Source organism: Chenopodium album, chromosome 5 (assembly GCF_948465745.1).
Source record: "Chenopodium album chromosome 5, dcCheAlbu1.1, whole genome shotgun sequence".
Classification (NCBI taxonomy): Eukaryota; Viridiplantae; Streptophyta; class Magnoliopsida; order Caryophyllales; family Amaranthaceae; genus Chenopodium; species Chenopodium album.
This window is the reverse complement of record NC_137838.1, coordinates 71,180,891-71,252,979: the sequence shown is the minus strand read 5'-3', so window position 1 is coordinate 71,252,979 and position 72,089 is coordinate 71,180,891. Positions and strand designations below refer to the sequence as shown.

Sequence of the window (72,089 nt, the reverse complement as noted above, 5' to 3'; positions counted from 1 at the left end):
AATCTAGATTTCATTGCATTTCTTAATGACATGACCCATCAATTTGAGAATTGCTTTAATTGATTGAGTTTGATTGTGAATTTCCTTAATTAGCCATTCATAGTGACCCCTAGTTTGGCCTCTAGGAGATAGCTTTTGAACTCTCTTGATTGCTACCATTGTTTGTCCTTTGCAATGCTTGAATCAAACGAAGAAATTGTCGATTAGCACGATTATTGAATTAGCATGTGGAACTAATATCCCTAACATTTAGCTTATTGAATTACTTGATTAGTCTAATTTTGCTATCATAACACCAACCATTTTCTCACTTCAATCTCCGAAATAGCTTGATTTAGGCTAAAGATAACACCAACTAACTCCTTTGGGTTCGACCCTATACTTACCTATACTTGTTTTAGGTTGGTTTAGGATTTTATAAATAGTGTTTGATTTTGGGATAGGCAATTAACGACTAGTTTATTCCTCTATCAATAACCTCATTTAATTTAAAATCCTATCTAAACTACCTACCCCACAATTAGCTTATTGGTCATTTCACATACTCAATCACCTTTAAGCTATCAGCTATTTACCAAACACTTTTATATAATCAGTTAATACAATAAGTTAGTCAAATCAGTTAATAAAATCAGCTAGTCAAAATCAGCTAACTCAATCAGATTCAGCTTTCAGCTTTCAGATTTCTCCCAAACATGGCCTATAGTCTATACGAAGTATCTCATTTATTTTATTGTATTTTGATAAGTGACATTTATGTCACTCCTAGGGGTAGTGTTTAGGTCATTTTCGTGTTTATTTTCCCTTATTTTTCCTTTTATTCTCTTGTTTTCTCTTTAATAAAGTTTCTAGTTTATTTTGGTAATTTTGGTGTGTTTTAGTTTATTTTCTTTATTTTATTAGTTTTAGTCTATTTTCCTATTTTATTTTTATTTTATTTGCTTGCGTAGTTTTAATTATTTTTAGTTTAGTTTTATGTCTCTTATTTTATATTTTATTTTATTTATTTCTATTTTATTTATTTTATTTTATTTGTCGTAGTTTTGTTTTATTTCGTCCTTTGTTTATTTTCATTTTATTTTATTCTTTGTCCCAATTCTCTCCTCAATCTTGCTCGTGTTTGTAGGTGTGTTCGAGGTTCAAGGCATACGCTACAAATATTCAAATGGAGTGAGTCTCGGGTTTGCCCTGCTACTTGATGTTGCCCCTTAACATTCACCCCACGTTTAACCTTATCCTCCACCACACCAAAACACAGCACTCTTCCCCTGCTTCACCCCGCAACAACACCAACAACCCACTGCACCAGCCACCTAGCAGCGCAACCAACACCACAACAGCCCCTCAGCCAACTTCCCCTGCTTCACCCCGCAACAACACCAACAACCCACTGCACCAGCCACCTAGCAGCGCACACAACACCATTCACCACCAGTCCAACTTCCAGCACACACAACCAAACACCACACACTACCAATCCGCACCAACACCCCGTAACAGCCACCATCACAATTCCCTCTTCTTCCACTCACACGCATCTGACCACCAACTACAACCCCGCAAACACCACATGACACACACCGGCACCACCAGCCGCAACAGCGCACACCACACACCACCACTCACCTCCATTTCCCCTGCTCCAATTCGCACCATCACCCCACAACAGCAGCCGCACCACCACAGCCCAAACCAAACCAAAAGCACCGCAATCAACCTCCCTCAACCAATTACAACAGCCAACACCTAGCAGCCCAAAACAGTCCCTGCCGCATCTCCTCCACTTCTCCAATTAAGCAACCAAATCGCCCACCATTGCATCACAAATCAGAGCAAATAGAAAATTAATCAAGTTCGAGCATACCGTTGGTGGTTCGACCGAACTTCGAGTCAGAGACTTTGGGGGTTTTGTTATTCAAAGAGGAGTGGTCGAACATACCCATGGTTCGACCGAACCAACCCCGTAGTTCGGTCGAACCAACCACCGGTTCGATCGAACCATTTCACGAGACTCGCACATGGTTTTTAAAGAGGGTCGAACGACCTCGATTTGATGATGATGGTTAATGAACGGTGGTGATGAGATGCGCTTCAATGGAGTTCAAACTTGAAGCAGTCAATGTGAAGGAGAAGAAGAAAGAAAAAAACGTCGGATTGTTTTTCTTGCTTTTGGGATTTAATTTTGTTTTTCTTTTATTTTTATTTCTTTTCCTTTTCCTTTTCTTATTTCTTTTATCTTTTATTTCTTTTCTATTTTATTTCCTTTTTATTTTCCTTTTCTTTCTTTATTTTATTTTCCTTCTTTTATTTTTCTTACTTTGGCTAGCTTAGTATAAATACCCAATTTTGGGGTAATTAGAAAAAACATTGAAGAACTATCTATTCTTCTCTCTAATTAGTTTTTAGGTTAGGTTAGGATTAGTCTTTATTGGTAGAGAGAGAAAGTGAGGTTTTCTTCATTAATGAACTTGGATTTTGAAGAAGGAGCTTGTTCAATCCTTTGTAGATCTTCATCTTCAATTAATGAGCAATTTCTTACTCTCTCTCCTCTATTTTTATTTGTTTTATTGTGATTATTATTTTAGTTTTTGGTATTGCTTGTTAATCATGTTTATCCTTGATTGTTTGTTAATTAATCTTGTTATTAACATGATTAGTGAGTAACTTCCCCATTAAGGGGATGGTTGTGGTGTAGTTGGACCTTGAGCATGTTCTAGGGTTTAGAATTGATTTATTTGTGATTAAAGTCTTTATATGCTTGATATTCTTTAATCTTCTTGCAAGTGCACATTGTTGGTTGATTAAAGGTGAATCTTTGCTAACAAGAAACGGAAGTTGACTTAGTTAAGGTTCATTACTATCGATTGTTATTTAATAGTACCTCCTAGTATATGGTTTTAATGTGGAAACATAGAGGCTATGTTAGGAGAAGCCAATTGACCCCGGAAGGCGGCTAGATTGGATCCTTTATTTCGATATTCGAGCATGTTTAGTTCATAATTAATTCAATTTCTATGCCTTTGTTTATGTTCAAGTGAATGCTATACCTAAACCATTTCCCTTAATGTTTTATTTCTTGTTTTAGCATTTTTAGACTTTAGTTTATTTATCTCCTATTCCGGACTAGCTTAATTGTCGATAACATTTGGTGGTGTTTACCGTTCTCTGTGGTTCGACCCCTATGCTTGCCTTATACTCGTATTAGGTTTGTTTAGGTTGTATAAATTGTATTTGATCTAGGGATAGACAATTGACGACGCGTTTATTCCCTTGTCATATTTTTTAAAGCAAGGAGAAGGACCATGATCGTACCTTAACTTTTACGATTTGTTAGGTTAGGTATTTGTGGGTCAGACACTTTAAAAATGAGGAGGGAAGCCGGGAAGGGTAAGAGATTCTCACCTTGAAAGTGTCTTTAGTGGGGATTGAATTTCAAACCTTAAGGTTGTAAGGTACAATCCTTACTACTAGACCAAACTTATCTTGATATTTGTTTGCTGAATTGCTATTACTAGGAGTATAATATATTGAAATGTGTATTCGTACTATCTACTTTTTTCTATTTACTACTTTTATGGATTATTGATTTATACTATGTAGTTTATAGTGCCAAAATAAGGAAAGATAAACAAGAAGTGTTACGAAAAAAAACAAGAAGTGTTTTATAGCTAAATATCCAATAAAATAAATATAGTCTCATACTAAAATAGAAGTGTTATGGTTTTTTTTTTTTTTTAATTTTTATTACACAATGTTACATGTATTTTAAATTAAATAGACAAAAGAGCCTAGTGTTGTACTCCGTAGCTAATCAAGAATGGAGAGGATATTAAAAATTATATTCCAAATTAGTCCTTGTTTAGTTCAACTTATTTGTACTTGTTTTAGAAAAAATAAGTCAGTTTAGAAAAAAGAATAAAAAATAAAAAAAGTTTATATCAAATCATCGTTTTATGTGCAATTTTTTATCATTAAATATCTTTAATTTTGTAATGAAAAAAATTTATGAAAATTGCATATTAATAAAATACACATTATTACGAATCTAACAAGATGTCACTTGAAATAATTTTGTTGATTATCGTACACTTAAGGTTAATGTTTGGTCAAATTAGAAAATAAGATCATATCAAATCAGATAAAACCAGATAAGATCAGATAAGTTCAAATAAATAAGGTGAACTAAACAGACTTATATTTAAAATATTTTACTGGATATTTTGATACACCTTCATCTTTCATGGTTTTTATTTGGGTGATAGCAATGTTGCTTGGAAAAGATTGGGACTAAATTTTGCATCAACTTTTGGTCACGAGTTTCTTTTAATATTTCTGTGTTTCTATTTGTGCATGTCATCAGAGTCATTAGTATAGTTGGTTGCTTGTATCTTTCACAACCTAAAGTAATCTGTATTTGTATGTTGTATTATTTTTCATATTACTAATTAGATTAATTTTTAAATTACCACAAAAAAAAATATAACCATTTTCGAACTAACCATCCATTTAATTTTTTTATTTTAAATTGCCGCCTCTTAAATTAAATAAATGCTCAGATTACCACTCATATAAAAAATCGGGTGGATTTTCCGTCTGTAGGCCCCACCTAACACTTATTTTGACTGTTTTTTTCCCGATTTTTCTCTTTGAAAACGCTCTCTAAACTTTAATTCACATTTTCTTCACCAAATTCTACCAAATTTCAAAGAGAAAATGTGAATTGAAGTTAGGAGAGCGTTTTTAAAGAGAAAAATCGGGGGGGGGGGGAATCAGTCAAAAGGGTCAAAATAAGCGTTAAGTGGGGCCCACAGACGAAAAATCCACCAAATGGGTGGTAATCTGTTAATTTAAGGGGTGGTAATTTAAAATAAAAAATTAAACGGGTGGTTAGTTCGAAAATAATGATTACATTTTTGGGTGGTAATTTAAAATTTTTCCTACTAATCAAATATTGTTAAATACATTACAATTACGTAATATATTGTTATTTTTGAATTAATGTATTGAATTCTAGGGTAGCAACATATCTACTTCGTATCATACATCCGAATGTATTTAAAAAGTATTCAAAATGTTCTAGGTATAGCCAAAATTTTGTCATAGGATTGTTGATGGAGTTTCGATGCCAGATGCAACAAAAGTCGAAACCAAGGGTTATATGGGTATTTACAAATTACAATTAGGATTTGTAGAATCTAAGTTTCAATCTTTCCAGAAAAGCATCAATTTGGCACATTGTCTTTGTTTTCTTTTTCAATTTCATTACTACTGTTAAATAATCATTGTTTATTTGAATGGCATAGGTCTTCTTGTATATTGCACGTTACAATTTCATGTAGCATAAGCATAACCATTGAATTTGCCTTAAAATTTAGATGTTTACAAAATTACAAATGGAGAATTGTTTTAGGCAACACTATCATAGGTTTACAGGCCATCTACGCATGTTTTAATGATCAAGAATAATGAATTTATGATGATTATACAGGTTGTCAATATCCAACTTCTTTAAGTTATTGATTATCAACTCCACTTAAATCAAGTTGCTCCAGCTAGCTACCACAAAACTTCGACCTGATGATACAACACGCTCGACCTTTGGTTCCTCTTCAGTTAGGTTGATTAGGGAACGCTACACGCAAGGCGGCTAGGGTGGTTTCGCATAGGGTTTGTAAAATAAATTCCTTCCGCCACTCTAAGATAGCATCGATTTCTTTCTAATTTGTTGCATATCGCTTGTGCCTTGATATATTTGGCATCATGGAAAGTTTTCCCATACCACTTATAAGGGACCACAATTTTACTCTTACATGTACTATTTTTAGTCTCACTAATCTGTCTCTGTCATCAACTCCTCCCAACAAAAACTTTAAGTAATCATATTTCAATAGAGCAATTTTAGAGAGACGGAGAGAACACTCCCTTAAATAGTCCATTGAGAGTTTGTTGGTTGCTTTATTATCCAACAAGTATTTTGCCAATAGGTTTTGATCATATTTAGATTATTCACTTCTCTAAAAAAACATATCATAACTTTTTCCATACTATAATGAGTATAATCTTCCTCCATTTCCACTTAACTCCCAACTGCCTGATCCAGTGTAACCACCTCCAAATCAAACAGCATTGGCCGCAGCCATCCTCAGAAGGCGGCTTAGAGCAGCCGGGTGAGGAGCTTGAAAGAAAGCTTACCTGCTAAGAGATGGTTGTAACTTGTAAGCTCTCTATGACAGAAACAAAGTGCTGCTACAGCATCTATGTGCAAGTGCAACCCTAAAAGAATATGAAGAGAAAAGTAACCCCGAAAAACTCCTCTACAATATGCTCAACTAACTGTTATTTTTCCACATTATCCCCCAAATTTTAAGAATCACATAACAGTCTTGGGCTTCTCTGGTTTTCTTTACACTACAAGTACAAACAACTCTCATCCAAGGACATTGGGACACAAACAGCTGATTGAAATGAGGCCCAGGCCAAGATTCACTTTAAAAAGGAGAGAAAATGCATAAAGACCTTAATATTTTTCTTCTGAGTATGGACTGAATGCAGCTCCTAATACCGCAGCAACATAACCTAAAAAGTTATGCTACTTAAAAAGCTCAGTTAAGGGTTGCGCAAAAGATTCAGTTTTGCAAGTAATAAAACTGACAATTGTTCAAGCACTCCCATAGACTTGCCATCGAGTAAATTGACACTCCTACAATATCTCAGCATTAGGATCAGTGACGAGTACTAGTCCTCAACCCCCTAATTTCCAGTCGATTAGAGTGCGAGGTTCAGTACAACACATTCAGATCTCCCAAATCAGTTTAAACTCTGGTAATATACATAATAGAAAGACACCCTGCAGCCTACCCATAACCCCCCCCCCCCCCCCCCCTCTCTCTCCACTCCTTAGCAACACCCAAAGTCAAAGAAATTGAGAGGAAAACAAAATTCATGAAAATTTTACAAAATAAAACTGCTCTATAGGCTCACTTCCCTCACCCTTTGTAAGCCAAAGAGGACAAAACCTTAGTATTTGATTAAAATACTTGTACATTGTAGCACTGAGGCTCTGTTTGGCACATCATTTCAAACTACCTATTGGTTATTCTAAAATCGGCATTTCTTTACTAACAGCTAGAAATTCCGTAAAACTACTTTATATGCTGCTGCTTGCATATCCCACCAAAATGGTAAAAAAAAAAAGGGGGCCAATAAGCATAAGCTTAAAAGCTCAAGCTACTTATCCCACTTTAAATCTTTAATGCATGGATTCATGGAGCAAATTAATAAGAAACCTTTTGAAACTAATCCAATAGAAAAAACAATAATAACACAAAACTTGAAGACATCTTGAAAGAGAATAGAGAGGGCAGAGAGTTAGTTAAATGAACAGGTAATATGGAATGGAGGAAGTAATCACCGATCACTCTCCTTTGAACATGATGATGAAATGCCACACTAGAAATAGGACTGCATACATAGCAGCAACTGCAAATTGAAAGGAGATCAAGAAAGTACAGGATAAAAATTCTATGTACACACATCTATAACAAATATTGATAGTGAAAAAGAGAGAACAAAATCAAAAGTCAGAAGTATCTATCTTCCATCAAATTGAAAGTAGACCAAGAAAGTACAGGATAAACATTCCATGTACATACTAACATACATGTCTACAACAAATCTTGACAGTGAAAAAAGATAACAAAATCAGAAGTCAGGAGTTGTCCATCGCACATTATAGTCAATATATGAACGTAAGGACGGTCAGTCTTTGCATTATAAGGACGCTGACACCAGGTAACTTGACCACAAGAATCAAGCCTTAAAAAGACAAGTTATATCTTAAACACACAACTCCCACAAAATTATTATTAAACCATAACGAGCCTCATCCATAGAAACTTATTTGAAAAGGGGCATCCCCTTACCTGAGCTGAACCCTTGTATTACAATGCCAATTGACCAGCTACCTCTCCTCCACAAGGCTACAAAGATATGAACATAGAAAATAATATCCCTCGAATCCTCCAATTATCTAAAGTGCTCAGCAAATGCCTTGATCTCTTTGGATCTTTCTGTAAATCTTCCATCATGATATAACCATCTACTTCACCTATAATAAAGTAATCCCAAAGCAAGTATATTGGCAACCCGCTTCACACTTGATTCCCTCATCTTTACCCCATAGTAAGTTGATACAAGCTTTAAAAAAGATTCAGCTAAATCTGGTAACCATCCCTGAACAAATTAGCAAACCCATCCTACACAGTACTACCTCATCTACTTGATTGTAAGTCAACAAATTATTACTATTAATAACTTAAGCCTTCCAAAATCATCCCAATAGTAAGCAGAAGATAGAATCAGGCAATGCTTCTGAAAACAATTATTTCGCAGGGTACCTTGAATCAAACAACAATTATTTAGCAAAGCGCCACTTAGGAAAGGCAATAAGCACATAGCCTAACCTAAACTATTTAATACTGGTACAAGATGACCAATATAATTTATCAAAACTCTAGACTACACTCTTGATTAAAGAAGGCATACCAAGCTGAGTTGAAAGATCTAAAGTAATCAAAAGGTTGCTTCAAATATCTAAACAAATAATTGACTGCACATTAACATTAACAACTCTAGGATAATTTCGTTCCAGTTCATCAGCAAAGGCATACATCTTCCATAAAAATTTGATTCGTTCATCTTTACCCTGTTATAAGTTGCTACAACCCTTAAACAGATTCAAATAAGTTAGTAACCATCCTAGAACAAAATTGGCAAACCCATAATACACTGAACTCCTTTATCTAGCTGAATGTAAGTCAATGGAAACATTAAACTACATAGCCTACTAAAATCATCCCAAAGTATGTCGAAATTAAAAATGGGCAGATCTTTCAAAAACAATGCATTAGCAAGGTAATTTGAACCGAAAAGCCTGCTAGTACTGTAGTAATAGATAAAAAACTTAAAACATTGGCAATAAAAAATGCCAGACAAAAAAGAAAAGGGCAAGGATTTCAATGTATATCACAAAATGCTTGACCCTCTTATGAGTCATACGCAGTTCAGAAGTGTTTGGAAAGACAAAAATATCAAAAATTAGCAAAGAACTTGTTAAGAAGGTCCACAGGCACATAGCCTAACCTTAAATATTTGATATTAGTACAGAATGACTGCCCTATTATCAAAATTATAAGACTGCACTATAAACTGAAGTAAGCCCTTCTATGCTAACCTGAGTTGAAATGTCCGTAGTAACCAAAAGGATGGAGAAATTAACAAATAGAACTACGAATACTTATAAATCTAAACAAATTGTGACTAGGCTTTAGCATCGATGATAATTCTAGTTCATCAACAATGCATACATCTTGTATAAACATGAAGTCCACAATAGGTAATTTGCTAGACCTAACCTCAATAACAGGATTTAAAAAGTCAAGTTCTATCTTAAAACACACAACTCCCATAAAATTATGAGTAAAGTAATGAAACCATAGTGAGCCTCATCCATAAAAAAGTACATCCATTTACCTAAACTGAGCCCTTGAAACACAATGCCACTTGACCAGCTACCTCTCCTCTACAAGTCAATAAAAATATGAAACAGAAAAATAATATTTCTCAAATTCTCAATAATCTAAAGTGCTCAATGATTTCCTTGAGCTTTTTGGCTTTTCCTGTAAATCTTCCACAATGATATAACCATCGACTTCATCTATGATCAAGTAATCCCATCATAAACATATCGGCAACCAATTTCATGCTAGATTCCCTCATCCGTACCTTATAATAAATTCCTAAAACCTTAAAACAGATTCAGCTAAAATCTAATAACCATTCCTGAAAAAAATTAGCAAACCCATCCTACACTATACTCCCTCATCTACCCGGTTGTAAGTTAATGGAAAAGCTATAATCTATTTAGTCTTCCAAAATCATCCCAACAATAAGCAGACAATAAACATGGGCATCATGCAAGGTATTAGGTACTTGACCCAAAGTCCCAAACACCTGCTAGATGAAAAAGTTTGAAACAACATAAAAATAAAAATAAAAATAAAAAATAAAAAATATCAGACAAAACAATTGTGTGGAATTCTCGTAGTATCACAACATCTTTAACCCTCCTATAAGAAACACATATTTGAGAAGTGTCTGGAATCTGGATAGATCACAATAGCATGAATTAGCAAACAACCACTTAGGAAGGTCCATAAGCACACTGCCTAACCTTAATCGACCAATATTCAATATAATGACAAATATTATGAGACTACACTCTTGAGTATACTATTAAAGCAGGCAATTTTATACCAAGCTGAGCTGAAAGACCTAAAGTAAGCAAAAGGATAGGAGAATTAACATAATGAACTACTCCTATAACCTAAATAATAGTTTACAACATTAGCATGGATGGCAATCCTACGAAGGTTTCGTTCTAGTTCAACAGCAAAGGCATACATCTTCCATAAACACAAGCTCACATGAACTATGCACGCAGCTACCGGTATCATCTAATCATACCCATGAACAATAATCGAATACTACTTCATTGATTCACATTCTTATTCTTATGTTCACTAATAATCGAGAATGATCAACTAGCAAGATTACAAATTCGCAACACTCGGAACCCATTAGCCCTAGCAAGAATCCAACATATTGAACAATTGCAACAAACCCACCATAAAAGCTCAGCAACAGTCAATCAATAATCAATCATTTTAAACAAACAACAACCAAACTAATCAAAACAAAACAAAAAATAATTGAAGAAAGGAAATCATTTTACCAAATATACTTTGGATAAAACTCCAAAATTAATAAAAGGGTCAATTGTTCAAAAACCCTTATTTTTCTTCATCAACTACAACCCCATTATATATCAACAGCAACAAAATTCAAACCAAAAAAAAAAGAAACCCTAAACATTATCCAACAATGAAACGAAATTGATAACAAAAGGGGCGTAAATTACTCAGAAGATTCAGAAACTTGCTGGGCCTGAAGACGTTCAAGGGCTTTCTGATGGGCCCAAGTCTCGAGGGTAAGATCGGGCTTAGCACTGAGCCCAACACCAAGGATGACGATGGTGAGGAAGCTGGTGACGTAGCAGGGCAATTCCCAATCTTCCCATTTACGAGATTGACCAGGTGGTGGAGGAGGGCGGTTGAAGAGGTAGCCGTTGGGTCGGTCTTGGTGACCTGGGCTGGTCCATCGGTCGAGCCCTCCGCCGCCGCGTGTTCGGAGGGTTTGGGTTAGCCTGGATCGGAGGGTTCCCGCGGCTGTGGCTAGGTATTTGGTGGCCACCATGGTTGTGTTGAGGAGAGAGAAAGAGAAAGGTGTGTGTTTAGTGAGATCGATCTATATTCTTGTTTTAGCGAGGTGTTGGTTCATTAAAATTCCTATACGACGTCGTTTGTTCTAAATAAAGGAAATTAGTAGAGTCAAAAACTTGCAAGATCTAGGAGAAAATACAAGTTCCTCAATACGAGAAACGTTGTACTTGTACTCCCTACGTTTTTTAAATGGATATATTTGTCTTTTCAGTCAAATGAGCATAGTTTTTTCGGTTTTTTCACCACATAGCCTTGACTTTTTTATTTATTCACCATATACCCCTGAGTTGTTATAAAAATTCACCATATACCTCTGATGACAACAAAATGAGTGGAATTTGATTAACTAAGCATCTACATCACCTTATATCTCTCCTTTGTCCAATCACTGAATCCACTCTAAATCTCAATAATCATATCCGTATAATGAATTTTGAGAATGAAAAAAAGAAATTTGGCGTGGTTTTAAAGGTGAGAAAAAGAAATGTGGGTGATTTCAGAGGTGGAGGAATGTATTAAGGGTAGTTTTGGGTCATAAGTAACCATAATAATTGACAAAAATAACAATAATTAGTCATCAAGGGTATATGATGTATTTTTGTGAAAACCTGAGAGTATATGGTGAATTTTATAAACTTCATGGGTATATGATGAATAAACAAAAAACTCAGGGGTATATGGTGAAAAACCCGTAGTTTTTTTTTTTTTTTTTTTGTGTCATCTATATACCTAGGGTAAATAATTTATTATAATAAAAGTTAGATGGGGACCATGAAAGAGAAAGAATGTGAGGGAGAGTAACTATTTTTATTAGAGTTAAGTATAACATTGGGGTCCAAGTTTTTTATTTTTTCACCTTTTGGGACCTTAGTTTTTTTTTTCACCTTTTGGGACCTATAGTCCAATTTCCGGCCAAAAGTAACTAAAGGTGAGTAAAAAAACATAGTCCCTTAGTTAAAAACTTAGTCCCTTCAATTATTACTCTCTCACACATGTGGTTAATTACAAGGCTAAAGTTTGCTATTAATTTTTATATTTTCTTTCCTTTAACTTCAACACTAATTATTAAAAGATTTTTCTTCTCTTCTAAAATTTAATGTTGTTCATGACGGTAGTGCACGTACAATAACATATTAAGAATTAGAGAGATTAGTAGCTTAGTGTGGATCGATGATGTACAACACAACTGTCAGATCATCAACTCATTATATACAATAATTAGAAAACATTATGAATGATAAACAATTGCAAGCACGCTAACTAAACACACAATAATAAACCAAAATAAGCTTGTAAATATATTGTTAAAACAGTGAATTTCCCGTCAAAAAAAAAAAGTATAGTTCAATTTATATACTTGTAATTATACGTAAAAATAAATAAAAACTTATCTCAACTTATGCTTCATATTAAAAGATGACAATTTATATATTTTTAGGAAGTAACCCTTTTTAACTTGATAATAATAGAAAAAGAAAACTTCAACTTATACATACGTAGTATATAGTTTATAGTCAGGTTATCATTTTTTAAATAGGTAATTAGTTAGTCACATATCATGACTATCGGTCGCCATCTATAGAGCCGCTGATTATTGATAATAGGTTATGCTATGCTTTTCCGTATTTGATATGTATATATTAGATATCAAGTTAAGCAAGGTCTCAATTATATTAATGTTGAAGTCACACATAAAAAGTAAGTAAATAGTAGGTAAAAGTATACAAAATCTACACACATGCCGAATTATATAAATATAGAATTAAGCATGTCACGAGTAGAGAGTATCGTGCCTCGTAAAAAATATAATCCCTTAGTTAAAAACTTAGTCCCTTCATTTATTTTTATTTATTTAAGATTTTTAAGGACTAAGGACCTATGTTTTTTGGGAATTTGGCAAGTAATTAATGGGAAGGACCTATGTTTTTACTCCGATGGGTTTAAGTGTAGTTAGTTGGCCGGAATGTTAACTCTAGGTCCCAAAAGGTGAAAAAAAACATTGAGGTCCCAAAAGGTGAAAAATCTAAAAACTTAGTCCCCATCTTTATACTTAACTCATTTTTATTATATAAGTGGGGACCATGGAAGAGAGAGAAATGATAAAATAATTTAAGTGGGGTTTAAAGTAAGATAGAGAAATGATAAAATATAGTATAAAGTTATCAAATAAAGAAGTGATGCATTTAAAAAAAACACCCATAAAAGAAAAGTGATGCATTTTAAAAAAAACGGAGGGAAGACTATACTAAAACAGGGTACACTAGCTAGCTCTATGGCTACCAAGTGTCTTTTAGGTTTTTAATTCTTTTTATTTCCTGGCAATATATATAATTGTCAAAGATCCTATTATTAAGGATACTCCTAGATAATATATTGTTTTGCTTAATATTGTTTGTTAATCAATGTTATTTATGTATTTTCAGCATATATTAGTCCATATCATTTCACTTTAGATTGCTTAATTCAAGGATAGTATATTATGTTATATTGTACTCCGTACATTGTAATACCTTGACTTACTTAATTTTGTTTTCTAGTTAATGTATGTTATTTATGGATGTTCAGCATATATTTAGTCCATATCATTTGACTTTAGATTGCTTAATTCAAGGAGAGTATTTTTTTTTTTTGTACTCCGTACATTATTGTAAGGAATAATTAAGTAATTAAATTACTTAATTCGATGCCTCGTATATTTTTCTAATAACAAAATATACGCGTTAGTAACTTCAAGGAAAAATTTAAACAATTAATTTAAATAATTGAAATTGGAATTTGGGACCAAACCCTCAGAAAGTATCAACCTTTCAAGTTTAGGGTGAAGGCGACTTCGAGCTTGGCTAGTTGTGTCTAGAACTTGTGAATGCGGTATTTTATTTGTAAAAGCTAGCTAGAAAGCGAGAGGGAGAAAGAAAAAGCTATTGCTTAAGAGAGAGAATTAGATGATTGTCGATGATTGTAAACGGGGAATACGACCCTATTTATATATAGAGAAAATAATTCGAAAATGATAGAAAAGAGATCGAATCCGACTCGGAATAAAACAGCTCATGTCACGAACGACAGACACCAGCGTGAAACGACAGGAATCACGCATGGCGACAGGGTCTGTCGCCGTGCGACAAGGTTGTCGTTTGACGCTGATTAAAAGACAAAACGTGCTTTTGTACGGAATATTTTTTCTAATATAATTAAGCAATTAGACTCCGCGTTTATCAATTATAAAATCAGATTTATCATAATACTTAGTTTTATTCGAAATCAAATTCTTTATCTTCTAAAAAGATCATTATCAATCCTAATTCCATTATAATTTAAAAGAACCTTCTAGATCATCTTAGAAGATTAAAAACAATCCTAATAACTTTAGGAATAATAATTAATGGGCCCTCCACTAGATCATTTGGCCATAAAACCATTTCAGTATTTAGGCCATAACTTCCTCATTATTCATTGGAATTGGGCTTATAATATATCATTGGAAAACTTGTTTCGAGCCCAATCCAACTACACTATTATTGGACCCTAATCATGGACCCAATTAAATTGGACTGGCTTATTTTCATAAATAGAGTAGATTTTCAAAAACAGAAAGAAGGATATTTTAAGAAAAACAATCGCATCACTTAGACTTTTCACACTTTCACTTCGTTCGATAATCAATGACGTGAAAAGTATTCATCATTAGGTTTGGTTTTTGGAGAGACACATTTGGGTGTCTACAATTATATTTTAGCTTTCCTTATTAGGCCCTGTTTGATTCACCTTAATTTTGCTAACTGAAATTATTTTTACTGAACTGAACTTATTTTTACTGAACTGAACTTAATTTTACTGAACTGAAATTATTTTTACTGAACTTAAATTATTTTTACTGAACTTATTTTTACTGAACTAAACTTATTTTTACTGATATGAACTTATTTTTACTGATTTACATAATATATCTACTGATTTAATATATAGATATATTAGGTAAAATAATCTAATTTTGTAATTTATATAGTTGGCATATATAATCTCATTTGATATATATGATATATTTACATATACTTGTATATTATATTACGTATTGAAAGTCAAGGCATCTTTTCTATCTTACTGGTCGGCCATAGGTTTTAGTAATTAAAATGCCTTTCGTTGCCTAATTTTACTGCCAAACATACCAAACCAATAGAGCTAATATAATAATAATAATAATAATAATAATAATAATAATAATAATAATAATAATAATAATGTTAATATTATAAATAATAATAATAATAATAATAAGGAAAAATGTAATCTAATAATTCCACCTTTAGTCGGTCTTCCATAAATAATCCCACCTTTTAAAATTCCCGAAACAATCCCACCTTTAACATGGATCTTCCATTAACGATCCCTGACCGGTTGAATTGTTGTGGTAACCGGTTTTCTTAGGTATTATGACACGTGTTGATGTTTAATAGGTTTATTCTATTTTTTTCCCAATTAAAAAAAAAGTAATTAAAAAAAACCAAAACCACTGCCGCATCCCTTCCCCAGCAACCAAACTCAGGTGTCATCCCCGCCCCTCCACAACAATGTGTCGCAACCGCATCCCTTTGTAACACCCTAGAAATTCCTTTCCTTTAAATACACACTTTACTCTTTTTAAAATACATTTTAGGAATATCTAAGACATTACTGCCACCGTGAAAACGGCTAAGGCAACTATCAAAGATACACAGCGGAAGACTTGAAAACCAAAACTATTTAAATAACACAATTTAAAAACCAAACCAACGAAAATAAAGTTGAAAATCAACAAAACCAAAGTCAAATAGAACCCACCACAACTTGGAACCATTTAAGGCCCTTATTCAAAACCGAAACAACCAAACTTTTGTGTTAGTCCATAAAGTAATATAATAAAATGTTCAATGCATAAAACACATCATATTCTAATGGAAGCTAGCATGATTCCCTCTTCACTCATGCACCGTCATGAACATGCTTCAATACCTGAAAAGTGTATCTCTACTTGCCCCCACTACTCTCCATTAAAATGGATCATCGTAGGGCCAAGATAAAGACATGGCCAGACACAAACAACACACACACAATCAGCAAAGCTGAGTACATAAGCGTAACTAAACACACTAACATGCATTCTCCTATCATCACACACACTTACCTCATTGCACCTGTTTACAAGCACACACAACAATCAACAAGACACAATGACTAGACACTAATTAATTCATTTTGCATTGATTACGCATCGAACGGGTTTCCACCTATTAACCTCCCCCAAATAAATTTGAGGTTAACTGGCGCGGGAGCTAACCGCGCCAGCGACAAAACCACACAAAGGTGGCGGAATTCCTGCGCATAATAAATAATAAAAAGGAATATACAGCGTCTTGTACTCCATTGGAAGTTATGGTTAAATATAAAACCCCATAACCCCCCCCCCATTGTTCATACTCAAGGTATATACGTTCCAAGAGTTTTGGTGCGTAATCTCTTTCACTTTACATTACTTACATATTATTAGACTTGGTGATGACTCTCAAAGCATAATAGATCAATCAACAATAATTATTCAATCAAGCAAACATACCAATTTAATTCTTGAATAATTAGTGACCACATATTATTTAATGTTGAACCCTTTTTAATTCTACCTCAGTGTCAAAGACACCTTAGACGCATAATGCGCCAAAAATCCTATCCCTCGGTGTTAAAACACCTTAACTGCACAAAGGCACCAACATACAATTTATTCCTTGTGTACATAGACACTGATATAGCTCCTTTCTCATGCTCAAAGCATCAATAAAAATTATATGGACCATAATAAAATTTCCTTTCAATATTCCAAACATAATTAAACAATTAGTTTAATTAAACATGCTCTCTATCATGCCATAAATAAATATGTAGTCCATATAATCATGCCAAAAATATAATTTCCAATCCATAAACCATCCCAAATAATTCATGCTTCACAATTCAATCACCAACACCAATAATTCACAATTCAATACATAAACCTTAGCATGATACTACTTGTAATTGATTGAAATTAAACCTAGCATGACTCTACATCATCAAAATATGCTAAGTACGCGAACGTACCTTGAATACGATCTTAAAATCGTCACGACTAGTAAAAATTGCTCACTTCGAAGTCTCCTACACATTAAAATTATAATAGAGCATTAAAACCCACTCTAAACAAATTTCCAGCAATATATACTATCCTAAAACCCCTCTTAAAATAATTAGAATAAGCTGAAATTATATTTAAAACACTCTAATTAAGTCCCACTTAATGGGTAATTTAAATTTCCTTCAAAAACATAATATTAAGTGCTCTACATAAAATTCTAGCACTTTATTTCTAATTAAAACTTGCTGTAATTTAGTCTTAAAACACTTAAATTGAAGATATAAACATTAATACCTCATATGCTTTCATAATTTTCATAAATCAAGGACCTAGGGTTTCAAAAATTGGGGCTTTTTAAATAAAAACCAAATCTGAAAATTAATTCATACAATTACAATTATCAAACATCAAAATTAAACCCCCAAACTCATAATTTATATTTAGATCCAAGAATAGATTAAATTAAAACAAGAAAGATTAATTTTTTTTTTATATGAAGTTCGAAAAAAAGGGGGAAAAAGGGGGAGAAGGACGGCTGCCACCACCGGCTGCCGGCGGCTGCCTGCTGCCGGCGGCTTGCGCTGCTAGCGGCGGCGGCCACCAGCTGCCGGTGGCTGGCAGCGGTGGTGAGGGAGGAGGGCAGCCGAAAGATTTAAGGGGAAGGGGAAAAAAAGAAAAGAAAGAAAAAAAAATAAGGAGGAGAGAGAGAGAGAAGTTTACTTTGGGTTTTCTCCACTCTGGGAAAAGTTTGATTTGCCTCATAAGTGGGATATTTATACCCCTTCTCTACTAACCCTCTTCCAGGTTTTCCTAATCCCTTCCCTAATAAACTTGTTGAAAAAAAAAATCAAATTTTTCCTAAAATAAAACCCCAACTTTTAAATAAAATAATTAAATAAACTTTCCTTTAATAATATTAATTAAAATACTTTAATTAAAATAATTACAACTATTTAAATACTTTATAAAATACATACTTTAAATAAAATACGTATAAAAATACGGGGTATTACAGTCTACCCCCCTTAAAAAAAGTTTCGTCCCGAAACTTGGGGAACGGAATTCAAACCTTTTTCCTTAATATGTATAGTATTGCTGTACTTTTTGTCACTTATTTACTGTTTTATGTCTCTTTGAGAGCATAAATACTCGAAATACTTGTTTAAATTCGTGCAAAGAGCACAAAAGTAACTGAAATATAGGGAAAACGCGCGAAATTCTACCGCATTCTACCCCCCTTAAAGAAAACGAGTTTCGCCCCCGTAACTCTACATACCTGAAACAACTCTGGGTATTTCTTTTTCATTTCATCCTCTGCTTCCCAAGTGGGTTCCTCATATTCTTGGTTAGACCAAAGTACTTTTACAATCTTAACGTTCTTGTTGCGTGTACTACGCACTTTACTGTCAAGAATCTTGACAGGTCTCTCTTCATAGGTTAAACTTGGATCTAACTCGATGGTTTCTGGTTGTAGCACATGGGATTTATCGGGGATGTACCTTCTCAATTGGGACACATGAAATACGTCATGTACTTTACTAAGCTCCATAGGTAAGGCTAACCTATAAGCTACTTTGCCTATTCTTTGTAGTATTTCATATGGACCGATGTATTTTGGACTGAGCTTTCCTTTCTTCCCAAATCTCATCACTCATTTCATCGGTGACACCTTTAGTAACACCTTATTGCCAATTTCAAATTCTTATTCTCTTCGCTTTAAGTCTGCATAACTCTTTTGGCGATCTTGAGCTGCTTGGATTTTAGATTGAATTTCCCTTACTTGCTTGACTGTGTCCTCAATCATTTGAGGCCCAAGAATCATAGTTTCACTAATGTCGTTCCAACAGATTGGACTTCTACATTTTCTCCCATATAAAGCCTCGAATGGTGCCATTCCTATGCTTGCGTGGTAACTATTATTATAGGAAAACTCAATTAAATCCAAACTGTCTTCCCAACTTCCCTGGAAGTCTATTACACAAGCTCTTAACATGTCCTCCAAGGTTTGAATGGTTCTTTCAGTTTTCCCATCTGTGGCAGGGTGAAATGTTGTACTCATCTTAAGTATGGTACCAAAATTTTCCTGAACACTTTTCCAGAATTTTGAGAGAAACCTGGAATCTCTATCAGAACCAATATCTTTTGGAACCCCATGTAACCTTACTACATGCTTGATGTAAGCCTTCGCAAGTTGCTCCATCTTCCAAGTTTCTTTCATTGGTATAAACACTGCTGATTTCGTAAGTCTGTCCACCACTACCCAAATGGTGTCATTTCCACTCCTTGACTTAGGTAAGCCAGTCACGAAATCCATTGAAATGCAATCCCACTTCCATCCTGGGATTTCTAATGACTGTACAGTCCCTTGAGGCCTCTTGTGCTCTATTTTCACCTTCTGACATGTTAAACACTTTGCCACAAATTCAGCAGCCTCCTTTTTCATTCTAGGCCACCAAAACATCTTCTTCAAATCCTTATATAACTTGTCTCCTCCCGGGTGTACTGAGTAAGGTGTGTTGTGGCCTTCTTCCATCAACTTTTTCTTCACTTCCTCACATTTCTGTGGTACACACCATCGACCTTTATACCTCAAGCTCCCATCTTCGTGAATTTTGAAGTCTATAGCTTTTCCTTCCTTAATTTTCTCACGAATCCTATCCAACTTTACATCCTCCTCTTGGTTCTATCGAATCACGTCGAATATTGTTGGTTGGATACTCAGATTCGCAAAAATACCTGCTGGTACTCCCTATTCCACGACTTCTAAATTCAATTTCGCCATTTCTCTACATAACTCATTAGCTACTACTAACGAGTTTAATCCATGACTAGTTTTACGACTTAGAGCATCCGCAACCACATTTGCCTTCCTTTCGTGGTATTGTATGTCTAGATCGTAATCCGTCGTATACTCTAGCCATATCCTTTGACGAGAGTTCAAATCCTTTTGGGTGAAAATGTACTTTAAGCTCTTGTGGTCTGTGTAAATTCTACATTTCACTCCATACAAATAATGGCGCCAAATTTTCAGTGCAAAAATGATGGCGGCTAATTCCAAATCATGGGTTGGATAGTTTACCTCGTGTGTTTTTAGCTGCCTTGATGCGTATGCAATCACCTTTCCATTTTGCATAAGCACACACCCCAAACCATTCTTTGATGCATCACTATATACATCATACAGTCCACTATCATCTGGAAGTGTAAGCACTGGTGCTGTAACTAATTTGTGTTTTAAGAGTTGGAACGCCTCTTCACACTTCTCATCCCATTCAAACTTCTTGTCCTTCTTCATTAGAGTAGTCATAGGTTTAGTAATCTTGGAAAAATCCTTAACAAAACGCCTATAATACCCTGCTAAACCTAAGAAACTTCTCACATCAGATACTGTTTTGGGTGTCGGCCAGCTCTTAACAGCTTCTATTTTGGCTGGGTCTACCTCTACCTCGTCCTTGGACACAAAGTGTCCTAAGAATACTACCTTCTCCAACCAAAACTCACACTTAGAGAACTTTGCATAAAGATGGTTTTCTCTCAATGTTTGCAGAATTGTCCTCAGGTGTTCTGCATGCTCTTCTTTGTTCTTTGAGTATACCAAAATGTCATCAATGAACACCACTACAAACTTATCCATAAATTGATGAAACACCCTATTCATCAAATCCATAAAGATTGCTGGAGCATTCGTCAATCCAAAAGGCATAACTGTAAATTCGTAGTGTCCATATCTTGTCCTAAATGTCGTTTTAGGAATGTCCTCATCGGCAATTCTCAATTGGTGATATCCAGACCTTAAGTCAACTTTCGAAAACACTGTGGCACCCTTTAGTTGGTCAAACAGATCATCTATCCTTGGTAAGGGATACTTATTCTTTATGGTCACCTTATTTAATTCCCTGTAATCAATGCACAGTCTCATGCTTCCATCCTTTTTCTTCACAAATAGAACTGGTGCTCCCCAAGGGGAAGCACTTGGTCTAATGTACCCTTTGTCCAACAAATCTTGTAACTGATCCTTTAATTCACTCATTTCTGCAGGTGCCATTCTATATGGTGCCTTGGATATTGGGGCTGTTCCGGGTACTAAATCTATGGTAAAATCGATTGCCCTTTTAGGTGGCATCCCAGGGATCTCTTCCGGAAACACATCCAGAAATTCGTTGACCACTTCTATATTTTTTGGATTTTCCACCTGTTCATGGTTCATATCCTTAACGCTGCAGAAATATACTGGATGTCCCTTCTTCATGTACTTTGCTAATTTTAACACTGATATTACCCTTGGACACTTTGTTTTACCATTCATCCAGTAAGTCACTGATTCATTTCCACTTGTGATCATCTTCACTTTCTGTGATCTACAACTAATCTCAGCATTATACTTACTTAGCCAGTCCATCCCCAAGATAAGGTCAAAGTCGCTCAGCCCAAACTCAATAAGATCCGACGGAAATATCTTTCCCTCTATTTCTAAAGGCAAGTTTCTAAAAGTTTTGGTACAATTCACTACCCCACCTGTCGGGATGGTTATAGGTAAATCTACTGCCTCTACTATTTTTAAGCAGTCCTTAAGTTTTGAAACAATACCCTTAGAAACAAAAGAAAAAGTTGCACCAGAATCAAACAATACTTTAACAGGAATAGAGTTAATAGAAAAAGTACCAGTGATAACATCTTTCGTGGCCTCTGCCTCGTGCCTACTCAAAACATTCAGTTTCCCTGCAGTTCCTCCCTTTTGTTGGCTGTTACTATTGTTGGTGTTACTGTTTCTCACCCCATTCTGCTGCACTCCCTTATTCCCAGAAAAATTGTTGTTGTTCCCCTGGAAATTCTTCTGGTTTCCTCCTGAGTTATAGTTGTTCTGTTTATTCCCATTAGCATTCTTGGAGTAACACTCGTACTCCCTATGCCCCAGTTTGTTGCAAGCGCGACAAGCAACCAAATTGCCTTCACAATCCTTCCCAGGGTGATTGTTCCTACACCTCTTGCAGTAGTAATTCCTTCCATTCTTATTATTCCCCTGGTTATTGTTTCTAGCCCCTCCATTGTTGCTACGTCCCCCTTGGCGGTTATTATTCTGGAAATTATTATTATTGGGGAAATTATTGTTATGGTGGTACTTCTGCTTCTTAAAACCATTCTGGTTTCCCTGTTGGTTTCCAGAAACTTGTCCCACTTCCTTCCTTTTCTCTCTTCCTTCTATTTCAGCTAACTCTTCTTCTTCTTTTCCTCTAGAGCATAAAGGTGTGCGGCCCTTCCATATACTTCATCTAGGGTCTCAAATACCTGCCCGCACAGCTTCAACTGCAGATCAGTAGTTAACCCACTCTCAAACTTCCTAGCTTCTGCTTTCTCCGTAGAGACGGATCCTTCAGCAAAACGGGACAATTCAATAAACTTGGTGTAATATTCCGTAACTGTCATCTTATCCATCCTAAGGTTTGAAAATTCCTCAGCCTTCTGCTTCTGCAAAAAGCTAGGATAAAACTTGTATCTCACTTTTTCTTGGAATTTGGTCCAGTTGAACCCAGGTAATGCTCTAATGGTAGCCTCGTTTTGTTGCCACCAAAGGTCAGCTTCACCCCTCAGATAGTAGGTAGAACAACCTACTTTGGAGTTTTCAGGGCATCCCACAGCTCCAAACAGTTTCTCAAATTCCCTTAACCAGTTTTCCAACACCACAGGATCAGGCTCGCCCTGATAGGTTGGTGGCTTGCTTTGCGCCACCTTTTTAAAGAGCTCCCCTTGAGCATCCCCATTACCAGTTGAGTTCCTTGCCAATTGTTGGGCAACCGCTGCCAATTGCCTCACTACATCATTCAAATCGTTTCCACCACTACCTGAACTTCGTCCCCCTGCCATTTGGTTTCTCCTGAATATAGGACAGGGATAACTATTAGAAATGGCTAGGTTTAGGTCTCAAGACGAATACCCGTATATATTTTAACGACTTTTTAAACATCTACAGTAAAATTTGAAGCTAACAATTTGGGATAGCAATTGCTAAAAATCCCCTTAATGTAGCTTTATCAATTAATATTGATTGCTAACCAACCATGCATTTAATAAAGCATCACAATAAATAAAAAAATAATTCCCATGGACGTTTGCGGTTTATAAATGTTTGTTGGAGATAAGTTGCTTGGAATGGTGATTACTGGAATAATGGTGTGAAATGGAATATTTGTAAAACAAAAGAATTTATAAGTAAAAATTTATCAAAGAAATAAATAAGGTTTATTAATTAAAATAGACTGAAGATATTAAAATAAAAAGTGTGTTCCAAAAACTGATGTGGTCATGCCACTTATTTGCTAAAACTGAAATAACAAATAAATTTTTTAAAATAAAGAATATGAACTCGTTGCGAGGAAAGTCATAAGATTTAATCCTTTCGAACGTTGTCCCTTTTGTCGGTGGATTGCTTGTAGCTTGAAGGATCGAAGTTAGAATCATTTGACTCCTCCATTGGTTCAGGTGATTCAGGTTCAGGTTCTACTGGAACAAACTCCCCTTCTTCTTCCTCATCCGATGAAATATCTATAATTATTGGAGTTGGAGGTGGGTTTGGATCAGAAATGTCCATAAGTGAACTATTACCCTCTTGTTGTTCTCCATTCTTTGCTGGATTATCCCCCGACGAAGAAGAAGAAGAAGAAGCGGAATTTTCTGGTTGTTGATTTGGAGGAGGATTGTTCTCTGCTGGGTTATCAAAGTAGTAGTCAGGGTAGGGAAGGTTTAAGCGCTGACAATAAACTTTCTCCACCCTTACGAGATATTTGGTTAAGAAAATATAGTCTGGATACCACTGGCTATAATAGTCTCTGTATTTATGGTAATTTGGGATGTCTCCTGGAAGATAAAAATCAGAAAATCTTTGTTTGACAGCAAGGTAAGGGGGCTCCTCTGGAAGACAATGAACAATCATTGCCGAAATACGATCAGGGGTGTCATAAACTTTCTCCCGTAGGACATTGCTCATGTAGGAACAAAAGTATCTGATCTTTTCTACAAAGTCATAGGGGTGTTCATTATTTTTCTTTACGAGAGATCCCATTTGGGTAAACTTGCTAGGAAAAATTGGCATCCTGTAGAGAAAAGGTTTAGAAAAGATTTCCCTCCCCTAAAGGAATAAATAAAATTAAATAAATAATACAACGTTCAGTGTTCAATCATACAATCTGAAGAATCACATAAAATAATACATATATTGCATGCTTTCATCACAAACATTTAGTCATACAACATGCTTGAACACCCTAAAATAAAATTTATGCACACAGGGAAGGAATTAAATTCTAGCCTATATGCCCTTTTCTTTCCTACCCAAGCTCACCAACATATTAATAAAAGCTTTTAACACTTAATTCTTACCTCAATCCTTGCTCCCTGCAAAATTAACAAACTAAAAATATTTTACCCTACTAAAAAAAAAAAAAAATTTTTTTTTTTTTTGAAATTATATGGAAGGGGCCAAATTTTCGGCCTTCACAAAAAAAATAAAAAAAATAAATTTCGGACACTTAAAAAAAAATTTCGGCCCTCTTAATAAAATAAATTAAAATAAAATAAAATCGGAATGAAATTGACATTGCAAAATTAAATTAGCACTTGGCCAAGTTTAAATCATAATAAAACGTTTTCGTGTTAGTGGTAATTTAAAATCTCAACCTAAGCTCCCAGATACCAATTTGTAACACCCTAGAAATTCCTTTCCTTTAAATACACACTTTACTCTTTTTAAAATACGTTTTAGGAATATCTAAGACATTACCGCCACCGTGAAAACGGCTAAGGCAACTATCAAAGATACACAGCGGAAGACTTGAAAACCAAAACTATTTAAATAACACTATTTAAAAACCAAACCAACGAAAATAAAGTTGAAAATCAACAAAACCAAAGTCAAATAGAACCCACCACAACTTGGAACCATTTAAGGCCCTTATTCAAAACCGAAACAACCAAACTTTTGTGTTAGTCCATAAAGTAATATAATAAAATGTTCAATGCATAAAACACATCATATTCTAATGGAAGCTAGCATGATTCCCTCTTCACTCATGCCCCGTCATGAACATGCTTCAATACCTGAAAAGTGTATCTCTACTTGCCCCCACTACTCTCCATTAAAATGGATCATCGTAGGGCCAAGATAAAGACATGGCCAGACACAAACAACACACACACAATCAGCAAAGCTGAGTACATAAGCGTAACTAAACACACTAACATGCATTCTCCTATCATCACACACACTTACCTCATTGCACCTGTTTACAAGCACACACAACAATCAACAAGACACAATGACTAGACACTAATTAATTCATTTTGCATTGATTACGCATCGAACGGGTTTCCACCTATTAACCTCCCCCAAATAAATTTGAGGTTAACTGGCGCGGGAGCTAACCGCGCCAGCGACAAAACCACACAAAGGTGGCGGAATTCCTGCGCATAATAAATAATAAAAAGGAATATACAGCGTCCTGTACTCCATTGGAAGTTATGGTTAAATATAAAACCCCATAACCCCCGCCCCCATTGTTCATACTCAAGGTATATACGTTCTAAGAGTTTTGGTGCGTAATCTCTTTCACTTTACATTATTTACATATTATTAGACTTGGTGATGACTCTCAAAGCATAATAGATCAATAAACAATAATTATTCAATCAAGCAAACATACCAATTTAATTCTTGAATAATTAGTGACCACATATTATTTAATGTTGAACCCTTTTTAATTCTACCTCAGTGTCAAAGACACCTTAGACGCATAATGCGCCAAAAATCCTATCCCTCGGTGTTAAAACACCTTAAGTGCACAAAGGCACCAACATACAATTTATTCCTTGTGTACATAGACACTGATATAGCTCCTTTCTCATGCTCAAAGCATCAATAAAAATTATATGGATCATAATAAAATTTCCTTTCAATATTCCAAACATAATTAAACAATTAGTTTAATTAAACATGCTCTCTATCATGCCATAAATAAATATGTAGTCCATATAATCATGCCAAAAATATAATTTCCAATCCATAAACCATCCCAAATAATTCATGCTTCACAATTCAATCACCAACACCAATAATTCACAATTCAATACATAAACCTTAGCATGATACTACTTGTAATTGATTGAAATTAAACCTAGCATGACTCTACATCATCAAAATATGCTAAGTACGCGAACATACCTTGAATACAATCTTAAAATCGTCACGACTAGTAAAAATTGCTCACTTCGAAGTCTCCTACACATTAAAATTATAATAGAGCATTAAAACCCACTCTAAACAAATTTCCAGCAATATATACTATCCTAAAACCCCTCTTAAAATAATTAGAATAAGCTGAAATTATATTTAAAACACTTTAATTAAGTCCCACTTAATGGGTAATTTAAATTTCCTTCAAAAACATAATATTAAGTGCTCTACATAAAATTCCAGCACTTTATTTCTAATTAAAACTTGCTGTAATTTAGTCTTAAAACACTTAAATTGAAGATCTAAACATTAATACCTCATATGCTTTCATAATTTTCATAAATCAAGGACCTAGGGTTTCAAAAATTGGGGCTTTTAAATAAAAACCAAATATGAAAATTAATTCATACAATTACAATTATCAAACATCAAAATTAAACCCCCAAACTCATAATTTATATTTAGATCCAAGAATAGATTAAATTAAAACAAGAAAGCTTAATTTTTTTTTTATATGAAGTTCGAAAAAAAGGGGGAAAAAGGGGGAGAAGGACGGCTGCCACCACCGGCTGGCGGCTGCTGGCGGCGGCGGCTGCCTGCTGCCGGCAGCGGTGGTGAGGGAGGGGGGCAGCCGAAAGATTTAAGGGGAAGGGGAAAAAAGAAAAGAAAGAAAAAAAATAAGGAGGAGAGAGAGAGAGAAGTTTACCTTGGGTTTTCTCCACTCTGGGCAAAGTTTGATTTGCCTCATAAGTGGGATATTTATACCCCTTCTTTACTAACCCTCTTCCCGGTTTTCCTAATCTCTTCCCTAATAAACTTGTTGAAAAAAAAAAAATCAAATTTTCCTAAAATAAAACCCCAACTTTTAAATTAAATAAACTTTCCTTTAATAATATTAATTAAAATACTTTAATTAAAATAATTACAACTATTTAAATACTTTATAAAATACATACTTTAAATAAAATACTTATAAAAATACGGGGTATTACAGTCTACCCCCCTTAAAAAAAGTTTCGTCCCGAAACTTGGGGAACGGAATTCAAACCTTTTTCCTTAATATGTATAGTATTGTTGTACTTTTTGTCACTTCTTTACTGTTTTATGTCTCTTTGAGAGCATAAATACTCGAAATACTTAATTAAATTCGTGCAAAGAGCACAAAAGTAACTGAATATAGGGAAAACGCGCGAAATTCTACCGCATTCTACCCCCCTTAAAGAAAACGAGTTACGCCCCCGTATTTCTAGGGTTTATGGGGATCCATAAATAATATGAAGGGGTAATTTATGGTTGTTAGTTGTCAATGCTAGATTAATTTCCTATTGATTGATTTAATGCTCTGTGACTAGATTTGCGCAGATCTTTTATGCATGAGTTTAACAATATTGATTCGAGATTCGAAAGATGAGAATTAATGTTTAGGTCTAGTTTCAATAGGCAGGTTAATTTATAAATGGTTAAGTCGAGATTCGAAAGATGAGATTTAATACCGGTAAATTAATTGTGTGATTGTAATACATAGCGAAAGCCCTTTATGATCTGATTAATGTATGCATTGATGAATGATTATTGTGTTTTACCTTGGAATATTATTTATTGGTGAACCTATGCCCTAGATCCTTTTATATATTGTTTTCTCCTTATTCTTAATCTCCGTAATTTAGTTTATTATCCAAATTTACATATTGGTTACTTTATAATTTAGATTACTTTAATTAATTAGGAATAGGAAGACTCGTTTCTCAGTGGATTCGACCCTACTTCCCTATCTACATTAGTTAGAGGATTTAGGAATTACTTTTGATTAGGGGATACGACTTTACCCTGTCACATACCTAGAGGAGGGTGTGGAAATTAAATTTAGGATCAGTTAAGCAATTTCTCCACACCCAGTGGCGGATCCAGCGGGGGTTCAGGGGGTTCAACTGAACCCCGTTGGATCCGGGAAAAAAATGGAAAAATTGTTTATTAAAAAAAAACAGAATAACTAGATAAATAATATTTCAAACAAGAAAATACATTGTCAAACTCGCAGCTCAGTTGGATAGGATAGTAGCTTTTTGGACATAAGGTCCGGAGTTCGAGGGTCAGTAAGACGTTTTCTTGAGTATTTTTTAGCTTTTCACTTTCTTTTCTCAGTTGCTTTCATGGTGTTTCGGCAGGTATCTTCTCGCCTCCCTATTTTTTTTTTCTTTTTTTCACTTTCTTGTTTTTTTACTTGTTTAAATTGTAGATTACTAGATTGTTAATATTTTTTCTTTTTAGTGTTAGTTTTTTTTTTAATAGTCTTTATAGTGTTAATTTGTTAATTGTTGCAGTGTTAAATGTTTAAATCTGTTTTAATTTTAAAATCTATTTATTAATTGTTACTTGTTTAAATTGTTAATTTTGTTACTTGTTTAGTTGTTTGACTATGAATTGAAACGTTAGTGACAATGATGTATTGGAACGTTTTCAAAATATGAAAACTCGAAAAATGCTTTTGTAATTTGTATCTTTTTTATGTATTGTATTTTGACATTATCCTAAAATTATGTACTGTACTACGTATTATTTTATCGGATCATTTTATTTTGCATTTTTAATGGAATTTGGACTTATTTTGTTGTGTACTTGTGTATTAGTATTTATTTGAACACTTTATTTTATACTTGAATACCCGATTTATATCCGTGCATTCGGATATCGGTGTTTGATGAAGTTCGAACCCTCTAGTTACAATTCCTGGATCCGCCACTGTCCACACCGTTATATCATGAGCACTTCCTTGACAAATGTGAATAACCTATTAAAAGAGCATGAGGCTAGTACATTCCAAGTTTCAGTTCCTTTACGTCCTCGAAACGGTTGACCCTCAACATCGGACACAACTGCATCAATATGAGTTCCATCTAAAGCACCAACACAATCCTAACACATGAAAATTATTTTTTTTAGAGAATTATGCTTTTATAAATGCATGTATATAAAAATTAAATAACATACTAACCTTAAAAAAGGCCAATATAATGAGTTTTGTTGTACTTCTGGTGGTGTCACTAGTTGAAAATATCAAAAAGGCACCCCCTAATTGGCACCGGTTCAGTCCAAACCGGTGCCAAAAATGGGCTACAAAATTGGTACAAAGCTGAACCAGAAGAAAAGGCACCGGTTCACTTCAAACCGGTGCCTAAAACATAAAGGCCACCGGTTTGAACCGGTGCCTTTGCGAACCGAACCTTTTAATTATTTTTTTAAAAAAACCGGCCTTATCTCTCCTTAAAACCCTAAAAGCGCAGCTTGCTCCTCTCTCTCCTCTCAATCCACCTCTTTCACTCTCTCCTCGATCTCCCTTCTCTCTCCTCGATCTCTCCGTCCCATTCACTTCCATCTCTTTCTCTACAACAACAACAACACCAGCGCAACAAGAACAACACCACCACCGCAACAACACCACCGCAACAAGAACAACACCACCACCGCAACAACAACAACACCACCGCAACAAGGGTTTCACCACCGTAACAACAACAACAACAACAACATTAAGGGTTTTTTGTTTCAATTTTTTTGCGTTTCTGGGTTTCAACAGGTTTTTTGTTTCAATTTTTTTGCGTTTCTGGGTTTTTGTTTCACTTCTCTTTTAATTTTTTTTTGTTTTCTGGGTTTTTGTCGATTAAAATCCAAATAGTAAGGGTTTTGTTCGATTTCAATTTTTGTTTTCAGATTGGGTTTCTGGGTTTTTGTTTTTTGATTGGGTTTTTATTTTTGCGTTTCTGGGTTGTTGTTTTCAGATTGGGTTTTTCAGATTTGGGTTTTTGCGTTTTGGTTTTTCAGATTGGGTTTCTGGGTTTTCGTTTTTCAGATTGGGTTTGAATTTTTTTTTTCAATTTTTGGGATTAAATTCTGGGTTTTTTTGTTGTTTAGGGTTTGAATTTTTTTTTCGTTTTTCAGAATGAATGGTGTTTTTGTTTTTTTTTATTAACAATATTGTAATTTTTTTTTAAAATTTATATTGTAATTTTTTTTTGTATTTATATGTTGTAATTTTTTTTTTGATTATGTATTGCAAATTTTCGATGATATTGATGTTGTAATTTTCGATGATATTGATGTGTTTTAATCGATATTCGATTTATGTTACGTTTTGATGTTGTTATGTATTTTAGACTAATTAATTTATAAGTGGAAAAAAAAAATTATATTTTTGGCACTTTAGGCACCGGTTAACCGGTGCCAAAAACAACAAAATTATTTTTTTTTGTCCATTTTTGGCACCGGTTAACCGGTGCCAATTCCGAGTTTTGGCACCGGTTCGAACCGGTGCCTTTTAAAACCCCTTTTTGGCACCCCCCACATTGGCACCGGTTCAAACTGGTGCCTTAGGCCGGGTTTGAACCGGTGCCAAAATCCTTTTTTCACGTAGTGTGTATCGGCCAAATCCTGATAAGGACGTATTAAATCACATGACAATCTTGTCAATGAGTGCTTAAATGTGTCAGCAGCTTGGCATTGAGATGCCCCTCTTGCCAAAATAAATAGACCAATTCCTACTTGTTCAGCCACTTTTACAAACCTTCCGTCCGATAATAAATTTTTTTTCTATCATCAATTGGACTAGTCTCACAAACATATCTCTATCCAATCTTTGCTGCTCTTTAAACAAACCAGGATGAACTGTTAACAACCTTGTTATATTTTTTGATCCACTTTCACCCCCGATCCTTAAAGGTAAGTGATGAATTGGGGTAAGGAGTCTCAACAATTCATATAGTACCAAAAAAAGTATGCATTTCTGTAGCAACTCATTGTCCATTCTACAATATAAAAGCAACAACAAGAAGTGAGATCTCAAATTTTATGATTATCCAATTCGTCCCACCCAAGCAGGTATATATACAAATTCATTCAATACAAGGGTATTATTTGTTTTACCATATATACAAAGAACGCAAAGGAAAGCGATAAGAGATTGATTTGCCCATATCTTTTCCAATATCTCATATATATCATATATATTAAACATTTTCTATTAGGAAACATATATATTTTGTAAAATTTGCTTATAGTAATTTATATGGTTGAAGTAACAATAATACATTTCTTAAAATGATTGAAGTACGTAATTAAGAGGAAGCTAAGGACGGAATATTCTCTCCGGGTTTATATTGGGTATGTTCGGCAAAATATAGTTGTGAAGGTAGCTGTAGCTGTGGAGATAGCTGTGAGTTGTGCATGTAGCTGTTAGCTGTCAACAAGCTCTTAGCTGTGAAGATAAATAATTTAGATATGAGGGTTCGGTAAAGTAGTGGTTGACTAGATGTTACATATAAAAATCAACATTTTATTTTTAAAACTATAGATTAAATTTTCAAAAGCTACCTCTAATTTCAAAAGCTAATCTTTCTAACTTTTAATAAAAGCTACCTCCACCACTAAAAGCTACCATAACCACTACTTTGCCAAACACTCATATTTTTTGTCAAGTAGTGATTTGACTTGGTCAAACCACTAAAAGCTACCTAAAAGCTACTCAAAAGCTAGCGCCGAACACGCCCATTAACTAACAAGATTCTTTACTAGATTAATACATTAGATTCTCTTAGGGTGGTGCTCGTAAGTTCGCCTTTTAGGGGCAGATCTAGTAAGTTGAGCTGCAACAACAATATTTTTCCTTTTATACATCCATCAAACTATTTCAATTTTTCCTAAATGGTGCTCGTAATTTGCTTGTAAAATATATATATTGTAAAATTTGCTTATATAACATTTTCATCAAATACATATATGGTAAAATTATATGAATGACAAAGTATATACCATAAGAAAAATAGTGTTTACAAAAAATAACAAAGTTGTACTCGTATTTAGAAATGTTAATATTTTGTTCCTTAATATGGATGATTGATAAGTGTTTTATTTGTCCACTTATCATGGCATTTTAAACACGATTTTGTACTCTTTCCCTACATAATCCCTTTTCCTAACTCCTTTTATGGCGATTTGCATTTTTTGGCTTTCCCGTTTCTTTTTATGTGTGTGCTCGTGGTTGTAGGTGCAATGAGAATGTGGCTAGGTGGCTCAAGCTTGAAGACCTTTTTGAGGGAGCTTGCACCAGCAAGGAGCGGGCGTGCACTAGCAAGGAGCGGCCGCTCCTAAACTCAGCACTACATTCTGCCTTCCCTGCTCCAAGTAGGAGCGGGCACGCACCCCCGAAGGAGCGGGCGCTCCTCCCTGCCTCCCAGCATTCTGCCATCTCCTGTACCACGAGGAGCGGGCGCGCAAAGAAGCCAGGAGCGGGCGCTCCATATAGAGGAGCGGGCGCTCCTCCTGTTCTGATGCCCAATTTTGACGGATTTTACAATGTAATTTTGGAGCATATAAATAGGACGCTTGACTTCAGTTTTGGGGCTTCTTTCCCTTTAGTTTTTTTAGGCCCTTAGTTTCTCTAAACCCTCATTTATTAGCTTATATCTTCTCAAACTCAATCATTGTAGTAGATTAATTAAAGATTGTTCTCTTGAATTCAACATTTTCTCAACCTTGAAGCATTTTAAGTAATCTCTTTCCTCTATCTCTTACTCTCTAATTTCAGTTTTTATTTACTTTGAATTGTTAATTTCTCTCTTGATCTTGTTTAATTGTTGTTGCATGTTCAATCTACTTTATTCCCACTACTTCTCTCAACTTGTTAATTTAATGCTAGAATTAGAACTTGTAGTTAGGATGTCCTTCACCATGTTTAGTGAGTAGTTAATTAGCTATGGGTTGGGTGAAGACCCAACCAAGCCATGGGTTGATTGATGTTTGTGCTTGCATGTTCATTTTGGGTTGATGATTGATTGTTAAAGAATTGGTTAATTTCATGTGTAATTGGATGGCCACTTATTGCTCATGTATTCACTTCTATGCTTGCATTGAGAGATGGAGTCTAGTTGTGAGCCTTCTCTTATATGATTATGCTAAATTCCTCTTGATTATATTGGTTCCTTGTTTGAATGATGTAGTAGTCTTAGTTGCGACAATTAGGTGAGAAATCCCAATTGTTTGTGCCTTAATGCTTTCTTGGACCGATCGAAAGACAAACCCGAGTTAGTAGTCTACTTCCCGTTGTTAAGACATGGTTGGCCTATCTTGTTAGTTGAGTTTGGTTTAGGAATGCTTAGTTTTGTGGCTTCGAAAGAAGGCAATGTTGAGTACCCTCTCTATCACCCAATTTGTGTTCATGTTTGCCTATTGATTTGATCCATTGGTTTGGTTGGAGTCGATTCCCATTTCCCCCTAGTGTTTGTCTCCATAGTAGTTATCTAATCAAAACTCCCAATTTGTGACCGAACTAGATTGCAATCGTTTCATACTCTCGGTGTACTTACCCATTCCCTGTGGATACGATCCTTTACTTACCCTAGACTTGTCTTAGGTTGGTTTAGGTAGAAATATTGTTTGGTTTTAGGGTGATTGTCCAACGACCGATTATTCCCTTTACCAATGATGAAATAAATGAGTACATATATATATGGTAAGAATATTGTGTGTATGATTTCAAAATATTGTATTTTTTTTTTTGAAAAAATAAAGATCATAAATTATATGTAAAAGTACTCTATAGTGCCTATAAAAACCTCTTTTTCATAGCTCTAGTTCATCCAAGTTGAGCTCGCAACCTTCAAAACTTCATGGGTTCAAGAACCAAATTCACCAATGACACTACTAGAAATTTTTTGGAGATTCTTCTCCAACACAAAATCGATGGAAACTCAAAGCTAGATTGGGAAAAAATTGAGCATAATATGAATGCGCAAACTGGACAAAATTTTACTGAGAAACCACTGCAAAATCATTTTGCAGATTTGAAAGGAAAATATTTAGCTTGGTATGAATTGAAGACTTGGACAGGTCTTGCTTTTGATGCAGTGACTGGCTGCCCTCTCATCAAACAAGATGATAGATGGGCCGCGTTTGTTAAGGTATTAAACTTTGTTTCTTGTCATCTATTATTCAAATTATGTTAATGATGTATGGTAGTAATTTTAGTTAATGTAATTATTTTGTTATAAAGAAACATAAATGAAGACCCATACAATTCTTGAAGAGCCCATTAGCTAATGAAGATCTGTTGCATGCTTATTTCAAGGGCACATTTGCAACCAGTAAATTGGCTATCTCCACCTCAATGACAAAAAATACATCACTATTTTCTGATTATGAATATCAAGAACCCACAGGAGACAATGATGACGAGCAAGATGATCATTTAAATTTAAACTTAACCCCCAAGGATAACCATATAAATCTTGAGAAGGAGCCTTCTACAATATCACCTCTTCTAGGAAAGCATAACAGTTTGGGGGAAACTAGTAAAATTAATAAAAAGAGGATGAATGACATTGATAAGTGTGTGGAGGTTGTGAAATCAACTATTCAGGTTCAGTCATCAAAGGTACAAAGCAATCATGTACAAGAAAAGTTCAATCTCCTTGCTGCAACTTTTAAAGAGATTCCTCAAATGAAAGATTACATTGATGATTTTTATATCCATGTTTTGGAGTACTTAACTCAAGATCACAATGGGGAATTTTTCATGGCACTTGCTACTAATCATCAGAAATTGCTTTGGTTGAAGTCAAGGGGTATACAGTTTCCTGGAGACTATTATACTCCCCAATTTGATGATGAAATAAATGACGAGGACAAAAACTAATGTGGTGGAGATTATTATGCCTTATGTTTATGCTTCAATAAATGAGTGTTTATTTTAATAAAAACTTTGGTCCTTCGTAATAATATGAATAAAATAATTTCGTTTTATTTCTTTTGACGTTGTATGTTTATCTTTTTTTTTCTTTGAATATATATATATATATATATATATATATATATATATATATATATATATATATATATATATATATATATATATATATATATATATATATATTCAAAGAAAAAAAAAGATAAACATACAACGTCAAAAGAAATAAAACGAAATTATTTTATTCATATATATATATATATATATATATATATATATATATATATATATATATATATATATATATATGTATATGTACAATGCTACTCCGTACTAAACTACTCGTACAGTATAATTATACATCGCTTGCGGTCTTCATTCCTTATAATTAAAAGCCGGGTGAAATGAACTCTTAGAGTCCGACATGGTATTGTGATGAAGAAGAGAAGAGGATGGGTATAAGAGAAGAGAAGGCGGAACAAGGAGTTAGGGTGCAGCGGAATTAACCCTAAGCAAATGATACCATGAAGGAATTTAATCTGTAAGTATTGCTTTGCATTCACTGTCAATATATACAATATACAAGGCTTAAGTTAAGCCACTAATTAATGCTATAAACTAGGGAAAGGCTATATACGAAATATTCAAAGCACTCATCTAGGAAACAATATATTTAAAAGGTCAAAGATATATATGATAAATATATGTCTTAACATAGACAAAAAAAAAATACATATATATATGTGTGTGTCAGTGTGTGTCAAGTATATAAAAAAAATTTGTTTGACAATATTTTGCAACATATGGAAAATTTAATTTACATAAAAAAATCATACTTAAAAAAATCCTACTTAGATTTCCTGAAATTATTTTTTTCCTGAACTGAAATTATTTTTGCTGAAATGAAATTATTTTTGCTGAACTGGAATTTTTTTTACTGAACTGGAATTTTTTTTACTGAACTGAACTGAACTTATTTTTACCGAACTGAAATTATTTTTACTTAATATTATTTTTTTAAGGTGAACATAATAGGGCCTTAGTAGTGGCGAATCTTGACATTTTTTTGGGGGGGGGGGGGGGGGAGGGCGAATTAAAGTTTAGAACCATAGTAGACACTAAGAATAATAAAAAATAGTATAACGGTATAACCTTGTTTGTTTTTAAAAGAAGCTATAGAATATAATTCCATATTAAATAAAAATAATAAAAAAGCTTATATAAAAAAAAATAATAATAAAAAAAACTATTGTATAATATTACTTCATAATTCTATATACTCCTTAAGCTATGTTAAAGTGAAAATAAATAAATTATAGATAACAATTATGAGTAGCAAATACAGTATATGATTATCATTGCTAATTGCATAATTCTTTAAAAAGGAATAACGTAGTACTGTATTATTGTTTATACTTCCTCCGTTTTTTTATTATTGTACTATAGGGGTTGGGGACAAATATTTTGGTAGTGGAAAAAAGTAAGAGAGAGAAAGGTAAAAATACAAAATTGTCCATGTGACATATTGATAAATTAAAAAGTAAGTGTGAAAAAGCAAGGGTATGTTGGGTATTTATAGTGTGAACACAAATAATTTTTTTCCTAAAGAGAAAATGGTGCAATATTTGTGAAACTTCCTAAAAAGGCAAGTGATGCAATAATAAAAGAACGGAGGAAGTATAACATTTGGTTTGTATTTTTTTTTTAAATAATTAAACAATTAAGGCAAGCTTAAGCATCCTTCTAAGGTAATCTATAGCAAAAGTTACAATTTTTGAAAAAAAAACAATTCTAAGCAATGGTTTATTAGATGTGTAAATTTTTGGATGTGGAAGATGCAATATTTGTGTGGTGATGAAGTTGATTAATGATCTGATAAAATTTAATAGGTGATGAGACAACATAATTTCATATTTTTTACAGGCCCGTTTCTGAGATTTCGGTGGTTTGGGGTAAAAACATAAATTGGGGCCCTAATTCACATATACTATATAATTTTTTTTAAAAAAAATTGGGTATGCAAAAATATTTTATTATGTTCAATAATATTTAAAAACATCAAATTTCATAAAACATTGAAATTACATTCTCAAGTATCCAACCCATCCATTAGATTTTTTTAATACAAAGAAAAATATAATTTAATACAAAGAAGAGATCTTGATGAATAAAGTCGTTTATGCACCGTTCAAAAAAAAAAAGTAGGGTATGCAAAGAGAATTATATGTAATTAGATTAATCACATTGAAAATTTAAGAGTAAAATGATCGTTTATTATAGTTTTCATCTTCAATTGAATTGCGAAAGAGAAAGAATTTAACTAACTGAAAATTGTAATGAAATACATTTTGAAAAATAAAATTACCGGGATACAATTAAAATTAATGACTTTTTTTTTTTGTTAATCAAATTCACTTGGGAAAGTGAATAAGTTAGGCAAAAAATTAGGGATGAAATACATTTACCAAAAATGCCATTTGATATTTTGGAGTACTACAGTACTATTGTAGTGTTGTACAATACACACTTCTTGCTTTCTTTCTTTCTCTTTTTTTTGGTTAAATGTATATATACGTAATATTATTTAGTATGAAGTATATTTATTTGGGGCCTTGTATTGTATTGAAACTGGGCTTTTTAACTAGGGGCCCAGGGCAGCCGCCCCAACTGCCTTCCCCTTGCTACGGCCCTGAATTTTTATCCTCCACGATTGAAAGAAAAATATGAGAAGTAATATTTACATACATAATAAAAATACATCAATTTTTTGGTGCACCAGGGCACATACTACTACAAAAAAAGCCTAAGAGACCCGTTAAAATAGACCAAAGACACATGGTCAGAGGAGGTCTCTAGCATTCCTAAACTGGATGTTCTTTATAAAATAGCTATATGTTCTTTAATATTATCATGTTCTTTACTAATATTACAAATGTTCTTTAGATTTACAAAAAAAACATATAAAACTTAATGTTCTTTATAAAATAGCTATATGTTCTTTACAAAACAATTATATGTTCTTTACTGAACAATTAAATGTTCATTCCGCCTTTTTAAAAAGAAAACCGGATGCACCACCAAGCATGGTGCATGGTGCATCCACCTCTACAGAAAAAAAATTCCCAACACAAAATATTTAACTTAAAAGTGGGGGTAGATGAAATTGAACATGTGACCTTTATTTCGTGTTGTCTCTTAGCTTGATATTATATTAAATGACTAATTCAACCAAAAGTTAAAGTTGATGGTTGAATTCTATGATCAATTTATAGACTCTATCACAAACACATTATGTTGATTCATTAGCAAATGAATGATGTACACACACGCTTAAATGACTTGATTAATCAATTCCCTAAGTTAATATCAATATCAATCAATATACTACATCCGTTACAGGTTATGTGCAACGATTTGACATAAAGTAGAGAGGAAAAATGTCTAATCGTTGCACATAACCTGTAACGGAGGTAGTATATTATTAAAACTCATGGCAAGACATGATGTTTTGCCACGTGTCACCAATTTTGCCATTTGGCATATGATTTATCGCCAAATCATACCATAACATTAATTATTGGGAAACTCCACACATTAACTTCCATGTACTTAATGTTAAGTTTAATTGATGAACTCTTCATATCCATGACAATTTCCCTTAGAATGTAACTCCTTAATAATTACACAATAATAAAGTTTGTAAGAAATTAAACATTACTCCATTTTTATTTTGTGCATTAACTGATAAAATTGTAATCATAGAGTAAAAGATTTTTGTGCATGATTAGTATATATTTTAACATCAAATTTATAAAGATTTGATTTATCATATTTTTATGATTTTAATGTAAAAAAATTATTCTTATAATCAAACCACCTCATACAAGCAACAAATTTATCATATTAAATATATATATAGTTCGATTAAAGTAATAAATTCATAATGACCCGGAACATCGCCCGAGCCAATAACTAGTTTTGATTGAATTAGGAATCATTCCTTAGTCCGTACTAAATAATAAATTAGTGAAAGAACCATCTCTCCCACTTTTGTACCATCCTCACAAAAGTTGTCCCTGCTTTCAGCCCACGTCCAGCGGCCCCCTAAGTACATTGCATGTCTGTCTAATCAACTAAGATATTTTATCAATTGGCTCAGAATTTATCACCTGCCGACATAAATATTTATTAAGAACATGTTTAAAGTTATTAATAAACCAAAGTAAATAAATGATGGGATTTTTTTTGTGAAAAATTACTCATTAAACTCTAAATTTTACGAAAAACTACCCTAGAAACAAAATGTTGTAATTAACTACCTTATAAAGTATAAAATGTTACTCCCTCTCTCCTCGAAAGAACGATCCATTTGGGTTGATTTCGCGGGTAGGGTATTAAGACAGTTAAATAAAAAAAAGTAAAAGTATATTGGAAAGATAAATTTACATGGGGTTTGTAAAAAAGTAGAAAGAGAAACTAATAAAAGCAAATAGGGAAACAAAATTTTATATGAGGAAGCTAATTTTGCACAAATATTATTGCAAATTGGTGGGGATTTTAATGCAAATGGGTCATTCTTTTTGGGACTAAGGGTCTGTTCACATTTACTTAATTTCAGTTCAGTTCAGTTCAGCTCAGCTTTGATCAATTCATTTCAGTTTAGTTTATCTCCAATCAGTTCAGTTCAGTTCCGTTCAGCTCTTAATTTTCCTCTCTCATAAAATATTCATTTCAGCTCAATTCAGTTCAGTTCAGTCTAGTTCAGTTCAGCTCCAATCAGTTCAGTTCAGTTCAGCTTCAATCAGTTCAGTTAAGTTCAGTTCAGTAAATGTGAACAAGCCCTAAAATTAGGCCAAATGGGTCGTTCTTTCGGGGACGGAGGTAGTATAATTTACTACCTCCTACCAAAATCTCACATTTGACTTTTATTTTTCGACGTTGACCTTCACATGACCCTCGCCCTAAAAACAAAATGTTGTAAAAAACTTTGTTCAAGACCCATATGAATGGGTCGGGTCGAAAATTGACCAGTCTACTCCACACCAAGTCCTCAAATGCAAAAAAAAAAAATAAAAAAAAAGTCAAATTCAATCTTTTTAAATTTGTCTCATTGTGTACTTTCCAAATATACATATAAATTTCATATAATTTTAATACGCAATTATAGAAATTTAGTAATAAATATATATAAATTAAAATAAAAGTTCCGGTCTAATCTAATTTGAATATTTTTTGTTTAATCTGATTTATTTTTAATTTAAATAAAAAAAAATAGGTACAAAGTAACAAATACCTTAAGTATGTTGAAAAGAAAAATTCCTAAACAAAGGACAATTTACAAAAAGAAGATAATGACAACTATGCATATAAATTGTTGTATACACCTAAATTCTTAAATTTATAATTACACCCATCATTTCATAATCATTTTTCTTGTATACGTTAATCATTGAAAATCTTAAAAAAAAAAAAATTTAAATGGTTGAAAATCTTTAATATCACCTTAGCAATAAATTATAAACATTGAATATTAAATCATATACCTTTTTAGTTTAATCAAACTAGACTCTATATGGACTATGTCTGATCTTATATACTCTCTCCGTGTTTTTTTAAGTGTTACACTTTTCATTTCCGGCCGTATTTTTTTTAGTGTTACACTTTCTTTTTTGGCAAAAAATTATATTAAAATATTATATCTCTCTCCTTTCATTGTCCCCACCCAAACCCACTACTACTTTTTTATTATATATTTCCTCTCACATTCATTACTTTTCGATAAACTATTAACCCCATTATCTTTCTTTTATAATTTTTTGATACTCCAACTACCCCACTTACCTCTTATTTTATTTAAGTCAATTACATTGCCAAAACTATGTGCCGGTCAAACCGTAACACTTAAAAAAACACGGAGGGAGTATAGAGTGGAATTTAAAAGATTTCCTCTCATTTTTAAAACCTAAAGATTCCAGATGAAAAGATCAATAAAAAAACAGATGAAAGTAGGGATGATAATCCAGGCCGAATCCGACCCTACTCCGTCTTGATCCGAGGTAAAAACTCCGCTCCGAGTTTGAGAAAAAAGTAATCCGAGTTCGACTCTGTTAAAATAATTCGACTTTGATCCGAGTCGGAGGAGGGTTGGAGTCGGCTACAAAAAATTCGAGAAAAAAATCCGACCCCGACAAATGTCCGACTTTGACGGATTATTCGACTCAGACTCCGACTCCGATAGATCGTGGATTTTGATGTGGGTGATGGTGGCATTGGGTGTGGGTTGTAAAGGCCTAAATAGCCCAATTTCTCAAAGTATATTAAATACCGAAAAAAACTCGGAGTCGGGTTAGATCGGAGTCGGAACCGGAGGTCGGATATTAAAGTCGGAGCCTCAGAGTCGGATGTCGGAGTTTTATTTAGCCTCCGACTTCCTGTAGGGTCGGAGTCGGATTTAGCATAATCCGCTCCGAGTCTGACTCGTTGCTATTCATAGATGAAAGACAAATTTGTTCCCTTATAAATTAACTTTGTTGGACTTCAATAATTCTTCATAAAACCAAAAAACACTCTATTTATCCTAAAAACTTCAGATTTCTATATTGTATAAACTCTAATTGAGTAAATATGCAGTGCTCGATTGAGGAAACAAATGTTGTTCGTCCTCTTGCAAATTATCATCCAGACCTTTGGGGCGATCGCTTCTTCAACTATACTCCTCCGGATACGGTATATTTACATTTTCTCGGAACGTAACTGTAGGGAATATCATTTGGGTGTCTACAGTAACATAATTATTGCTCGTAACATAATTTTTTTTTTTTGTTTTTTGTAGTCTTTTGTCTTTGTGGATAGATGTTCAGTTCACCTGATTTGATTTAATAAGATTATAAGATTTAACCGAATTTTGACTTTAATTGAATATAGAATTTTAAGATTAAAGATTACTAAAAACTTTCCAATTATAAAATTTCATATAAAATTCGATCTAATCTAGTTTTGTTAGTTCTAACCTGATTGTTTCTTTAAAAATAAGCAAATGTTTCGTATCAACTTAAATAAGTTAAATTGAACATAGCCTTAAAAGGTGAAAGGATACAGTCTAGAAAAATCGTCCATAAGTAGAATATGTTCAACCTTTTCTTCTTTGACTATTGGCTTAGGTTATCCAAGGCCAAATGGAGCAAGCTGCTGTAGTGCTTAAAGAGCTAGTGCGTCAAGAACTTTTGGTCAATGACAAGGACCCAAAAGAAAGGCTAGCATTTCTAGATGACATACATCGACTTGGAGTAGCATATCACTTTGAAGATGAAATTGAAGACATCTTTCAAAAATTCTATAACAAGTTTTATGTTGATAGTTGCTATGAGGACGATCTTCACTATGTTTCATTACGCTTTCGTCTTTTACGACAACATGGATTCTTTGTTTCATGTGGTATGACACCATCTTCATCACAAATTCACAATTACATTGTGCTTGCATAGTTTTTTTTTTTTTTTTTTATTTTTTTTTTATTTTTTACTTTTATGTGTTTAATTTATTAACATTTGAAGATTATTAATTTTTTTTTTATTTACTAAACAAGATGTATTTGAAAACTTCAAATGTGAGGACAAAGGCTTTAAGGATTTTCTAGCAAGTGATGTGCAAGGCTTATTGAACTTGTATGAAGCATCATATCTAGGAGTACATGGAGAGAAAACACTCGACGAAGCTCGTGCATTTGCTACTACTCATCTAACCTCCTTTGCTACACAATTAAGCTCTCCCATGGCCGAACAAGTAGCCCATGCCTTGAAACTACCCCTCCATCGACGTAGTATAAGACTAGAATCACGGCATCAAATCTCATTTTATGAGTCAAAGCTTTGCAACAATGAAACTTTGCTTAAATTTGCGAAGTTAGATTTTAACTTGCTTCAAATATTGCACAACATGGAACTTAGAGATCTTACCAGGTAAACATGATAGGTACCTTAATATATTTGGATACAATTATTCAGAAATCTAGCTACTTTTTTAAATACGGTTTATTCTACTTAACAATACATACAGGTGGTGGAGAAGCCTAGATATGGAAAAAAAATTACCTTTTGTACGACATCGATTGGTAGAGGTTTACTTCTGGATTTTGGGCGTGTACTACGAACCTAAGTACTCGTATGCGAGGATGTTGTTAAACAAATTGTGCAAAATTTTATCTATTGTAGATGACATCTACGACGCTTATGGAACTATTGAAGAGTTAAAACCCTTCACAAAAGCAATTCAAAGGTTCGTTAACATGAATATATACATAAACCTAAATATTTTTTTAACCTAGCTAATTAGAATTTTGACTTCATGAAATATTAGGTGGGACAAAAGTTGCATCGACCAATTTCCGAGCTACTTGAGAGAAATGTATCAAGTTATCTTAGACACTTTTCAAGAAATTGAGCAAAATTTAGCTTTGGAGCAACGATCATTTGGTGTTTATCATCTCCAACAACAAGTACATACTAAAGCTTTATCTACAATACATAGATTTGTTTTGCTTGAGAAATTATTTAACTAAATCTATGTTATAGATGAACGTTACATGTCAAGCTTACTTGCATGAAGCTATGTGGCGTCATGAAAATGTTGTTCCTACATTTGACGAATACATGAAAAATGCCATTGGAAGCTCCGGCTATTTGTACGTAATAACTGCCTCTTTTCTCGGCATGGGGGAGTTAGCAACTAAGGATGCCTTTGAATCGGTCGACCGAACAACAAAGGCTCAAAAAGCTTCATGCATACTCGCCAGGCTCTTGAATGACATTGCCAGCCATGAGGTATGTACGGACCTATAAAAGACTCTAGTCTGGTATGACACATTTTTCTTACTTACTGAAAAACAAAATCATCATTTGACAATGTATGAGAGTGAGGGATAGCTCAAGTGGTTAGAGCTCCCCTCCTGGTTCCAAGAAATCTTGGGATCGATTCTCATCACCCGCCCCTTGTGGCTCTCTAAGCACCAAAAAAAAAAAATCATTTGACAATGTATAAATCATCATCATCATCATTTTATATATATATATATATATATATATATATATATATATATATATATATATATATATATATATATATATATATATATATATATATTTTTCTTTGATGCTCTGAATAACAACATTCACAACCTTACCATGTCCATAACATTATTACAAATTTATTTTTCAACGATCATAGCGGTTACTCAATTTCAATATTATTCATTATTTTTAGAAAAACTTTTGTATACACCCGGTTTACACTAATATTAGTGTACATTGAGTAGTATAAGGGTAACTTTTAGCTAATTTTAAAGTAACTTTTTGTCTTTTTTTGGATAAATTTAAACATAATACAATTTTTATATAAATATAAAGGTAATTTAATTACATTCAATCACTAATAATTGATTTTTAGTCATTTAAAATGTGATTCTTTACTAATAAAGCGTAGATAATTTTTATTTGTATTTGGTTACTTTTATGCATATTGGGGTAACTTTTATTCATTTCAGGAATAACTTTTGATCACTTTAGGCTATCTTTATAATGGATGTACAATAATTATTGTACACCCGATTTTTTAAAGAGTTTGTGTTATTTTTATTGATGTTTTTTTTTTAGTTCGAGAAGAAAAGAAACCATGTTTCGTCTGCAATAGATTGCTACATGGATCAATTTGGAACCTCCATCGAAGAAGCTACGAGGGGGCTTCAAGCACACATTGAGGAAGCATGGAAGGACACTAACGATGAAATACTTGGGCCAAAAATCGTGCCAAAGCCTTTGCTTTTGCGAGTCATCAACTTATCAAGGACATTATATGACATGTATCACAACGCTGAAGATGGCTATACTACTAGCACTTTTACGCAAGAAAAAGTTGCCAAAATTCTTATTCATCCTATTGCATCATCACCTTTGTGTTAAAATTAGTGCTTCAAAGTTAGTCTATTATGTTTTTACTATTGTTACTTAGTAAAATTAGGGAGTTAAGTTGCCTAATAATGGGCTATAATCATGGAGCAGTATCAACAACTACTCCATGCATGATAGGCACGTTCATCCCACGTAAGATTGCATGTTTTTAATTTCTTATTTTTTAGTGAATTCCTTCCTATTGTAAGCCTATATAATAGGCACCTTTGTTAGTTTCCAATTGAATGATAATGCAGTTTTAATTTCCTACGTTTTTATCCTTCTGTTTTGCTTTCGTATTTTTAACACTTTGGTGATGAATAAATGATTTGCATTGAAATGACGGTATAATTTCTCGTTTTTTTTTTTTTTGAAATCTATACTTTATATATTAAAAAGCATTCCTAAAAGACCTTGAGGATACAAGATTTAACTCTTTGCCATCTTAGCTAATAATAATTCATGTCATCTATACAAATAAATATAACTATAAACAACACGCACCAATTAAAAAGAAAACGAGATAAGCAGTTTGAAAAAAATTAAGAGGAATAAAATTAACATTTCTCAAACAATAGAGTATTAAAAATTGCTTTCTATACTCTTTGTTAATTAGTAACATTATGTTTAACATTTTTTCATAACATACATAATGGATGATAATATATTTCATAAATAAACAATTTAATCAAAGTGGTAATCCGGTGCAATGCCCGGGCCGCACACTAGTTACTTATCATTTGGGCTGGGTTGGGTTGGATAGGGTGGGGAAGAAGAGAGTTCAAACATGGAGTAAATACAAATTGAAACATTTGCCAAAAGTTGTTGTTAAGGTACTAAAGTTTTAGAAGTTGCAGGTAGAGTACTCAACAGAAAAATAACCTTCTACAACAGGTTGCCAAAAAAAAAGGTACTAACATTTGCCAAAAGTTGCAGTTAAGGTACTAAAGTTTTAGAAGTTGCAGGTAGAGTACTCAACAGAAAAATAACCTTCTAGAACAGGTTGCCAAAAAAAAAAGGAAACTAAATTTATGACATTAAGTCAGAAGGTACTAATGTTTGCAATTGTTCAATGTTTTGAGCGGTTAAATTATAGTCGTTACAACTCAAAAAATAACTGACTTCCATTTATATTGCTCTCCATAGCCATCTTCTTCTACTGAGATACCTTGCAGAGAAAAAAAATTAAATAAAATTTAGAAGAAGCATTTACAAATATTACAGGCAAATTTACTATTTTTTTTAAAGAATTTGTAACATGTCAAGGCTAAGCAACTCTGGGAGTAGATGTCGATGTGGTTTGTTAGTGTCTAAGAGTAGGGCATGGACAAGAGATAACCCTAGCAGGAGGTTTCTTGCTTGCCCTGACTATGATGCAGAAACTGATAAGAGGGGCTGCAAATTTTTTAAGTGGGTGGACATGGAAGACCCCAATGCATGGCAGACTGAAGTGATATTAGGGCTTATGCAAGAGAAGCAGGAACTAAAGAATGAAGTTATGTCTATGAGGAAGGAATTGAAGCAAGCAAACAAGTATGCTAGGAAGATTGAAAGTGATTATGTTATGCTTAAAGTAAAAAGGGCTGCTAGGATGAATTTGGGCATTAATTGTGACTTGTGGAAGGTTGTTATAGTGCTTCTTGTGCTAGGAATTTGGTATGCAATGAAGAATTGATCTAGTGTAGCCTAAAATAAGTCTTAGTTTGTACCTGGTGTATCTACTTCCAGCTAGCTGTTTCTCTTCTTCCTAGCTAAATCCTATAATAATTAATGCAATTAGTGTATGAATTATAATATTAATGATTGACTAAATTTTATAATTTGAATGTTTTTTATACCTGCATTGCTTGACTTGAAATGGTGTTGTTGTTTTGGCTTTGTTAGGTATTGATCTTGACTGAATGAGTACACAGTCTGCGGCTCTCCTTCAATATCTGTGTAAAATGCCCTGTATGGTTGTTGTTGAGTTGGCCTGGGATTGTTTGGAACCTCCTATTTAGGAAAAAAAAAACCAAGTTAATTGAGAAGTAATGTAAATACATTTCAGGAATTTGAAAAATTAGATTTACTTACTGATGCAACTCTCTGATAACCATTAGGATATGTGTACACCCCATATCCCTTCATGTGCATGGGGACAGGAGTGTTAGGTGCATTTTCAGCATTTTCAGGCTCTTCTGTTGTGGATGTGTGCTGAGGTGCTTCTCTTTCTTTTGGAGCATTCTTGCATCCCCATTTGTTATGTCCCTTTAATCCACATAAGCTGCAAGTCTGAGGGCTTCCTGTGCTCCTCAGCTTTCCGGTAGTTGTTGTCTCCCCTGCTTGATACATCCTCTTTGTCTTTGGTCTCCCCTGAACCTTTTTCAATTTTGGTGGGATCACAATGGCTTCAGTTTGTGGCCATTCTTGAGGACCATTCAAGGGCTCAAGAAGGAAAGCATATGCCTTCATGTACTTCTCTTTGGTGAAAACCTCATTCACATAGTCTTCAGGCTGGTCTGCTTTATTCCAAATAGCTACCACAACATGCTTGCAAGGAATACCACTTAGTTTCCAAGTTCTGACCTGCAAGTTAACCACAAATTTGTCCTGTGTGGCACCCTTCCTCACCCCATGGTAGAATCCTCCATTCCAAAAAGCATTCCAACCCCTTGCCCAAATCTTCACATTTTCCAATCTCTGATGAATCCTCTAGGGCAAAACATTATACTCTTGTTGCCAATTTCATCTCTTTTTTTTTTATGTAGTCTCTCCATCAACCCCTCCCTTATATCCTCAAGCATTGTAATGATTGGCTTATGCCTGGAACTTAAAATGTAGGCATTGAAAACCTCACTCATGTTGTTATCCACACTATCACAACATGACATTGGTGTGTAGAAGGCCCTACACCACTTCCTGTAGTTCCTGTTCATCAAATCTTCAACAGCATCAACAGATATGACCCTCAAGTTTTCAATGTTTTTTAGAAACTCATTTTCAGTGTTACTTTTAGCTATTATCCAAAATTGCTTTCTGAATTCAAGGCCTCCTCCAAAAACCCCTCTGAAATTGCAGTATACATGCCTAGCACACACCCTTGTTTCAGCCTTTGGGAATACACCGAATACTGCTTCTAACAACCCTTTTTGTTGGTCAGACATAAATGTGTAACCAGCCCCTGTTGTTGTCTCTAAATCATCACCAAGAAGAGACAGGAACCATGTCCAAGTGTCAGTACCCTCTACTTTAACAACAGCCCAGGCTAAAGGAAACATCTTGTTGTTTCCATCTCTCCCTACAACAACAAGCAATTGGCCCCCAAAAGGTCCTTTCAGAAAGCAACCATCAAGGGAGATAAAGGGCCTACAACCAGCTTTAAACCCCCTTTTCAGTGCCTCAAAACACAAATAAAGTCTCTCAAACACATTACCACTCATCTGCAACTTGACAGTATTTCCCCTGTTACTCCTCAAAATTTCAGCAGCATACCTAGGAAGCAAAGAGTATTGATCTTGGTATTCTCCAACAATCAGACCCTTCTTCCTTGCCCTATAAGCCATGAAATTGCTTACTCTTATTCCTTTTTCAAGCCAAATAGACTCCCTAATGTCTTGTAACTTGATGTAAGGGTTAACTCTAAACCAATTTGCATAATTACTAGAAATCCATGTAGAGCTCATCAATGTAACTTTTGCTACCCCGCCACAGTTATGCTCTCCTATGAAGCCTTCACAATTCTTTTATGACTCTCCCATGAAGCCCATATTTTCCAAGGGCACCCTTTGTCATGCTGCCTACACTTAGCTCCTACCTTGTTAGGATCATTTCTTTAGAACTTTATGTTCCTGCCACTCCCAACACAGTAATCAGTCAAAGCTTTCCTAAACATCACAACATTCTCAAATGGTTGACCTAAATAAAATTCAATTTTTGTGCTCTCACTAGGCCTATGTACTCTTGCCTTTTTCCCTTGTATAGGTGCAATGAGGTACCCAAGATCATCTTCATCATCATCTTCACTAGGACTATCTTCATCACTAACACCTTCCCAATCATCCTCAAACATATTCACTCCTTTCCCCTTAGATTCAGCAACCCTTTTCAGCATACCTAACTTCTTCTCATAGTCCAATTCAATTTTATTTTCCTGAGTCAGTTTGTCCCTAGAATTAACAAACTCCACATCATCTTCATCAGTCCCCTCATTGTCATAATCATATTCAACATCTCTATTAATCCTAGGTTCATAACAACCAACACCATCACCATTCAACAAAGACATGAAAGACCCTTTACCAGACCATTGACCATACCCTACACCAGTCCCTTGCCCAATATTGCCTACATTAAAGTTTGAAACCATGCCCCATTCATGTTCTGAATACACATGAAGCACTCTGTACTCAAGCAACAAAGACAGAATTGGGTCAAAGGTGCTACTGTCAAAAGCTAGAAACCTCATACCATCTTTCACGGTTTTCCTAGGATCTAAGAAGTGAAGCTTTACAATATCAGTGTAACCTAAAGAGTCTATCAACTGCTTGACATATGAGCTATCGACTGTGTCAAGGATATCATCAAAAACACATTGACCCTACCACCCATGTAGTACATTTCCTCTTCTTCCACCCAAATTCCACCATGGTGTACAACTAAACACGGCTTTAAATCATCCATATTGTCTGCCAATGTGTACAAATTTTAACTTATTATTAAAGGCATGATGAATATAAGCATAAAATTACAATTATATAACAACAAAAGCATAATAAGAACATGCACTGATGAGATATATAACATAAGTGGCTTCTTCATATATATATATGGATGTACAAGCCAAGCCAACTCTTAACATTTAACCAATGTCATTGTAATATCTCGTATTTTTATACGCATTTTAATTAACATAAGTATTTTGAGAAGTATTTAATTAAATTGAATTGTTTTATTTAGAGTATTTAAATTATTTATTTTAAATAAGTTTGGAAATAATTAAAAAAAAGAAAGTTTATTTAATTAATTAATTTAATTAAGTTGGGGTTTAATTCAAGGAAAGTTTTAATTCAGTAAAGTTTTATTAGGGATGGGATTAGGAAAATTAAAAGAGGAAAGTTAGGGAAAAAAGGCTTTGTAGAGAAGGGGTATAAATATCCCACTTATGAGGCAAATCAACTTTACCCAGACTAGGGAAAGCCTAAGGTAAACTTATCTCTCCTTTCTTCTTATTTTATTTCTTTTTCTTTCTCCTTTTTCCCCTTCCCCTTTTCTTTTTTTTTCGGCTGCCCCCTTCACCACCACCGCCGACCACCGGCAGCAGGTGGCCGCCCGCCGCAAGCAACGTTAGTCGCCGGCAGCAGGCAGCCACCGGCGTGGTGGTTGCCGCTGCTTTCTCTTTATTTCTTTTTCGAACATATATATATATATATATATATATATATATTATGTTAATTAATTTTCAGATTATGTTTTAAATTAAAAAGCCCCAATTTTTGAAACCCTAGGTTCTTGATTTGTAAATTATTGAAGGGTTATGATGTATAATGGTTTAGAACTTTGATTAAAGTGTTTTAAGGCTAAATTACAGCAAATTTTAATTAAAATATAATGCTGGAATTTTTATTAGAGCATTTAAAATCAAGTTTCTTTAAGGAATTTTAATTACCCATTAATTGGGATTAAAGTATGATGTTTTAAATATAATTTCAGCTTATTTTAATTAAATTTTGAGGGGTTTTATAATAGTATATATTGCTGGAAATTTGTGTAAAGTGGATTTTAATACTCTTCTATAATTTTAAATTATAGGAGACTTTGAAGTGAGAGATTTTTATTAGTCGTGGCGATTCTAAGATCGTATACAAGGTACGTTCGCGTACTTAGCATAATTATGTTAATATAATAGCATGCTAAATGTGTTTGATTGATTACAAGTAGTATCATGCTAGGTTTGGATTGGAAATTGTGATTGGATTATGAAGCATGATTTATTTGTGATGGATTATTGAATGGAAATTGATAGTTTGGAATATTATTTATGAACCACATATTTATTTATGGCATGTTAGAGAGCATGTTTAATTAACTAAATGTTTAATTTGGTTTGGAATATTGAAAAGGAATTTTATTATGGTTCATATAATTTTTATTGATGCTATAAGCATAAGGAAAGAGCTATATAAGTGTCTATGTACACGAGGAATAAATTGTATGTTGGTGTCTTAGTGCACTTAAGGTGTTTTTAATACCGATGGATAAGATTTGTGGCTCTTTATGCGTTTAAGGTGTCATTGGCACCGAGGTAGAATTAAAAAGGATTCAACATTAAATATTATGTGGTCACTAATTATTAAAGAATTAAATTGGTATATTTGATTGTTTGAATAATTATTGTTGATTGAATGATTGGTTTGAGAGTCATCACCAAGTTTAATAATCTGTAATTAACGTAAAGTGAAAGAGATTACGCACCAAAACTCTTGGAACGTATACACCTTGAGTATGAACATATGGGGGGGGGGGGTTATGTGACTTTATATTTGATCATAACTTCTACCGGAGTAGCGGACGCTGTACATTCCTTTTATTATTATTATGCGCAGGAATCCGCCAAGTACAAGTGGTTATTGATGCTGGCACGGTTAGCTCCCGTGTCAGTAACCACAAATTTATTTGGGGGAGGTTGAGTGGGAAACCCGTTTGATGCGTAGTCAACATTAAATAAATTATGTAGTGTCTAGTGAGAACTTTTATTGAATGTTGTATGCTTGAAAAACAGGTGCAACGAGGTAAGTTGTGTGTTGATAGGAAATCATATGTTAGTGTGTTAATACGCTTATGTACTCAGCTTTGCTTATTGTGTGTTTTGTGTGTTTGTTGGCCTTGTCTTTATCTTGGCCCTATGATGACCCATTTTTAATGGAGAGTAGTGGAAATAACTAGAGATAAGCTTTCCAGGTGTTAGAAGCATATTCATGAATGAGCATGAGTGAAGAGCGACGCGAATCATGCTAGTTTCTATAAGTATATGATTGTGTTATTGCTTTATTTATTTATGACTTTATTTATTATATGTGACTAACAAAAAGGGGTTTTGAATTTCAGTTTTGTTTTAATAAGGGCCTACAATGTTTCCAAGTTGTAGGTTGACTTTATTTTACTTCGTTTGACTTTACTTTCGTTGTTTGATTTTCAATGTTGACTTGGTTTGAAATGTTTTGAAATTAGTCTTCCGCTGTGTGTCTTTGATAGTTGCCTTAACCGTTATCACGGTGGCAGTAATGTCTTAGATATTCCTATTTAAAGGTTTTAAACAGGGTAAAACAGATATTTTAAAATGAAGGAATGAATTTCTATGGTGTTACAGTCATGGTAGTGACAAATCTCAAAAGATGATGCATGATTTGTCACTGATATAAAAAACTTCCCTACCGTGACATTGAATTTCTACCATGAACATCTTAAAACTAACATAAAAAACAGAAAAGGCTTAACACTAGCGGCTCCTAACACCAAAAACCTACAAGCTACACATAGCCCTCCCCCCAAACCTAACACAACTACCTACTGCTCCTCCTTGAACAGTAGAGGAACCCATCAAAGTAGGTTGTCATGTCATTGTTCAGCCAAGCCTGTAAGTCCCGACCGTCGTTGAAGATCAGGTCTTTTAGAACCCATTTGTTCACAGAGGCCCTAGGTCCCGTAAAGGGTTGGAGGTTTGCCATGTGGCGAGTCATCCACCACAGACGCCATTTCTTGCAGACCTGCTTAACAGTATCTCGACTAAGCCAATCCAGCCTGGGGAAGACATGGAGGGCAAGGAGGTCGGGGTTGCTGAAAATTGGGTGAGCTTCAGAAAGAGCGTCCATACCTAGGTCAAGCATGTAGTTAGATAAGGTTTGTTTCACTTACAAAAACTACTCTGTTTCACTGACAACAAAACCCTAGAAAATTTCCAGAAATTCAACCCAAATATACCCATTTTTTAAAATCAGACAAAACCACAAGAATTCGCAACTAAATTACCAGATGATGACAACAAACAACATCCAAAACCATAAAAAGCAAAATTCACCCAAAAAAAACAAAATAAACCCACAATTCTGTACAAAAAACCCCATTAATGCCGAAATAAAGCAGATGAAGACAAAAAAAAAGAAAAAAAAAAAAGAATATACCTTCAAATGATTGCAGCTGCTGTAATTTCGCTTTCTTAGATGATGTTTCTTCACCAAATTCCCACATTAATGGCGTTGAGCTAGAAGGGGAATGAATATTTTTTTAAGTGTAAGGGAGAGCTCTGTTTTTTTTCCTATAAAAAGAAATGACGAGGGAAGCCAATGGGGTGAAGGGAAAATAAATAGGTATTCACCTTTCTAATTCTCGCGCCAACGTCAGAAAGGTAATGATGGTTTTTCGTTTTCCAAAGTACACGTCACGGTTTTTTTTCCCTTTTTTTTTTATAAAACCAAAAAATGAAAGTAATTGGTTTTAACAAGTTGCAACCGGATTCTTTACCCCCTGTAACAGGTTTAGTACCTTTTGTGCAACTTCTCAAACGTTAGTACCTTATGTACAACTTTTGGCAAACGTTAGTACCTCCAATTTGTATTTACTCTTCAAACATGTCCTTAATTAGTATACTTTATAGATCATCAAATTCATCAAGCCGCTGAAGAAGGTGGTATTGGGCATGGTGCTTGTTGTAGTGTTAGAGTTCATTCGCCACTGGTAATGAGAAAGGAGTAAGGAAGAAGGCATGTTGAAGAAGACGGGAGAGAGAAGGTAAGTCAGCATGTAAAAAGAGTAAAACATTAAAATATTTCGCAAGTTGCTCATAAGATCAAAAATATCATTTCAGACGCGGACTTTGTTACTCGATTTGAGTAACTGTGGCTTGCCCATAAATCAAAAGATAAAATATTGATGTTAGAGTTAAGATGATTATTAGAAGGTTTTGAATTTCTAATTTTTACATGGAAAGATCTCTAATTTGTTTTTTTGTTTTTTTTTTTTTTTTTGGGGGGGGGGGGGGGCAATATGCTGGACGAGATGATTTGTCTTGTATGGTAAAGGAGAGCAAGAGAGAGAAATGGCGTAGACCATCATAGTGTACAAGTCTAATACAACAATTGTTATGTCGTTATAGGCTAAAAATTGCAACTTGCAGCTGGGAACAAGCAAATTCAATCAAGCGTAAAATACATATGGAGTAGTAGTATAGTAAATGGCCTAATGCTAAACTCATCATCTTTTATACAAGTATCTTGTATACTACAAAAAGATTGAGCTAAATTGCATAAGATTTGATTGAACAAAGTTGCCAAAAACCTCTTAAGTATTTTTACGCTTCCTACATACTCGAGTGATGATCTAACTCTACCGAAGAAATCACCTGTATTTTTCCTAGTTAATCTAATTGTTTGCAGTAAATTTTTTCTGATAAAAATTTTTCAGGTTCCCATGTCACTGTCAAGAATTGTGTCAATCTTATGGAGATATTGAAGCTCAAGGAGATAAACTGAGATCTACCAATAACGTTTTCAGGACATCACCAATAATCTCCACAAGAACAGATGCCACCATTAATATGATGGAAGCGATTTTTATCCCTTAAAGAGACTGTTCTTCCATAGAGCTTTGAGATGATTTTGGCAAAATTGTGGCAATCAACACAGATTCTGAGGTTCTTTATAACTCTGAGTGGGGTTCCTTCAGAAGTACTTAGAAGCCCAAAGGCTAAAGCCAGCTTTTCACTATGTCCCAGAAGTATCTTCTCCTTTTGCTCATCTTCAACATCATGTAAAACACAACTAAGATCAGGTTCATAACCAGCTTCCTTCAATCGAACTGCCAATTCCTTTACTTTCGTGTGAACCTCATCTTTCCTAGGATGGGACCGATCACTAGCATGGAAAGTGTGAAGAGTTTGATCAAGCTCAATCCAGCTCCTTCCTGGCTCCTTACTCACAGCCTTTTCTTTCATCAATTCCCTCAGATTTCTTACCTCTTCCCATCTGCCTGCAGAGGCATATAGATTAGATAAAATGACATAATTTCCAGCATTTTCAGGCTCTATTTCTAGAAGTTGACGACCCACATATTCTCCAACATCTAAATTCGAGTGAACCTTGCATGCACCTAATAGAGATCCCCAAATGGCAGCTGTTGGTTTAAAAGGCATCTCATCAATGAACTTCAAAGCCTGTTCTAATCGCCCAGAACGACCAAGTAAATCAACAACACAGCCATAATGCTCTATATTTGGCTCTAGCCCATCTTTCTGTACTACCATCTCATCAAAAATTTCTAGTCCAGTGTCTTCCATTCCACCATGGCTGCAACCAGATAAAACGGCCAAGAAAGTTACTCTGTCAGGTTTGACTTTGCCTTCTGCTCTCATCATTTTGAAAAGTTCAATCACCTTTGACCCCATCCCATGTTTACAATATCCCACAAGCATTGCATTCCATGAGATGACACTTCTTTCAGGCATGCTATCGAAAACCCTTCTCGCATAAACGAGGTTCCCACATTTAGCATACATATCAATTATCGAATTCTGTAGAACCACATAAGATGGAAGCTGATGTCTCAAAATATGATTATGGACTTGTTTGCCTTGATCTAGAGCAGCAAGTCCAGATAATGCAGTTAGAAGACTAGCATAAGTAACATAATTTGAACACATCCCTTCCTTCAGTAGCTTGCGAAACAATTCAACCGCCTCTTCATCAAAACCTAATTGGGCATACCCTGCAATCATCGCAGTACAGGAGACAACATCCCTCTGAATTAAACTATCAAATACTGTTCGAGCCTCATGGATTCTTCCGGCCTTGGCATACATATCAAGAAGTGAGCTCCCAACAAATATGTGAGAATCATAATTATACCTTACTATAAGAGAGTGGATCTGTCTTCCATAATCCAACCCATAGTCACCTGTACAAGAAGGGAGAACAGTGGCGAAAGTGAACTCATTGGGTTCTGTGCCTGCAAAAAATTTCTAATCTTATCAGCTCTCAGAAAAGCAAATAAGATTAATAAAGAAAACCATTCAAAAAATTTGAAAGCCGCCATTTCATGCATTGCAAAATTTAATATAGCTTTCATGATTGATGACTAGTAGCATATTCAAGTTTTTTTTTACCAAAATGTAAAACTAAACAAAAAAAAAAGGAACAAAATTATCATGAATAAAGCGTATGATAGGGTTAATTGGAATTTCTTATGGGACGTTCTCCGCAAATTTGGTTTCCCTCCGTATTGGGTTCATCTATTGCAACAATGTGTTTCAACAGTCTCGTATCAAATTCTGGTTAATGGTTCTCCTTCTCGGCCTTTCCTCCCTAGATGCGGTCTTCGTCAAGGGGATCCTTTGTCTCCTTATCTGTTTGTTTTATGCATGGAGGTCTTCTCTTTAATGCTGCGTCGTGATGAGAAAAAAGGTTTGTTCCAGGGTTTACGAGTGTCCAGGAGGGCTCCTTCTGTTTCCCATTTGTTCTTCGCGGATGATGCACTGTTATTTTTTAAGGTGTCTCCTGCAGCTTGTGACCAAATCCTTTCAGTGACAAATGAATTTTGTTCGGTTTCTGGCCAGATGATTAATTTACAAAAATCTTTTGTTCGGTTTAGTTCCAACACTCCTGATGATTTTCGAGACTATTTGTCTGCTAGTCTCGGAATGAAATCAAAACCTTCTATTAGTGAGTATCTGGGTCTCCCGGTGGACTTGGGTCGTGCGAAGTGCAAAGAATTTCAGTTTTTGGTTGACAAGGTGGTTCGTCGGCTCTCTTCCTTTGCTTCTCTCCACTTATCGGCGGCTGCAAAGTTGGTAATCATCAACTCTATTCTGGTTGCTTCTTTTAACCATGTTCTTTCTGTGTTCAAAGTTCCTGCTACTATTTGTGATCGGATAGATTCTCTTCTATCTCGGTTTTGGTGGAAGTCTAACAAAGATTCCAGGGGTTTGTCCTTGGCTCCTTCTTCGGCGTTGCATCTCCCTAAAGGATTAGGGGGTTGGGTATTCGCCATCTTCGATCCTTTAATCTAGCTTTGCTGGCTAAGCAAGCTTGGCGTCTGCGGTTCAATCCTCAGTTGTTGGCTTCTCGGGTCCTCAAAGCTAAGTACCCTGCCTTACTTTCTTCTAAAGCTTCGATTACTTGTCCTCGCCCTTCTTGGGGTTGTCGTGGTTTGGTAGAGGGAGGTGTAGCTTTATCCCAAGGTCTGGCTTGGAAGGTAGGCCAGGGGGATAATGTTAGTATTTTACAGGATTGTTGGGTGCCTGACATCAGGATTGAGTTCAAGGATTGTATTCCTGAAGAAGATCGTCCTTTGCTGGTATCTGACTTACTACTTCCCGATTCTGGTATTTGGAATACGTATTTGATTAGGCATCTTTTTCCCACTTCTGTTGCTTCGGCGATTCTTGGTTTAGAACGCCCAATACAGAAAATTGATGATTTTGTGTACTGGAAATATACTCAGGATGGGTCGTTCTCGACCAAATCTGCTTATACAGCCCTCCTGTCTCAGCAATTTTCCCTTCAGAGTACTTCTACTGATTCTTCATGGTGGAAACGTTTATGGGGTCTGTCTATTCTTCCAAAGTGGAAATTGCTAGCTTGGAAGGTCTTACATAATGCTCTTCCGACAGCAGAGGTTCTTGCTCTTAAGGGCATTCCGATTGATACCACATGTGTGTTTTGTCATGTCTCTTCGGAGTCCGTGGGACATCTATTTCGGGATTGTCCTTTCTCTAGTAGTTTATGGGATTCCATGGACTGGGGGTCGCTCCCTAAGCCTGATACTTCTTTTCCTTTTTCTGCTTGGTTCTCTGGCATTATTTCCAGCTTTGCGAAGGCTAAGCATTGGCTTGCTTTGGATCGTTTTTTTGGGATTTGCTGGGCCATTTGGCTTACTAGGAATAATGTTCGATTTCGATCGGCGGTTTATTCCCCTCATTTTGTCTTGGATCTTGCTTGGGAATGGTTCACCAGAAGTGGTAAGGCTCATGAGATTTCTAGTTGTTCTACTAGTGTCCCCCCTGGGTTTTTTTTTGCTCCCTCTGAGAGACTGGTGTTACGAGGTGATCCTAACATGTTATGTGAAGTTTCTATGCTCTTTGATGGTGCCTGGGATCGACAGAATCATAATGCAGGTGCGGGTTGGTGTTTCTTGGATCCCTCTTTTTCCCACTGCATTGGGGGTGGAGCTCGGGCCTGTATGGCTAGTTCTGCTCTTCATTCTGAGCTGCAGGCTTGTCTTTTCGGTCTTAAGCATGCTCGACATCGGGGTTTCTCGAGCATTTACCTGTTCACAGACTGCATGTCTATTCCTCAGTTGATCCAGGATTTTAGAACTGCTGATATTTCGGTAATGTGGACAATTCAGGAAATCCGGGATGTTATCTCCTCCTTCTCAACGTGTCATGTTCAGAAGGTTTCTAGGACATCGGTTGCTGAGGCTCACTCTCTTGCTGGTGCAGCTAGGCGTAGAACTTTACTTCATTTCACTTTTTAATTTTTTGTTAGTCCTCTTTGTCAAAAAAAAAAAAAAAAAAAACTTGTCATGCTTCAAAAAAATATCCATTCAGGATAAAAGGAATTCTATGAATGCTTAAATACCTTCGTCACTAAGCATCCATCTAGTTGACAGTAGTTGTTCAAAAGCTTCCTTGAACATCAGTAAAGTACAAGTATTAACATTAACCAAACAATGATGTCTTAAACTGTATCTTAAAGTGAAAGCGATAATGAGCCAAAAACTTCAATTCAATTCAGGTCAGTTCAGTACTTCAGTTCAATCCAGTTCAAAAGAACGAGGCCTTAGTGAAGCAACTACATCTTTACTCAGAGGAAGACAACCAGCATCTTGCTCCGACCGATTAAGTTCCAATTCAAACTCCCTAAACTATGTAATGCAACATTCCAATATGTATAAAAAAAAAAACATATTTTGATTATTTACATGAATTACATCTGTTGTCTTACTCAAAAATCAACATGTAATGCAAACTTTAAAACAATAAAAGTACCTGATCTCAACATCTGTACAAAAAGATTCAAAGCCTCAGAAGAAAACCCTTTTTGTGAATACCCCGAAATCATAGCAGTCCAAGAAACCACATTTCGTTCAGGCATTTCATCGAACACATAGCGTGCATCAACCAAACAATCACATTTACAGTACAAGATAACAAGCCTAGTTCTGAGGTACAATGGCGGAAGATATTGAGTTTTGATCATGTGGGTATGTACTCTTTGACCTTCTCTAAGAGATTTACTGTTCACACATTCATTTAAGATGGTATCATACCCTTCAAACTTTATTTCTAGACCTTGAACCGCCATTTCTAGCAGAGCTTCCTGTAATTGACCGTTGGAGCATAGTGCTCTTAGTTTTGATTGGAATGGCGGGAATGTTGTATGATATAGTTGGTGGGTGAATGGCGTTTTGGAGGAGAGAGAAAGTATGTGTTCAGCAACAATGGCTGTTTGCCTCAATCTTATTAGCATTTGAGATTCTCAGAAAAGTCAGAACATCAATGATCATATTCTGTTGGAATCCTTGTTTGAAATTACATATATCAGTGTATGCAATATTGCAATTAGAGGTGTCCAAAGCACACCCGATCTGCCCGATCCGAAAAATATCCAATTTAGATTTGGACCCGCGTGGATATAATAATTTAGTATGACTTAATTTTAAAAATTGACCCGACCCGACCATATCAGACCCGATCCGATCATCCAAACTAACACCCCTAATTACAATGTATTACCCGTCCATTATTAATTTAGGGATGAGATGACATTACCATGGGACATAATTTAATGACGTATTTTTTTTGCCTAGTAACCCTCGAACTCATCATTTAATTATCTTTATTTATTACTGGCTATCAAATCAACCGTTAAATCTTTCATAAATTCTCATAATATTCCTGAATTATTATAGCAAATCAAGGGGTCTCCCATAACAACAATATCGAGTTGATTCAATTCCCACCTATCGAGGTAGGACGTATTCTTCATGATGATATTGTTGGAGTGGCTTTGCCACGTTTAATTTCTACTTAGTTTGTTTTTTAGTTTTTTTCCCGAGGTTTAGCCTCTCATTTGCATAAAAAATAAAAAATAAAAAAAATAAAAAAAAAATCAAAGCAAATTACATACAAAGTTTATCTTCATGACTTCATGTCCTTAATCTTGGCAATTTACTTTAGAGATTGTTAATATATTCATCCAATCCAAAGGTGTTCATTTTAGACAAAGCAACAATAATGTTTTGCAGATAAAAAACAGAAATAGCTATAATAGAAATTTTGGCAGTCAATCGGGTAGACAGAAATAAATGATGATAATGATAATGAGCTCGAGTATAAGTTTACAAAGAAATTTTCATTCTTTTGTTCATGATTATGTAAGTCTACCAGGAATTCTTTAAAAACATTGATGCTACTAACTTACTAAGAAAAAGAGTATAACAAGATATGCATTACAAGATACTATTCTTCGACTTTCAGAATTTATACATAGCATCTTGTAATGAATTCTTTTTATAGAGAATAGACTGAAAATTGACAAAGGTGATGTTATTGACAGTAGATGGTCTGAAATCCAAGGGATTATCCCATCCCACTGATTTCTCTTCAGACCATCTCATGTTCATATTTCTAACTTCGAAACCATCTATATATTCCATGATGATTCCTGCCATATTATGTTTAACAAGCCCTGAACATCCAGGCCTGTAATCTACCAACCCACCATCATAACTCGTCCATCTTCTGTAAGTGAGATCGACATTGCTGAACTTCAAGTCCCTTATTATCCCACCTTTAGAACCTGATAAAAACACTCCATTTTCAGAAACTGATGTTATGTTGATGAACTGAATGTCAGAAATTGACCCTTCTTTTGTGTTTGAGTCTCGTGGACATGTTGTTATGTAAATTGGCTCCGCTCTTCCCCACCATGATGGATCGTAGTACCTCGTGCTGATGTTTATATTGGAGAAGGTAATGTCTTTGACATTCCCTACAAAAATGCACACTCCCATCAGTCCCATGACCAATTAAGTCACACTCAAAACTTTCTAATATTAAAGAAGTTAAACAGTTAGCAAGGGGCCAGAGTTTCATAAGGTACCTCCATCGCGAATTTGAAGTCCAAGTCCTCTATGAGACTCAAAGATGGTTATGTTGTCGAACAATAAATGCACAAAATCAAAAGAGCTAGCACTACCGAGCTTGATAGCTGAGGATTTCGTTCTGATCCAACAATCAGTAGCAGTTAAGTTATAAAGAGGCTTGTTGTACGTCTTTGGGCATATAGCATCGTCGCCTGTGTCTATATGGCATCTGGTGATATATGTGTTATTAGAATCTTGTATGTCAATCCCATCATTGTTTGGCGAGTTGAAGTTCCCATAGATGGAAATGTCATGAATGGAAGTATTCTCACAATCTACTATGTGCAAGCTGCAATTCACAATTCTCATTACATTTTTGACTGATTGGTGTATTTTAAAGTATCAAGAAACTATCAAAGCATGTAAATTCGCAATAAAAAGTTTTACGACTAGTGTAATTCAAACTAGTAATGTACTGTAACAGCCAAATTTGGACGGGTTGAAATCAACTGTACTCAAACAAAAAACAAAGAATGTTGACAAACTAGTATTGTACAATGCAAGGAATACTTTCACAAAAGGAAGATTTCCTAAGCATTCTTCAAACACTCTCATTTGTAAAAAATACAAATTGAAATCTTTACTTCTTTTTGCTAGTAATATGTTATTTTCACTTGATATTTACTCATTCGAGCCTATGCCTATCTCAACTTATCGTAGTTGTAATAATTGATTGAGCTTGATTATATCTAATATATACTACCTCCGTTTCTTTTTAGTTGACACGTATTCAGTTCTTTTAGTTGACACGTTTCTTTTTGGGTAACTTTTTTACATTGCATTTACAAGTTACCCCATTTGTTTTTTCATTCTCTCTCACATCTCCTTAATGACGTTGAGAGGTTAGCTTCTCGGTTCGACGAAGAAGTGCAACGTCATAAAGCTTGATTTTCAGTTTTTAAGGGTAATGATTTCTACTAGTCGGGCTCCCGGAGTCAGATTGCTTAATAAAATACGTTTTCGGAAATGGAAACGGGCCAATGAGTCCAACACACATGCTGTGATTGACAGGCTTTTTAAGCCATCCGAGTTCATTTAAGGCCTGAAAATAGCGTTTAAACATTTTCCGGATTTTATTTTTATTTTATTTTCGCATTAGGGTTTTGTTTAGACTACTTAAACGTTTTAGCCGTCTTTAATATTCAGTTTTTGACATTTTATAATAATCTCAAGAGTTATGCTCTTTTCTGGTGGATTCCGAAGTATTTTAACAGATTTATCGCTTGTAAATCTGTCTGTTCGCGAAGGATTAGCGCTTGCTTTTCTTGCTACCTTTCCGACTGCGTCACTTAATATATGTTTCTAAATCACACGCGTCAACAAAATAAAAACGGAGGAAGTATATGAACTCATCAGCGGTGAACTACTAAAAAAACAAACTTTTCTTAAATGTGAAATTGTAAAAATATCTAGGATATTGGGCCCTAATATGTTCTACTCCGTACTACTTACTTGAATTTTCTCACATTCACTTGGAAACAAACATAAAATAAGGTCGACAAAATAAGTTGAATAGAAACAGACAATACTTAAAGCTTAGCACGAGCGAGGAGAGAGAAAGTAAAGACGTACCACCAATAGGCAGGCTCATTGAGCTTAAAATTAGAGACAGTAACATTTGTACACCCAATAAACCCAACTAACCGTGGTCTACACTCATCCCCTAAACACGCACCCGTGTGATTCCAACTAACCATGACATTCTTCCTCTCATCAAATCTCTTGACAAACTCCAATCCTTGACCGTTGATTTCCCCACCACCTCTGATCCCCACATTAACCACGTGTTCCGCCAACACAACATACCATTTCTCAAACTCGTTTGGATAATCTTCCAACTTCGTTCCCCCTAAAATTACCGCACCTTTTTCAACGATCAAAACGACGCCGGATCTGAGGTGGATTGTTTTTGTTAGGTAGGTCCCAGGTGATGGGAATACCACGTGGCAGGGACTTGGGGAGGGACACGCGTTGATTGCTGATTGGATTGGGGTTGTGTCGTATTGACGGCCGTTTCCGACGGCGCCGAAGTCTGTCACGGAGATGGTTGGTGGGTTGGGGGGGAGTTGGAGGGGTGATGACGTGGTGGGGTGTGATTGGGTGGGGGAGATGCTGAGTAGGAGAGAGAAAAGGAGAAGGATTAAGGTGGAAATGGATGAGAGCATCTTGGATTTAAGGTTATCTGCTGGCCTACTAGGTACCAATTCGTTTCATTATACATAAGAGCATTAAATTCATTTAACATTGCATTTTTCCAACTTGGGTCATGAATAGTATTAACCGGATCTTTGGCAATAGAAATATATTAGTGGTAGTCAACTAGTCATAGTAGCAAAGTTGGAAATATATTTGGAGTTTGGTTTGTAGATGTCATTTTTTTGCTCTTGTTGTCATAGGATGGGATGTTGGGTCTGGCAACGAAACTGATGTGGGTTGGATGGTGGAGTGGGCTGATGGGTTTGGTGATGGTTTGGCTCAGTTCGTGGGGGGAGGGTGTGAAAAGGGCCCTACTGGTCTAGGGCTGAGCAAAATTACCCGAAAATTCGAAAAATTAAATCGTAACCGAACCAAAAATTAGGTATTTGTTCCAATAACTGTTACCTGATTCGATAATTTGTTATCGGGTACGATTATTGGGTATCATCTTAAAATTAACAGTTACCCAATCTGATCTAATAAACAATATTTTTTCCTACTTAAATCTATTTATCCAAAATCTAAACTCTTACTAATTACTATACGTCATAATTACTTCATAATTTAAATGATTAATAATATTATTACGAGTAGTAATTTGGTCATGTTCATGTGGACATGTAGTATTATTGCTAATTAGGGCTTGTTCTCTTACGTTGAAATTCAATTCAGTTCAGATCAGCTCAGTTCAGTTCAGCTCAGCTCAGTTCAGTTCAGTTCAGTTCAGTTCAGTTCAGCTCAGCTCCTAATTTCCTTCTCTTATAAAATATTCATTTCATTTCAGTTTAGTGTAGTTTAGTTCAGTTCTATTCAGCTCAGTTCAGTTCAGTTCAGCTCAGCTCACTTCAGTTCAGTTCAGCTGAGTTCAATCAATGAGAACAGGCCCTTAGTGTTGAATAATAACATAATAACTAAATTATAAAGTATAACTTTTTATTATTGGATATCACATTGTTTACCTGATAACCGATGCGAAAATCCGAGTACCCGAACTTTTCGGTTTGGTTAGTGGATATCATTTTTAGTGTTATTGGTTATCGTGTACCCGAACCGATAGTGTTAACAGTACGACTGTACGAGTACCCGACTATGCTCACCCCTACTTATACTACGTAAATTTTACTTTTTTTTGTAGTTAACATATTTTTTACCTGCAATACTTTGACTTAGGGCATGTTCACATTTATTAAATCGAGCTGAACTGAACTGAACTGAATTGAGCTGAAATGAATATTTTATGAGAGAGGGAAATTAGGAGCTGAACTGAACTAAACTAAACCGAACTGATTGGAGCTGAATTGAACTGAACTAAAATTAAGTAAATGTAAACAGGCCATTATGCAATACGGAGTACTTCGTACTTTCATAGTTGTCCATATTTCACTTTGACTAGATTTTATAAGTTATAGTTAAGAAAAAATATACTTCATATTTCGTATACAGTCATGTGTAATTTTGTTAAATTTATTTTGGTTTTTAGTTTATAAATTTAAGGTTTTATGATATTCATCTCCGTAAATAAAGATATAAGCGTGTGTTATGTATGAAATGAAAGTCTGCAAATAAAAATATATTGACAGAAGAAACTTGTTTTATATAAGCGTGTGTAAATAAAACAAGCATGAAATGAATTGAAACTTATTCTATACCATTATACCAAACCCAAATGATATAACTATATAAGGTATGCCATCCAACAAATTGATCCAAAATTACTTATTAGTTTCTTGTTCGTTTGAAAAAAAAAGGAAATTCTACATGATGACCTTCAAATTTCAATTTTTTTACATAGAAGATAAATTTTTTTCCAACTCTCTATAGTGACACTCAAGTTTTGAAAAATTAACCATAGTGCCATTTTTTAGGTTTATGACTAACTTTTTTAGTTTTTAGTCAACCATAATTAAATTTTAAAAAAAAATTAAGTAAATTAAAAAAAAAATAAAGAAAAAGAAACCACCCGCCAATCCTCATTGCCACCACCACCACTCCGAAACCCTAATCCCAACCAGCTGTCACCGCCCAGATCTCCCACATTCGCCGCCTCCTAGACCGCCCACACCAGCCAGCCCAGCAATCAGTTTCCCGGCCAACCACACAACCTCTCTCACCAAAATCGTAAACGAACTCCCACCAAACCTCCCTCAGTGAACTGCTAACAAACTCCCCCCAACCTCCCTAAGCAGAACCGCAAACAAACTCCTAAAGCCCTCTACGCGAACCTGAAACCCATACCCTAAAGAATTGGGAGTGGTTTGGGCTATGGGGTTTCGTGTTTGGGTTGGGGGTTTTTGGTTTGGGGTCGCCGGCTCGCAGTGGAGGAGGGGATGGGTTTTGTTTTGGTTAGGGGGAAGGGGAGGTTGGTTGAATCGGGGAAGGGGAAAAGGAGTGGTTGGGGTTGGGTTGATCAGTCGGTCGGTCGGCACGAGGGGGAGGGAGAGGTCTGGGGCGACGCGGCTGGGTTGTGGGGTTAGGGTTCCGGCGAGTTGGTGGTGGCTAGGTTGGTTGGGGTGTTTTTTTTTAAATTTTTTTTTTTTAATTTTTATTGTTTATAAAATAATTTTTTAATAATAAAAAAAAAAAAAAAAAAAGGTTAACCATTTTTATCATAATTAAGGTCACTATACTTTATTTTGCGAAAACAGGGTACCACTTGATAGAATTGGAAAAAAGTTTGTATTTCACGTATAATTTCTAAATCCTGGAAGCCATCATGTAAAAAAAAAAAACAAAAACTCGCTATTCATATGTCATGTATAAATATAATGCATAGACGTAAGATGTAACAGGTTATTTAGATGTAACCTGAAGCAGTGAGCATGAGAAATGCGAAGACAACAAGATTTACAAAGAAGAAATTTGCTTGATTACATTATGTTCTAATCTATACTACTACTAGATCTGCATAGCTACACAAGAAAACAAATTCCTTTGATTACAATATTTTCAATAATTGATACTCCGTACTTGGTATTTGTTTTGGTGTAGGGCTGCCTTAATAGTGTACGTGATCTCTGATAATGTTATGTTACAGGGTACATCGTTTTTCTTGTGGTGGTAGTGGACCTTGTGATATGTCTATTTTTCACCTAAAATCATAGATGATTCACAGTGATAAAACAAGCTAGCAGTAGAGGATTAAAAAAAATATGATGACTCACATTATTTACGAAGTAATTATTGGTTTAGAGAGATCAACCAACTATAACATAAGATGAAGACTTTTGAATACAACCATGGTCCTTATACACTTTAGCCAACTAAGTTAATTGACATTTTAATAAACATATTTTGTGTAAAAGTTATTGGCTAGCCAAATATGGGAGCGAGAATCGAACATAAAATTCTTGCTAGTTTAACATTATAAAACAGTTACCTTATTAAAGTTACAAATATAGTTTAGGGTTAAGATAAGGGCGTCTTGATGAATCGAACGGTTCATCTAATCTAGCTTTGTAGGTCATTTTTTATTAGGACTCATTAGATTCACTTTATCTCTCAAATGATAGATTTTCCTTTTTTTTTTTTTTTTTTTTTTTTTTTTTTATTATTATGATCAACCAAACAAAAAATCCCCTATTTCCAAATATACATAATTTGTCAATGGTCCCCTATTTTTTTTTTCTTTTTTTAACCAAACAATACTAAAAACTACAATCCCATTGATTGATTGCTACTTTTCTTTTCTAATTATTGTTCACCAGTCTTGCTGTGAAAAGTCACATAAAATTAAAAAATTAATGACTTTCAATGATTATTAGTGTATTATTGATTTTATGACTATTTATAGAAATATAAATATAATGTTAGAGCCCACAGGCCCCACACAATACTTTAAGATGCCTGTTGGCGAGGCCAAGGCCAAACAAAATCAAGAATTTGATCACCTGATTAAGATAATAATTACAGTTTTAAACACAAAAAAAAAGGAGTTTTTGGAAAAATTAAGAAGTATATACCTGTAAATGACAATTTGTCAACAAAGTCGTTGTAGTATAGTGGTAAGTATTCCCGCCTGTCACGCGGGTGACCCGGGTTCGATCCCCGGCAACGGCGTTTTTGTTTTTTAATTTTCAAATGAGGTTTTGCCAACTTGCAACAAATTACTCATAAACTTACAAGTTTTAAACTTGGGATTTGGGGTTATCAGGTTATGTTAAATTGTTTATGGAGTATAATCCTGAATATATTTGTATCATATCGTTGTTATTGTCGTTGTTACTCTATATTTGTACTCATTATGATCCCCTTTTTTCAAACAGTTGCATATTGATATGGTTTATTTTGTAAGTCAGGAATTCACGAGTTACACGGGTCACAACTTTCTTTAACTCTCGATCGATGAGATAATGATATGTGTATAAAAACAATTCTTATATATCATACTAGAAAAGAACTATAACAAGGGTAAAGAAGGATGTCTCCATTCATTATAGATAATAATACATAATAGAATCTCGAATCAAGAGAAATTAGAAGCCAAGCTTTAATTTCATCTTAATCCAAGCATTGCTAATACACAAATAAAAGTAGACATACATGAATTCCTCAATCCTCATCCCACCTTTGTCAAATTTATTTATTTTAGCTAATAGAGTGTCGTACACTACGATCATAACAAAGGTGTAAGAGACGATAAATCCCTTAAAAACCTTTTTTATGCACAATAAAATATCCTCTTTATAGGATGAGGAATACAAGCACCCGAGCAACATTGGTCTGGAGGTCCGCCACCGGAGCATATACTTCCTGATGGGGAACAACCAAGCCCGTTTTCGTGTAACTTTTGCTTCAAGTTTAAAGCAATAGCTTGTTCAGCTTCTCTAAGTGATGCCAATGCTTTCACTTCGGCCTCCAAGAGCTCTTGACTCATAATTTTTGGGGTGGTCGTAGTTGATCGAATAATTGGTTGAAACTTCGCATCTATCACAACTGACAAAGAAAACAAAATGGACATTGTTAATACTACCTCTATTATATGTTATGTGCAACTTTGAATTATTTTATATCTTACAATTAATACCCCAAATTTACATATAACAATTAACGGAGGTACTAATTATCTTGCAGCTTCAGAAATCTTGAAGTAGCAAATGCGACAATTAATTTGAGACAGATAGAATACTTGTATATATGTTATTAATAAGTGACTAATATTGGGGCTATACCCAGTAATTAATTATCTTTTCAAGTACCAATAGAGGGGTATATGCGTCTTTTCATATATTATTTGAGGGGCACATGTGTAATTTCCTTACCAAACAGTAAAAGCAAAAGGTAAACAGTAATTGGACATCTCACCAAAAGTATTGAATAAATGCCCCTGTTTTTTCAATATATTTACAAAAATGTCATCATATTAACAAAAAATCATTTATGTGGCAGATTAGCTTGTATTTTCCCCTAATATTGGTCTAGTGTGTTTATATTAATGGGACAATTTTAATCAACTCTACTCCTCTACCTGATACTCAATGTACGAATAGTTTAGAAATAAAAGTACTTGACTACAAATTCATTCTATTAAAAAATTTCATCAATCATTTATTTACAAATTAATTTAGAAAGAATACCTGATGTAGTAAGCATGAGAAATGCAAAGACAGCAAATTTGGAGTAACCCAACATATTGAATATTTTTTGAAAGAAAATGCGATTATGCTTGATTTAGAAGTGGGATTTGCTTGCTCATACGCTTCTTGGCATTCTAATTTATACTCCCTAGTACTCCGTACAAATTTCTTACCACCACACAAAAAATATTAAGTAAAAAAAATTAGTGGAGTAAAGAGTAACAATTATTTTGCTTATCCTGCTACGACAAATTACATCACATCACAGTACATAGTAAGTTAGTAACAAGGCATTTTTCACGTTGAACAATAGCCTGTCTTTTTAAAAACTAGTTAAGTCATCGCCGGCCTCACGGGTAAAATATCGGTGTGGATATTTTTGAGCGTACTAACAGTTAGTACGTAGTGTGGTTATTGTTATTTTCATTTTAACAAAATTAAAATGGAAGTACAATGTGAAATTAAAAGCTTTAAATTGAAAATTAAATTTTGAAAAAAAAAAATCTTGGTTTATGTACAATTGGAATGAATTATTTAGGCCATGTTCACTTCACCTAAAAAAAATAATATTCAGTAAAAATAATTTCATATCAATAAATTAATTTAAGTTCAGTTCATCAAAAATAATTTCAGCTCAGTAAAAATAAGTAAACTTAAAAAAGAAATATGATAGAAAATCATTAAAAAAATAATTTCAGTTCAACAAAATTAAAGTGAAGTGAACGGGGCCTTAGTTTGTTTGTGAAGATAATTCTATTGTGATAATAAAATACAATGTTAGTAATACTTTTTTTTTTTAGTAAGGTTTAATTTTTTCAAAAGAAATGATATGCATGCAATGTGTAGACACCTAAAAATGTCTCCCCAAAACCAAACCCGATGATGAACAACCTTTCACCGCCACTATTGGTCGGGTTTAGTATTTAATCCCAAGAGTGCTTAAAAAATCATATTTTATTAAATTCATATTTTTGAACAGTCCATGGATTAGTCTTTATGTTTGGTAAAAGCATAGTTTTAATTTCAGCCCAAACTTATTAATTAATTTTAAGCCCAAACCTTTTTTATTTTATTGTTTTATTATTTATTTTTGGCCCAAACCTTTTATTTATTTTTATTTAATTATTTTCTTATTTTAGCCCGAATAATAAAAAGTCAGAAAAGGCCCGAAATTATCAATCGGCACTTAAAATGCCAAAGGAAATTAGGGTTAAAAATGTATTTAGACGGAAAAACGGGCAGGAATTTCCCGCGCCACGGCAGGTACCTACCGTGTCACGGGAATCCTTTCCGTCTGACGGTGGGATTTCCCGTGACACGGGACATTCCGTGTCTTTTCCGCGTAAACCCTTAACGCGTTTTTTATCCCGTTTTCTGAAAATTTCCCGCGTCACACCAAAAATGTACCGTGTCACGGGAAAGTGTACCGTCTGACGGTGGAGCTTCCCGTGTCACGGTACAGTTTGACCGTGTCACGGGATACTTTTTTAGGGTTTTTATCATTTTAGGGTTCCGTGTGCTCCCTCAGCACATTTTCCCTATAAATACCCCCTCATTTCTGATGAACGGGGCACCGAGTAATTCTCTTATTTTATTTTCTCTCTTCTATGCTTTAGCCTAAACACTAGCCTACCCTTTTCACTTCAAAATTCCTTCTTCAAGCACTCAAAGGAGTCCATATTTTACTCGAGGTTCTGTCCTTAAGCCAAGGCGTGAAAGGTAGAACTGTTTGAGGGTTTGGCCCCAAAATCAACTATACTTTATTTAATTTAATTTAATTATTGTTTATTTATTTCCTTGAAGTTACTAACTCGTTTATTATTTTGTAGTTGCAAACAAACAGAATCAAAGTAAGGATCATGCTCCTTTTGTTTTTATTATTTTTCTAACGATTTTATGTTGTTGGAATTGTGATTAAATTGGTTCTAATTTTAATGTTGTTCTATAATTTTTATCGATCACCATATTGCATGTTAAAGGGAATATGTAATTGAAAATCACGCCTAATAAGATAATTTGGACAACCGGTTTAGGTTCCTTTTTAATCTTGTTATTTAATCAAGTGATCACAAATATTTTAGAATAATGTGTAGCATTAATATTAAACCAATTTAGCTTAATAATAGTTTGGAGCAAATTGAATATTTTGTTTGTATGCCTTTGAGATCGCAGGAATCATTTTTCACTATAAGAATCGAGTAGAGGCCAATACGGGCGAAAGTGACTCCATGACTCACTTCGTACCATCATCCCCGATCCTCCTTTCGTGGTTCCGAACCATATGGAGTTAGTAATCTCATGGATTATGAATGGGGTGTAACCTTCACGGGTCAATCGTTGTTGCCTATCGTTGTCCCTTTATCGTGGTTGCCTTTTATGATCCGTGAACGGTTTACAAGTTCCTTAAAAACTTGTTGGCGGCTCCCTACTTTATTTGTCCTTAGTCGTTGTCCCTAATCGTAATGTCAATTCCCACTTCCTATGAGTGCCAAGCATATTCACCACATGCTTTTAACGTAGGCGCACTTCGAACGACGCCTACAATTTGGCAACTGCACTGGGGAGGATTCTTAATTATTTATCGATTTGAGTGATCGGTATTTAATTAAGATGAGTGGATGAGACTTGAAAGATTCTTGAAAAAATATTCCTGTGATTAATTTGGCATTTTTGCATCTGCATAGACGTTTTAACGTCGCATTCAGGTCTGTCCCGTAGGAAAAATTGGATAACTTGGTTGCGCGCGAAGGAAAATAGGGCACCAG

At 34.6% G+C, this 72,089-nt stretch overlaps 4 protein-coding genes, 1 long non-coding RNA gene and 1 other non-coding gene across 6 annotated transcripts; 2 read left to right on the top strand and 4 right to left on the bottom strand.

Annotated features, from left to right (window-relative positions):
* Positions 1-10,974: 10,974 nt before the first annotated feature.
* Positions 10,975-11,313, bottom strand: LOC145633100 (uncharacterized). Its single transcript, XM_081685392.1, has one exon. It carries the CDS (start codon positions 11,311-11,313, stop codon positions 10,975-10,977), a length of 339 nt encoding a protein of 112 aa, XP_081541518.1.
* Positions 11,314-42,062: 30,749 nt separating this feature from the next.
* LOC145633099 ((-)-germacrene D synthase-like) lies at positions 42,063-45,391 on the top strand. Its single transcript, XM_081685391.1, has 7 exons — positions 42,063-42,164; positions 42,599-42,872; positions 43,024-43,396; positions 43,494-43,712; positions 43,794-43,932; positions 44,009-44,257; positions 45,086-45,391. Exons 1-7 carry the CDS (start codon positions 42,063-42,065, stop codon positions 45,389-45,391), a joined length of 1,662 nt encoding a protein of 553 aa, XP_081541517.1.
* A 1,735-nt stretch (positions 45,392-47,126) lies between these two features.
* LOC145633098 (uncharacterized) lies at positions 47,127-49,041 on the bottom strand. Its single transcript, XM_081685390.1, has 4 exons — positions 48,211-49,041; positions 47,453-48,070; positions 47,218-47,371; positions 47,127-47,137 (listed from the first exon to the last, which is right to left on the bottom strand). Exons 1-4 carry the CDS (start codon positions 49,039-49,041, stop codon positions 47,127-47,129), a joined length of 1,614 nt encoding a protein of 537 aa, XP_081541516.1.
* Positions 49,042-54,555: 5,514 nt separating this feature from the next.
* Positions 54,556-63,848, bottom strand: LOC145632222 (putative pentatricopeptide repeat-containing protein At3g13770, mitochondrial). The gene is made up of 5 exons (XM_081684533.1): positions 63,128-63,848; positions 61,513-61,844; positions 60,916-61,401; positions 59,397-59,831; positions 54,556-56,353 (listed from the first exon to the last, which is right to left on the bottom strand). The coding sequence occupies exons 1-5, from the start codon at positions 63,718-63,720 to the stop codon at positions 54,909-54,911; spliced, it is 3,291 nt and encodes a 1,096-aa protein (XP_081540659.1). The 5' UTR covers positions 63,721-63,848; the 3' UTR covers positions 54,556-54,908.
* Positions 63,849-67,735: 3,887 nt separating this feature from the next.
* On the top strand, positions 67,736-67,807 carry TRNAD-GUC (transfer RNA aspartic acid (anticodon GUC)). The gene has a single exon. It is a non-coding gene; the product is annotated as a tRNA-Asp (tRNA).
* A 350-nt stretch (positions 67,808-68,157) lies between these two features.
* On the bottom strand, positions 68,158-69,546 carry LOC145630976 (uncharacterized). Its single transcript, XR_014112317.1, has 2 exons — positions 69,325-69,546; positions 68,158-68,683 (listed from the first exon to the last, which is right to left on the bottom strand). It is a non-coding gene; the product is annotated as an uncharacterized LOC145630976 (long non-coding RNA).
* Positions 69,547-72,089: the final 2,543 nt, after the last annotated feature.

Coding starts and splice junctions, on each gene's coding strand:
- LOC145633100 (XM_081685392.1), bottom strand. CDS start 11,313: ATGGTGGCCACCAAATACCTAGCCACAGCCGCGGGAACCCTCCGATCC.
- LOC145633099 (XM_081685391.1), top strand. CDS start 42,063: ATGCAGTGCTCGATTGAGGAAACAAATGTTGTTCGTCCTCTTGCAAAT. Junction 42,873..43,023: donor TGGATTCTTTGTTTCATGTG/GTATGACACCAT, acceptor TTACTAAACAAG/ATGTATTTGAAAACTTCAAA. Junction 44,258..45,085: donor ATGACATTGCCAGCCATGAG/GTATGTACGGAC, acceptor TTTTTTTTTTAG/TTCGAGAAGAAAAGAAACCA.
- LOC145633098 (XM_081685390.1), bottom strand. CDS start 49,041: ATGAGCTCTACATGGATTTCTAGTAATTATGCAAATTGGTTTAGAGTT. Junction 48,071..48,210: donor TGGATAACAACATGAGTGAG/GTTTTCAATGCC, acceptor GTTTTGCCCTAG/AGGATTCATCAGAGATTGGA. Junction 47,372..47,452: donor GTTATCAGAGAGTTGCATCA/GTAAGTAAATCT, acceptor TTTCCTAAATAG/GAGGTTCCAAACAATCCCAG.
- LOC145632222 (XM_081684533.1), bottom strand. CDS start 63,720: ATGCTCTCATCCATTTCCACCTTAATCCTTCTCCTTTTCTCTCTCCTA. Junction 61,845..63,127: donor AATGAGCCTGCCTATTGGTG/GTACGTCTTTAC, acceptor TGTGAATTGCAG/CTTGCACATAGTAGATTGTG. Junction 59,832..60,915: donor GTCTATTCTCTATAAAAAGA/ATTCATTACAAG, acceptor CTGAACACATAC/TTTCTCTCTCCTCCAAAACG.